The 55,729-nt window shown below is 38.4% G+C and overlaps 2 protein-coding genes and 1 long non-coding RNA gene across 3 annotated transcripts; 1 reads left to right on the top strand and 2 right to left on the bottom strand.

The window, feature by feature from the left end:
* Positions 1–9,161: 9,161 nt before the first annotated feature.
* Positions 9,162–13,946, top strand: LOC147525293 (replication protein A 70 kDa DNA-binding subunit A-like). Its single transcript, XM_086606066.1, has 3 exons — positions 9,162–9,351; positions 9,440–9,744; positions 11,388–13,946. The coding sequence occupies exons 2-3, from the start codon at positions 9,458–9,460 to the stop codon at positions 13,663–13,665; spliced, it is 2,565 nt and encodes an 854-aa protein (XP_086462192.1). The 5' UTR covers positions 9,162–9,351; positions 9,440–9,457; the 3' UTR covers positions 13,666–13,946.
* LOC147525292 (uncharacterized) lies at positions 10,287–14,883 on the bottom strand. Its single transcript, XR_015221212.1, has 2 exons — positions 14,634–14,883; positions 10,287–10,690 (listed from the first exon to the last, which is right to left on the bottom strand). It is a non-coding gene; the product is annotated as an uncharacterized LOC147525292 (long non-coding RNA).
* Positions 14,884–15,148: 265 nt separating this feature from the next.
* Positions 15,149–23,558, bottom strand: LOC147525291 (uncharacterized). The gene is made up of 4 exons (XM_086606077.1): positions 23,417–23,558; positions 23,144–23,278; positions 16,054–16,344; positions 15,149–15,952 (listed from the first exon to the last, which is right to left on the bottom strand). Exons 2-4 carry the CDS (start codon positions 23,255–23,257, stop codon positions 15,317–15,319), a joined length of 1,041 nt encoding a protein of 346 aa, XP_086462203.1. The 5' UTR covers positions 23,258–23,278; positions 23,417–23,558; the 3' UTR covers positions 15,149–15,316.
* Positions 23,559–55,729: the final 32,171 nt, after the last annotated feature.

Genomic DNA, 55,729 nt, shown 5'->3' with positions numbered 1-55,729 from the left:
TGTTATGATGGGTATTCCTTGAATGTGGCGGGAATGACCCAAGGTATTCATTGAATGTGCCATGAATGACCGATATTTTGTTATGCCCAAAGGAGGCTTTGTGATTATGTGTATGGAAAGCCCAGAGATGGTCGTGACTCACAAGTTACGAGTTTACAAGATGAAAGTATGTTTCGGAGGCGATATCCCCTTGGGACATATGTCTTGTAGTGGTACTTTCGGTGTGAGAGAGAGGCACACGGATATGTGTGATTTGGCAAATGTGTGTAGTGCAAATCGTGGAGTAGGAACTAAAGGTTAATGTGTGTCTTTGAAAAAATGAGTCAACAAGATAATTAATAAGCAAAGTAAAAATATTGATTTTTCGTGTGATGGAGTTATTGCATATGATGTAAATGTTTTCTTATGAGAAATATATACGTGGTTTGTATGAGTTGATACTCACACGGGATGAATGTACTCCTTGGGTGTGATATTTTCCCCGTTCTCATAAGTAGACGAGTGGTTTTTAAGTAAAAATATATGAAGTGTGTGATATTATGGATGTGAAGTGGTGATTGTGAATAATATTAGTAAATGATTGTGATTTCTATCTGACTGCAAAATGACTATAACGTGATATATTATTCCGAAAATATTAATGAATTGTGATAGTCTGAGATCTATGGTTATGCACGTAGAAACTTTATGATGTAATGATGTCATATGAATGACTACCCTTGATATAGGTATTATGATAAGTGGTATTCCTCGAATATGCGGGACGAACTAGGTTATATCAATTAGACTTAAATGTCTTAAATGAGGTTTGGTTATGAATGAAAATTTGACTGGTTGAGATAAAGCATTTTATTGTGATGTCTAACTCTGTTTTGCAGGAGGGTAGGATCGATTAATCTTTTCTGTAGGGACGTAAATATCCTACCCTAAGACGACGTGTTGGCTTAAAGGTAAGGTATACCAAACTCATATTTAATTAGGTTATCATATGTGCATTTAATAAGTGGAATGTAAATGGTATTTATGTTGTGAGTTATTTTGGAAAGTGGGAATGATGAGTACTGTTATATAAGATTCTTGGAATTTGTATATTGGGGTGAAATCTTACTTGGAAAGAAACTACACGCCGTTTTGGAAAACGAAACTATATTGTCTTCCAAGTTGAAATGGTTGGTAATGTTATATTTATTAATTTGAAAGACTTTTATATATATTTTGTTGTTAGTCTTCTCATACCAGCAAATTCAATTTGCTGACCCATGTTTGCTTTATTTGTTCTGCAACGTGGGTGTGTTCTTGGGAACATAGATAGTGCAGTGGATAAGGACACGTGGTTTGGAGTTGCTCTTGGAGTCTTCTGGTTTAAGATTTTCTGAAGGGTACGGTTTTGTTTTGAGACAGATGTAATAGAGTTGGTTAGTTTCTTTGTAGTTTAATAATGTGATTTAAAGATTGTTCCTTTTAGGTTTCTTTTGATTTCAGTTTTGTATATATCGTGTTTGATAACAGGGTTTTGGGTTTTGTTTCACCCCGGGTTTCCAGATAATTGAATATAATTGTTTTAAATATTGTCTGGAAATTTGGGGTGTGACACCACGTGTCTTCCCCATGATTGTTTGAGGGTGAGTTGCTTTTCTGCTGAGATGAAGAACAAGTAGAATGAACTTAACGCGACAGCTCTCTTAGAAATTTAGAATGGAGAGGGAGTGATGAGTTTTCTTGTTTAGTTTGTTTCTTCTCTCTTTCGTCATAAAAACTTCGCCTGGAATAGAAAAAAGGGGTTCATAGATTTGGAGTTCAATTGAATTGATATTTTGCTACAATTAAACTGGGTGGGAGAGAGGATAAAATGGGTTTGCTTTGACCCAGTTGCACTTATTGGGCTTTGATATGATATTGTGCCAAGAGTACTCTTCGGCCAAACTTATGTTTAGGGGTATTGTGGCCATTTCAAAAAGACAAGCAAATTGACCACAATCAACTGAGTTGATTGACGGTCAAATAGCAAAAGTAAGACTAAAACTTAATATTTCAACATTTATGGATCAAAGTCTAATTACTATAATAAGACTAGGACCAATATCTAAAAAATCATTAAAAAAAACATGAGCTAAAGTGAGCCACTACCATATAACTATCCATAATGATTTCAGTAGAAATTGTATAGAAGGATATTTTGTTGTTTGATACACTCACCCGAAGGTAGAACATCACACAGCCTAACTAACTAATTATATACACCTAAAAAAGAAAATCGGAAAATCTATTCAGCCCTTATCATCTCTTTTCACACACGAACAACGGAATGAGAAAGAAGGTTGCACAAGACATACACAATTATGCTAACTAATTGCTTCATTAACTAATCGATTATTTGGTTTTCAACATTTCGAATAATTGATTAAAAGATTATTGATAATGCCCATTGTTGGGAACTTTGGATTGGTTTGGGAAGTGGGTTTTGAGCTTGGTTCTTAGTTTCACGGCTATTTGTATTTGCTTAAGGGTTAATCAAACATATGAAAGTGGCAAAAAAAACAAAATGAACTTTTCAATTTTTTAGTTCAAACGACCTAGCCATGTCACCCAAGAGAGTCCCCAAATGACCTCATGACGTCGATTGGAAGTACATCCCAACGATATGATAAGGTCGTTTGGGTCTCGTTACAGTTGTGATTTTGAAATTTCAATGACTTGATTTTTTTTTTTTTTTTTCAATTGAAAATATATTCCCATTTCAAATTAGATGATATTTCAATGGGTTTTAAAAATGGGTTTTGTCAATTTCAATTTATTTACTAAAATGGGTTTTAAATACAGGTTTTACATAAATGGGTTTTGTCAATTATATTTCAAATGATTTAAATGTGGTTTTACTTAAATGAGTAGTGTTTTAATTTAATTTGATTGAAATATGGATGGTGAAAGGGTGTATGAGAATGAGAAGCTTTGGGGAGTCTTTGAGGGTGAAAGGTTGCAATAGGTTATCTTGATGTAATTGGGGATTGCCGAACACAATTATCATGGGAAAATAGCAAAGAAAATATATATATATATATATATATATATATATATATATATATATATATATATATATATATATATATAAAGTGGACTGATAATTGCTCCCTATATTTGCTCCCTTTTTTGTGAGACTCTCATGTTCTTTCTCTCTCTCTCTCTCTCTCTCTCTCTCACATCTCTCTCCTGGACTTTCATTTTTCACTCCACTGCTTTTCTATTTTCATCTCTTCTTTCACTATCCTACTTCCCATTCATCTATTTTTCTCTTGTGTTTCTTTTCCATCTCATTTATTATAGATTTTCCCTGTTGTTGATTGGAGAAGATTATTGATTGTTTAGTAACTTCTCATATTCGGATGGGTTGATTCATGACTTTCAATTGGTTTAAGAATCAGTAACTTTCTATTGGTTTGAACTAGGTGATGTTGAAGAATAAAAGTCTGAAATTCAAACATTTTTTCGAGTGTATATTTTGAGCAATAAATTGATGGTTTTTCAATTTAGTCAAAGATTGTAAAGTTAATTAATGAATGTGAATATCAATGATCGACATAAGCTAATAAATGAGGAAGCAATAGTAATTTGTCGGTTTTTCATTAAGAAAGCTATTGCATCGCCATCCTTAAAGATTTTTGTATGAGCTGCAGCATCAACCCGCTTTTACATTAAAGCCAAAACTATAAAACTTGGTATCTGTTAGTGTATGAGTATCGTATTAATTACATGGTTTAAATCTATCATTTTAAACAAATCTATCTATACTAGTGTGTAAATCGATCAGTCTTTCCCTTTGTGATTTTGTTCCACTACAAAAGGTTGATGATGAATGTTGCTCTAAGATTTGAGAATAATTAAGACTCCCAGTTTACTTCGAGTGGGAACCCATTGTCTTACCACTTTCACTGAATCAAAAGGGATGGTTGCGTTCTCACTAAAACTTACATTCGACATGAAAGAGACCCTCAGTCAAGCTCCAAGCGAGCACTTCTCAATTTGGTCAACTCCCCCTTCTTTTGCTCCCGTTTTGTATGGGCAGAAGAATCCAGACGATCCACAGCTCAAAGCATTATTTATAATAAATATTACCGATATCGAAGGAGAAAGGCAGATCCATTGTCTTGCTGAGGGAAGTGATCTCTCTGTCCGCCTAAGCAGTCACATTTTCCCTCCTTGAGGCTTTCTGGAAATGAAGCACATCACTCACTCATAACCTTTTCTGCAGAAAAAGGAAAAGCCATTGAGCAGTTATCCGTACGTGACGGGGGGATAGCATGGAGGGAGTTGTCCTGCAAGGAGGCCCACTACACCAGGTGCCGTCATCATGAGGTCAGAAAAAGGTGACCATCAATGCTTTGGGGTTCGCATGGGTTTCCACAGGCTCTTACTTTCCATGTCAAAGAGAAGGCAGACAGCCAGTTACTGATAGCTCTAGAGATGACTATGCATTTGGACCTGTGACTAGTGCTTCCTCGCTTCTAGAATGGAGAATTGTATTATGGATGGACGGATGTGCTTGGATTGATTGTATAGTGGTCGTTATTAAGTCGAACCAGAGTGGAAATGAGTCTTTCATAATTTTTTTAAGCTTCAATGAATATTTTTGTAGTGGACATTGTTGTTAAGAAGAAAGAAAACGACTTTAATTTTTGCAGTAAGGTATTATCAGATTAAAAAATAGAAACCGGAGTGAAAGAGAACTGGAATGGCGGAGAGAGAAAGTAAAAGGATGAAGTAGTTTTTGTTTGTCCATGGGACTTGTGGGACCCAACTTTTAGTTATATTTGGTGAACCAGACTTAAACACTGAAAGGAGACACGTGAGATTCTTGAGTCCGTTCGAAATCCGTATTTATCAGTCTGCTTAAGAGCCAAGCTTATATATATATTTTTGGGTTTGCCCAATGGAATTTCATGAGTGCTTGATTAAACTGCTATGTAAAAATTGTATTAGGCTCAGTCTAATGGTTTGGACCGCTAAAACAACAAACCACAATATATGCGGTTAGTGGGATAGTGTTGTTCGACCCAATGGCTTTTCTTTTACCTGCCATTGGCATAGGCGTGTACCAAAATCCCAAAAACAGTCACCCAATCTAGTCGCCATTCACACTGGCGTGTAGGAGAGAAAAAATTTGTTTTGTAACCGCCATTCATACTGGCGTGTGGCTCTCTGTTTTTTCACGCCCTCCCCATTTTACCCTTTCTCCCATCTCTCTCCCTCTTCTAACCACCACAGTGATAGGCGTGTAGATTTATTTCAAAATTAAATCGAATTCTAGCCGCTACCCACAGAGTCGTGTAGATTTATTTCGAATTTTTTTTGTGGCCGCCACTCATTCTGGCGTGCAGAGCATACGCTATATCGTAAGAATTGGTTGTATGCATAGCGAAACTTATACCGATAGCGTTAGCGGGCTAGCGATTTCACACACCATTGGATCACAATTTACGTGATATTTGGTGTTTTGCCGCACACTATTGGACTTAGAGCATCTTTAGGAGAGAAACCAAGAAAACACAAATTTTTTTAACCAAACCAAACACCAAACCAAAAAAACACCAACCAACTTTAGGTGAAACATCAAATATTCGACATCAAATGATGCGGTTTTAGATAAACTGCGCCATATATCCCACGTGGCTTTCTCAAAACCGCGCCACTGAAACCCATCTAAGAAGTCCAAGCCCACGCGGTTTTCCAGAAACCGCGTGCTATAATCTTTTAACCCTCTAATCTTGTGTGGCTCTCTTCATTATTCATGTTCCCTCTAATCCTAAACTCATCTCCTTAGCAAAAAAAAAAAAAAACTACTGAAACTCCTGACGATTTTTCAATGGATCATTCATCTTCTTCTGATTCATCTTAAGTTATTATTCTTCATCTAGCTCGAGCTCTTCAAATGATAACACTGCATTTAAGCGTTGCAAAAAATTAGTAGATATTGCTCTACCTTTGGTCCGACATCGTTTGGGTTTATTGTGTCAGCAATAAGCAGAGTCTTCTTATAAACCACATGGTGGTTCGAAGAAAGGAAGAAAATACAAGAATTGTCAGTACGAGGCAACACTGGCTCGTGTAAATGCTAACTACTTCAGTCCAAATTCTATATTTCGTGATCACGACTTTCGACGCCGATTTCACATGGGTGAGTCATTGTTTACTCGTATTTTCAATCATCTTAACCATAATGTACCATATTTTCAACAAAAAGTTAATAATGCGGGTAAGTTTGGGATTCACCCAAAAATCAAAGTAATTGCTGCTATACGAATGCTTGCTTATGGGTCCCCAGCTGATCTAGTAGATGACATGTTACATGTTGCTGAGCCAATTGTTAATGAATGCATGCGCTATTTCTGTGATGGAATTATTAAAATTTTCGGAGGTGAATATTTGCGCAAACCAAATGTTGCAGATATTCAACATTTGCTTGAAGAGTATGAGGAACGCGGATGGCCTGGAATGCTAGGAAGCATTGATTGCATGCACTGACAATGGAAGAATTGCCCATCCGTGTGGCAAGGGTCTCACACTGGCCATGTGCATAAACCAACAGTGATTCTAGAGGCAGTTGCTTCTCGTGACGTGTGGATTTGGCATGCTTTTTTTTGAATGGCGGGTTCTCACAATGATCTTAATGTGGTTGACCGCTCACTAATATTTGATGATATAGTCAATGATAAAGCTATTCCTTGTAACTACACTGTGAATGGGCATCATTATGATATGGGCTATTACTTGGCTGACAGTATTTATCATAATTATGTCATCTTGATTCAAACGATTGCTAAACCGACTATTGCAGAAGACAAATATTTTGCAAAGAAACAAGAAGCTGCTAGAAAAGACATATAACGGGCGTTTGGTATATTGAAGTCGCGTTGAGCTATTTAGCGAATCCATGTAGGTTATGGTATTTGGAGACCATGTCTATTGTTATGAGGGCTTGCATCATTTTACACAATACGATTGTGGAAGATGAACGTGAAATGGATATCCCGAAGTATATTCCTGATTATGAAATGCCAAGTAGAGAAGGTGCATCTGAAGATCAACGCCACTTTGTTCTATCTCGTTGGGCATCTGGCGTCGAGAGGGTTCGTTCAAAAGTTGTTCATGATAGATTGAATAATGACTTGGTCGAGCATTTGTGGAGTAGGTGTGGTCAGTGTTGACTTCTATTTCTATTTGGACTTCATTTGGACTTTGTGTTTATTTATCGTTTCAATTTCTATGTATTTGTGTTTCAAGTTTATTTTTATGTATTTGTGGTTTTATGAAAGGATTTGTGTATATGAGAATTTTGAAAATACAAAGTAGACTCTGCCGATTTTTTTTTAGAATGATAAAAAGTATCAATTTTAAATTAAGGTAACTTAAATTAAAATAAAATATTCAATTAAAGTACATTCTAATTAAAATCAAAATACAAACTCAAATTAAAATACGTCATAAATTAAATGACAAATTAAAATACTTAAATTAAAAGACATATAAACTCAAATTTAGACTATGCACTACTTTGACTACTATCAGTGATATTACCAAGTCGATTCTTCATTTTTTGTAAAAATTTTGCCTTTTTGAGTTGCCAAATTTTGCGCTCATATTCGGATAATATTTTTAATTTCATTCATAGTATTTTAGCATCATTTTCATCTTCTCAAACTCGGAGCGCATCTTTCTTCAATTGAAGTTTTTATTTTTAGATTTGGAGCTTCTAATCCATCGCATTTTTCTTCAATTGAATTTTTTCGGATTCCATCTCATCTTTATTCAATTGTCTTTGAGCTTCCAATTCATTGTCTTCTTTTATGGTTTTAGAAAGTTCCACTAGAAAATCATCGAGTTTCTTAGCGAATTTTTCCACTTTAGAATCACTTTCTTCTTTCTCTTTTGGCCTTATTACAAGGCCTCAAGCCCATCAACTTGGTGTGGATCATAATCCATTGGTTGATGAGTTGCTGCAGTTGATATTGGAATTGATGAACCTCCTTCCCCACTGTTTGACTTCGACTTTTTGGTGGGTCATAACTCATTTATCAATTGTAGCCTCTTCCATTTGGGTGAGTCTTTCACCATATTATAACATTGCATCCACTTCCAAACCCCATTATGCATCCCATATGCATTTATTGCTTCCTCAACTTACCAATTAAGAAAAAACTAAATTAGAATCCCATATGCATTTATTGCTTCCTCAACTTACCAATTAAGAAAAAACTAAATTAGAATTGAAAAATATATTTGTGAATCAAAATAATAAATAAAAAGTAAATACTTACAATCATATTGTCATTATAGCCACTTGGAAGAGATGACTGAATCTTATAAAGAATAGCATGAAACTTGTTGATATTAGCTTAAATGAGAGTCCAATAGTGTTTCATGCCCGTCAAGTTGCGTTCAGTCACTCTTTATAGATTTGCATGAAATGCATTTAGAATTATACTCCAAAATTCGTTTGACTTTTGCTTATTTTCTACTACACCATCTTGACTAATTTGTAGCCAACTATTGGTGAGAGTAACATCTTCTTCTTGTATCCATGAAGCCCTTCTAGATTTTGTTTTTGGATCTTCACTAGTCATTGTAGTTTAGAGTAGAGAGTAGAGAGTGGAGAAAAAAAGTGAGTATAAAACTTATTGTGTGAGTGTTTCAATTTATAGTAAAAGAAAAATATAGCCGTTTTTTCATCGAGAGCACGCGGTTTTCGCATAACCGCGCCATAGAAACCCAAGCCCACGTGAGAGATTTGATACAGCACTAAAATTGGAACCAAATTTTGGCCGATTTAGTGTTTTCATGTGTCTCTCCTAAAACTGAAAAAACATAAATTATTGGAAATTTGATGTTTGTATGTCTCCTAAAGATGTTATTAGCCTTAGCAAGTGGACATTTGGCACTAAACAAACACACAATAATGGAGTATGTACGTGACTTTTGCGCTGGCTATGTTATCAACGGACACCTGTGTAACGCCAGTCTTCTCATCGAAGCTAAAGAGTCCAAGTATTCCAAAACAAAGAGCAGGAGAGAATTGCTACCCAACAACAACGGCCTATCATATATCCATGTCTCCATTCAGTTTCTCACTACAATCCCCTACATAAATTCAATCATAATAACACGTGGCAGTATCTGAAACAACAAACACGCAGCTCATATATTTATCTACCACACATAAAAACTCTAAAAATTGTGAAAATTCGCAACTCCTCAAATTCCCTCTCAAAACTGGCGGTTATTTTTCTAGGGTTTTAAAAACTGCTCACTCTCCAAAATCTTCTTTCGTCTCAAATCTCAATCACTTCCAACAGTAAAAAGGTAAAATTCTCAATCTTTTGCAAACTTATAGTGTGAATCTTTACTGTCTAAATCATGTTAAAGTCACAATCTTGATTTTATTTTTCAGTGAATTGAAAAAACAAAAATGGATGATATAAATCTGACAAACAACGCAATAGCAATGATATGTAACGGAGAATTACAAGCAGAAGAAGATATGAAGCCTGTACTACAAGTATATGATATTAAATTATTAAGTGCGGGGCAACAAAGTTCAAATGAAAGGTATCGAATGTTGCTTTCGGATGGATTGCATTCTCAGCAATCTATGCTTGCTACTCAGTTGAATCATTTGATTCATTCTGGGAAATTACAGAAAGGTTCTATTGTTAGGCTGTCTCAGTTTGTTAGCCAAACTATTCAGAATCGCAAGTGAGTTTATGTTCTATACTCATTTATTTTTTTCAAATGTTTAGTATTGTTTATGATTTTCAGTTGTATATTAGTACACTAGGTGTGTTGTTTGTTTCTTGTTAGTTTCACATTGTTTGAACAGTGATGGGGGAGAATACTAGAAGGCGAATAATTGAAAACTACAGTCAAGTAACACTCTTGCATTTTAAAGAATCTTGTGTGTTGTTTCTGAATTTGTTCCTGTTCTTATTAAGCTATATTCACATAATATGTTAATTTTGCTTCAACATTTATATCAGATTAAGACCTCATATTTTTACTCATTATTTAGATAATAGTTGCATTTTACATAGACACATTTGTCTCTATTGAAGTAGAGAAAGACACTAAACTCAAACTATCCTTTCATCTATTAGTTCTTTATTTATCTATTTATCTATTTAGTTTTTAGTTACTCTCTCTCTGTAAAAAGTTATGTGTATATATACTCATAAAGGCAAACTTTGTGGGATTAGATAATCCTCTCGGATACAACAAAGGGAAAGACAAATACAGCAAAAAGCTACAATGGAGAAATACTAAAATAAAATGTTGTGATCCCCATGTGAACTAAAGGTGCCCGAAAGATGTATTGAATTTATAAGATATTGCAGACCTTTGTCAAACTTTTCCTCTATTCGAGCAATTGTCGGAAACCTCATTGATTTCTCGGGTTTCAACAAAGAAATTTATATCCACATTTCTTCCATACTAAGGCTTAGTTACAGAGGCACAAGTTCTAGGTTCCTTATTTTGCCCTTCATCAAATTTGTCATTCTGCATTGATTTCCATTAAATACTGCATCTGTGGTATCCTTAGCTGGTTCAATATTGTCATCCAATTCTTTTAAGAACCCCTTTGGAAAGAAATGTATTCTTTTTCCATGTGAAAAGGGGCCACTGTCTCTTTGCCGGTGAAGAGAGCCTGTATTCAGTCAATGTCAGTTAGTACATAATTCCTCTCTCAGGGTTTTCTTTTGTGAGAGCTTATATATTCTGGTTATTCTTATTAAGCTGACATGTAAGACAATTTTACATTAAGTCGAACTTTCATCCAGCATTCTTCCCAACATGTCCAAGCTTTAGTGAATGTTCTTGTAAGATTATGATGAAGAATTGGCATTTTTGTATTTAGTTTGTTATATAAGATTGAAAGAGGCTGCGTCTCTTCCTGGGAATCTTCCTAGCTGATTTCTGAAAACAGCATCATGGAGTTCTCTCTCTGCGTATCCGTCTTAGACTAGTAAATGCATTTCTTAACATTGTTAAGTTTACTGTAGCAATTGGTTTCTCAAGAGGAAAACAGCATTTGGTGAGTTGATAGAGAGAAGGGCTTTGGTTTCTTCTTTGGACAACTGAAGGACTCCATCAACCAAACTTAGATTGGGTCCTTGCACATGTAGTTCACCAAACGTTAAATGCTTATTTGGCCAAGTGATTCTAAACGATTGAACATATTATGAATTTAGGATAGGTGTCCCGTAAATATTTTTGCATTGTAGTTTGTGTACAATATTGGGGAAATATTAGATGTGTATCTTTAATATATTTTGCATATTATGGATGGATTATCGTTCACTACTCGTATCTTCAACAGTGACATTTCCTAATTTGTCATGCAGGATAATTATCATTATTGGCTTGGATGTGATTTTTGAAAATTGTGATCAAATTGGAGAGCCAAAGCTTTATGTTGACGGTCCACAGGTTAGAACTTCAATTCCCGGGCAGTCTTCTGTTGGTCATCCGGGGACTGCATCAGTGAATCCTCAGTCAGTTTCGGGCTCTGCTGCAAGTGCTCCTCTTCCAAGTGGTTCTCTGTCTGCGGCAAATGTGATTGGAAGAGCTTCTCTACACCAACCTAAACCTGAACCTCATGCAAATCCTCAATCTTATGGCAGCTCGTTTTCTGGAAATCCCGACTCTCGCGTATTTTCTACAACTAATGGACCATCCATGTACCCGAAAGCAGAATCTGGTGCCAGGCATCCACAATCAACCTCTGGGAAATATGGTGATCAAACTGGAAATTATGTAAACAGAAATGAAGGTGGATCAAGGGCACCTTTGAACACGTATGGTCGCCCAATGCCGTCAACGTATCAACAACCACCTCCAACCTACATGAACAGAGGACCTGTAGCTAGGAATGATACGACTGTCAGGACAATTCCTATAGCTGATCTAAATCCATATCAAGGAAGGTGGACTATCAAGGCTAGGGTTACGTCAAAAACAATTCTGAAATCCTATAGCAATGCTAGGGGTGAAGGGAAAGTTTTTTCTTTTGATCTTCTTGATTCGGAAGGTAGTGAAATACAAGCAACCTGCTTTAATATGGCGGCTGAACAATTTTATGGCATGATTGAGGCTGGGAGAGTTTACTTGATATCTAAGGGATCGTTGAAACCTGCTTCAAAGACTTTTAATCACCTTAACAATGACTTCTGCATTTCCCTGGATATCGGGGCAACAGTACAGCCTTGCGCAGAGGATGATGACTCTATTCCAATGCAGCAGTTCCATTTCCGATCCATTGCTGATATAGAAAACATGGATAACAATACGATGTTGGATGTAATTGGTGTTGTCTCATCTATTAGTCTTACTGTGTCAATTATGAAAAAAGATGGAACTGAAACCCTGAAAAGATCCCTCCAGATGAAGGACATGTCTGGGCGGAGTGTTGAAGTAACTTTGTGGGGGAACTTTTGCAATGCAGAAGGGCAACAATTGCAATCGTTGTGTGATTCTGGGAAATACCCTGTTTTGGCTGTGAAAGCTGGTAGGATTAATGATTTCAATGGGAAAGCAGTTGGGACACTCTCTAATAGTCAATTATTTGTAAACCCAGAGATTCCAGAAGCGCGTACATTGAGAGAATGGTTTGACACCGAGGGGAAGGATATAACTTCTGTTTCGGTTTCCAGGGAAACAGTGGGGGTGGGAAGAATAGATGTGCGCAAGACTGTGTCTCAAATAAAAGACGAGCAACTTGGAACATCCGAGAAGCCAGACTGGATTACTGTCAAAGCCACAATTAATTTTATCAAGGTTGACAATTTCTGCTATACCGCTTGTCCCCTCATGGTTGGGGAACGCCAGTGTAATAAAAAGGTTAACAATAATGGGGACGGGCAGTACCGGTGTGAGAAGTGTGATCAATCTGTTGCCCAGTGCGATTACAGGTATATTCTTCAGTTCCAGATAAAGGATCATACAGGCTTGACATGGGTTACTGCATTTCAGGAATGCGGGGAGGAAATTATAGGTGTTTCAGCAAAGGAATTGTATGATTTGAAGCATGAAGATGAAGATTCATTTGGGGATGCCATCAGGAGAGTTATGTTTACAGATTATGTTTTCAAGTTGAAAGTTAAAGAGGAGACCTTCAGTGATGAACAACGTGTTAAGTCAACGGTGGTAAAAGCAGAGAAATTGGATGTCTCATCGGAATCCAGGTTTCTATTGGATATGATAAACAGGCTTGTCGAAGATCATAATGCTTTTCTTGGAAAAGCAGCAAATGTTGTCATGGAATCTGGAATGATCAGTACCGGATTGGGAGTCAACCAAGCATCAATGATGAACTCTACGGGGATGCGGACAAATCATGTTGGACATGGCAGCCCATACAATAGTACAAAAAATGCAATAGGTGGTACTGGTGTGTCTGTATTCTGTAATAGTTGTGGTGGCACTGGCCACAATGAGAGGAATTGCCCAAGCATCATTAATAGACAAGGACATCCAGGTGTTAGTGGTCATGTCAATGCCTCTCATGCTGGTGTAGTTTCTGGTGGTTCCTCTTTCACAGGAAACATGTCATCAGTGTATGGAAGTGGTGGTGGTGGTGCTAGGGGTTATGGAGGCGGCACAAATCAGCGGGTTAGTTACTGAATTTGAACTTGCAAGTATGTCTTCATTTGAACTTTGCATGGGTTGGCCGTAAGGTTGAATTTACTCGTCCGTGTTTGGGACACTGTTTTTTGTTGTGTTTTTTTTGCTAGAAAGACATACTGGTTGGGCTTATGCTTATGTACATATGTGGTTGGTTGCCCAAGGAACAATAGCGCAGATAATCTATATCTGCCAATGTTTAGTATAGCTATTTTCTGCTTGTTACTGTGATGGCACATTGGCACATGACTTTACAATAACTGATGAGTTATTTTATTTTAGATCCTACTATATTTTAGTTTTCTGGCATTTATCTCAGAAAACAGGGTGAAATCAGATAGCGTTTCCTATTTTGGTCCTTTATTTGGCGTGCTAAAATGTAACTTTTCAGTTTGTTTTTTCAGTGTTAGATCGTTTTTACATGAAGTAGTCTGTAATTTCTGTTACTTGTGTTGCAATAGTGTGAAGAATAATATAGGTCGACCCCTTATTCTAGTCCCGCTTCTTGCCAACCTAACAAATAAGTAATTGGACTGCATTTTATTTGTATATAGAGCTATCTCTGTGTCTAGTCCGGTGATGTAAAAAAAAAAATTGAAAAAAAGGGAAAGGCGTGGGTTACATATTCTAACAATTAATATTAAGTGGAGCTGCAGTGAGGCTGTGATCAAACTAAGAGGTGAACCAAATCAGAGCATGTTTTTCCTTTATTTTTTTGTAACTGAGATCCCTTTCATATCCTGTTAAGAATATCGAGAGTAAGAATCTTTCGTAGTAGATTTCAAAATTTTGACGACGGCTTGAGCTTTCGAATGAGTTATAGACTAGACATTAAAAAAAGGGATCCTGGCCCTCCCAAGCATCCTGCAGAGCAACGTAAGCTGACATATCTAAGACTTGCGCATTTTGTTCCTAATCAACCTAAGTTAATCTGCAGACCCTAGAGCAACCCGAGTAATGAGGCTGACCTTGGTTGTTGCTGTTTGACATGATCTCATCCATAGCTCCCATGGACAAATAGAAATTTAGATGTTCAAGAAGGGTATCAAACTCCGTCCAATCATTCAGGATCAAAAGCTTTCTGTTCCAGCATATCTTATTCACGGAGTAGTAATGGAAACTTTGACGCCGGTAGCACAATCACTATGCACCGAGCCACCTAGGTTCCATGAATAGTGTTTGAAGATGCTGGGAAGCACTTTTATGCTTAGCATAGTTGGTGAAGTTTACTAGGAGACCAAAAAGTATTGTGACCATCATATGCCGAAGAAATACAATAAGTCATGTTTTTCATATCATCTTTAGTCGATGGGCGGGCACCTCGTTCCAAGTTTAGATGTCACAATCTCAATGGGTTGATAGCTTGGACTATTGGTACATGCGTAGATGTTTTGAACTTTCAATGGCACGATTCAGCACGTTCATCTTATGGCAGAATTTTGTAGATTCAATATTGACCGTTTCAAGGAAAGACAAACTACCATGTGATGTAACCAATTATAGCAGAAACTTTAATGAACTCCTTTAATGGGATAGAGTACCTCACTCCACGAGGGAATGAAAATTTTGATCGATAATTCACACTGAATGGCATAGGTCAGTGAATCAGTTAGAAAATTATCGAAAAAAGAGAAAGTGAATCAGTTATCAGTTAGAACACATCAGCTGGAGAAGTAGGCCCATCAGCCTTGACCTGAAGTGTGTTCCATATCATTTGGTAGACACCACACTGTCGATTTCTAGCGAGGCCGGGTTGGATTGGACGTGACGCATGTACATCATTAGTCTCCATTTCTGCAACCACTACACTTGCAGCTGCTGCTTTCATCCGGATCCGCTCAGCTCTGGAGCCAATAACCTGCCCAAGGACTGAAGCTGCAATTGTGATGGCCATGGCAGTTTTCGGCATAGCAACCGACTTCCTAAGCATGGCTAAAAAAGGTACAGCTGCATGGACTGATACAAACCAGGTTGGTGAAAACTTTCTAGTGTGTTCCCTCCATATTCCCAAGGGTACATTAGCTGCCATTCCCAACATGGCTATCACCAGCATCTTTGCAGGCAAAGGCTGGGGACGGAGGGTTTTCACAAGTGCTGTCCGAGCCAGTGCAGCCCGAGCAGCAACTACCACTGGTGGGCACTTGAATTTCATCCCTGGTGGTGGTTGAAGAGCCTTTGCAACAAGTGGCAGTACATGACTCACAGCTCGGTAAGATTTAGCAATAGGGCAGCTTCCAGTCTCTAGCCACTCGTTACCCATTGCTTCATGGGATGATGAAGGTCGTTCCTAATAGTAGAGATCAAGTGACTGTCAGAAAACAATGCACAGGATAAAAACTTGTTGGTATAGCTAAAAGTATGTTCAGAAAAGTAACAAGGTTCACATACCTGAGAAGACTGCTCCCTCTTGGATGGTTCCGATTTCTTTCTCTGCTTCTTCAGTTTTTCAGATAAACCATTAAAGCTGAAAAGCCCTCCAAGCCCAAATGCAGAGAGACTGATACTTGCCGTGCTTCCTGCCAAGGGATTAAACGGCAAAGTGGACTCAGACTCGAGAGTCGCAGTTTGGGAGTATGACCTCCCTGACAGGGGAACAACCCCATCTTTTCCATGGAAAAGCCTAAATCCCATATCAAAACTAGAACCATCTTCAAATATTGGACCCTTGGATCCTCGTACCTGAAGAGAAAAGAAAAGTAAATATTAAGACTATTTGAGTAATAGGAGCTTCATCGAGGAATATGCATACGCAAAATACATTTAAGTGACAAAACTGCAGTAATGCAATACAGTTTCACATATGCAAGACAAAGTCACCATCCTTGTAAAGGATTCGAAGAATGGTAAAATTCTTAGTTCAGGTAATATGGCTAGCAAGTGGGAAGAAGCACCGAGAGTTTGAGAAAGTAAGACTTTCCTATGAGGATGGATGGTGTTCATTAGACCTTCTGCAATGGGTGGCAAATCACAAGCACATCCACCTTGTCAGGAAACAACATAGTACCTGACTGCCGGCATACAGTTAATTGTTTTGCGTACTTTCATCGCGTGCTTTCATCGTGATGTTGAGATGTTATAGTCCCACATGGGATGTGTGAAGCCTTGCAATGCATTATAAATGTTCCTGGGTAACTTATCACCAGTTGGTTTTAAGGTGGATGGTCATAAAGTTTAACATGGTATCAAAGCAAGCTATTGTGTTTGTCCCAAAAGGCCCGTTTACTCCACATCACCGAAGTATGGCGTCCACGTGTTAGGCTCAAGTAATGCCACACGTGAGGGGGCGGGTTGAGATGTATGTTAGTCTAACATGGGATTTGTGAGCCTTGAAATACAATATAAATGTTTAGAAGCCGCTCCACTTATCACCAATTGGTTTTAAGTTGGATGCTCATAATAGACATGATACATATAGACATGTTACATACAAGTATAGAAAAGCAGTAATGGACTCCAAGATCACACGACTCTTAAGAAGTTCTTGCATATTCTGATGTGGCGCATCAACTGTGTGTGACCGCATGCTGCTTACTTCTCAATGGTTAATGAAAAACACTCAAATAAAAAACTGCTCTAGGACATACCGGGCCACGAGTTGAAATGTAGCCCAGAGGCCTAGGCACACACTAGTATGACACATTTAACATGAAATTTTCAATGGTTTTTAAGATCTAAAGGTTAACTAAATGAAAATTTAAAGCGGGTCCAGATTCCCTCATACACCCACCTAGGGATAAGAGAACCCTCAACCACATTATAATAATATATGGAATATTTTCTTGAACACACAGATGTAAGGGGTTTACAACAATAGGTCCAAACTCAAAACACAAATTAAAAATTATGCGTAAATTCTAGATTTTGATTATGTTGTACAAAAATGAAAGTAATCCAAGCTTTGGATCTCCTCCGTGATGACACCGTTTTTTAAACTTTTAGGAGCATGATCAAACGCTACATGTCATGGATTACTTGACATTTTGTGCTTGGGATCAGGTGAGGGAGGGCCAATATCTATAAGTTTAATTCAGAACATAGTCCACATTGGCATGATTTGGAGTTGATGAATAGCTCAACCCTCTCGTACATTAGAAATACTAGTACGTGTGCATGCATCAAGAGTAAAAAAGAAGTTTCGAAATAAATTGGCCAAAGTAAAATATGTAATTAATAGGCTTAGGTTCCATTTAATCTTTGTTTAAACAGTTAACATCACCCAATTCTGATCCAACAAATTGTTGTGGATATGATCCTACTAACAGCATAGATCGTTTCCACACGCACACACATACACCAAAAAAATGATATAATGACTGTTGGTGTGAAAGAACATGTATTTTTAGAAGGATTAGTTTCTTCATTCAAAAAGGACTAGGAGAGCAATTGGTAGAGGGCTACTCCTCCACCTTTCTATAAAGTTTACAATTTTTCACAAAAGATATTTTTCAGGGAAAAAGAATCTAGAACTTCTACACCATTGAAACAAGTGGAAAACTGTGCATCATCCATTTTCAAATGTTCCTTTTCTAGAGCTAGGAATTTGAGAATGGGCTGACTTCTTTGTTTTTTTTAATATTTTTTTGGAGATAATCAATATGAGGAGATTATGTCCAAAAAACGATAGTCGGATGGTTCGTTAGCTTGTAAGTGGGTGATGGAACCTTTTGTTGTATACTAGAAAGAGTATACGGGACCTCACCCAACTAATAATTCATCAATTAGATTTTAATATAAGCTATTCTTTTCTTTAGGTTTGAATTTCATATAATGGAAAGTCTTACTGATGCAGAGCATTAGTTCGTATGCCAAGTGTTATACGTGTGCGGCCCTTAGCTGAGTCCAAGCCTATGGGTCGTGAGCCCACTAGTTTAGTTATTCTATTTTAGTTGTTGACACATGTCGTGTTCCTATTGGTTTATAGTTTTTAAGATTAGTATAAATAATGGGCTTGTACTTAGGGTTCTGGGAGAGTTGTGTTATTGAAAATATTTTAGAGAGAAATAAAGATTTGTTTTAGTTTTAGTTGTTTTGTTTAATTCAAGAGTAGCTTTAATAAACTGAAGCTTTCGCCAGTTTAATCTACATCATTTGGTATCGGAGCACGAATCGTTCCTGAGTAAAATCCAATTTTCCTTTTTTCTTATTCGTTTTAATTTTTTGTATTACTGTTCATCGATACTGTTCATCGGATACACTATTCACGTGTTACTGTTCATCCGAAAATTAATTTTCTGTCTTTGCTTCTTTCAAGATCAAAGTTTTAATTTTTATGCCGTATATAAAAAAAACCAGAGATGGAACACATAGAAGAAAATTATCAGGGTTTGAATGCCAAGTTTGAAGCTATGCAAGAAGCCTTGAATTCACTTCTAGCCGCCTAACAACAAAATTCTAGGGTTTCTCCAAAAGTTAGTTTACCTTTTCAGCAGCCGTCACAGGTTCCACCATTAATGGCGCCTTCTCAAAGTTTTTAGACACCGTCAGTTTCTATGCCATTCGGCTATTATCCAAATCTCTATCAGCAGCAGATGATGTATCAGGGTTATTCTCCTTATTATCGGTCTTGGAATCCAAGTCAGTATCAATCTGTGCCATAGTATGTGCCTAACCCTAATCTGGGATATGCTCCTATGCCAAGCTATCCTCAACAAGAATTTTCTAGGTTACAGACTGCTCCAGCGCCGCAGGGTCTTGAAGTGGTGGGTGAGCCTATTGTGACTACAGTACTCTCGCCTCCTACCTTGGTCACTACTACTGCATTAGCAGACACTACAGTACTTCCAACACCCACAGATACTATCTTGCTAGAACAGGTTGCAGACCAGTACCAACCACTGCGTCCTTTTGATATTCGGTCCGGTCTCTCGACTCCTCACCCGTGTCTTATCGATCCGGTTGCAATGAGACGTAAACGAGTTGAACAATGGCTCCAAAGATGACCATCCGGTCGAGGTTCCTCCATTAGTTCGCGGAACCTTTTAATCTTCAAATTTGTTATTCCTCCACCGGCATGGGGAAGACCTAATTCTGTGCAAGAGGAACATGATAGTTTTTTAGATACTCCACCCATATTTGATGAATACGGAGCAGATGAATCTGAATTTTGTGTGCCTATTCCCTTTTTGCCTGGGAATCTTTTTGTTGAGTATGCCGATCCAATTTGGGAGGATTTTGATATTAAGTATACAAGGCTCTTTAGTTATGTGCATCTAAAGTTACAATTGGAGACATTATGGTGCATTCTTATTCTTGTGAGTAATTATCTGGGTAAAATTCGAGGTCGAATTCGTTTGAACAGCGGGAGAGTGATGGGCATCAGCTACAGCGAATTTCATCAGTCAATTGCGTATACAAACTCGAGACGAGTTCTTTTCAACCCAGGGAAAATGATGCAGAGCATTAGTTCGTATGTCAAAGTGTTATACGTGTGCGCCCCTTAGCTGAGCCCAAGCCTATGGGTCGTGAGCCCACTAGTTTAGTTATTCTATTTTAGTTGTTGACACATGTCGTGTTCCTATTGGCTTATAGTTTTTAAGATTAATATAAATAATGGGCTTGTAATTAGGGTTCTGGGAGAGTTGTGTTATTGAGAATATTTCAGAGAGAAATAAAGATTTGTTTTAGTTTTAGTTGTTTTGTTTAATTCAAGAGTAGATTTGATAAACTGAAGCTTCCGCCAGTTTAATCTACACCACTTACACTTAGCAACCTCTTTATTCTTGACGTTCCCGCTTTTAAAGCTCGGCTTACCGCTTTTATGTTAAAGTTGTGGAGAGTGCACACTTTTTATTGTTATAGTACGCGCTTAGTGAAATCAAACGTTTTCTTTCCGAGTCAAAAGACAAAACTCGAACAACACATTTTACAAAGATGAAACGGTACCCTGGTCTTGACTTTTGACTGAAATTGTCACATCGTGTGGTTAAAGCATAGCCATGTTAGCATGTCATAATACAACACATGCAACCTACTCAATGGCGGAGTCAGGAATTTTCTCTAGGAGGGCCTAGCGCAAAGTGATCAGTGACGACAAGTCGACAAATTAAAACACAACTATTACAAAATACATAATCAACATATTAGTATATGTTGTTGTTTACATTGTAGGATTTCTTCTGGTTTTAAGTAATGTAATTTTGAGTAGATAAGTAGAATGGTCAATGTAGATTCTCATGATCTTGCTCACAGGGAGTTCACGGAGTTAGATTTGGATAGTCTCCTAGAGATTATGGCCTAGTGCCTATTTCAATGTAAGTAAAATATGTGATTTATCAAAAAAATAAATAATAAACATATTAGAAAATAACACATTAATAGAAAAGATTACCCAATTAACAAAAATAAGTATAGAAATAATCTATCTAGGTGGGCCCCATTATTAACTGCTATTTGTTTTTCCTCCCAAAGTGTGGTCTATGGGCCTAAAAGAACATATACAGTACTACTATTTTTTCTTTTAGCACAAGTTGACGGGGGGTGGGGTGGGGTGCTACACCCTACCTGGCCTGTACCTACTCTACCCACTCAGATTTCCATTGATACGAGAACACCCAAATATGCTAATCGATTTATTTTTATTAATTCTAACTAAAAATTTCCTTACACGTACCCATGGTATGACCATACAATACATTTACCATGCTTACATGACTTCAACCTCTCTGCCCCTCCTAGTCACATACCCCTACGTTATAAAAAACAACATATTACCTAAAAAATAATTTCAACCCCAAAACTAACACCTACACTTTTTAAACTTTTGAACATGAAAGTAAATATAGATATGTTGACAAAGAAGAAGGAAAAAAAATGTAGATATATACTTTATGAAGCAATGTAAAATTGCTCTGCAAGCGTTATGATTATTCAAAATTTTAAGCTTCACCGCTCGAGTTCCCCCTTTCTCTCTTGCCCTCACTTTACATTTTGGTTGCTAAGGTATTGCATCAACACCAAAAGCAAACCTAAAACCAAACCCCTGGTAACCATGTAACCCCACCAAAAAACAAGAAAATAAAAAACAAAAACATATCTATATTAGCATATATCTACCTGGCCTGTACATGGCTCCGCTACTGAACCTACTCTACCCACTCAGACTTCCATTGATACGAGAACACCCAAATATGCTAATCGATTTATTTTTATTAATTCTAACTAAAAATTTCCTTACACGTACCCATGGTATGACCATACAAAACATTTACCATGCTTACATGACTTCAACCTCTCTGCCCCTCCTAGTCATGTACCCCCACGTTATAAAAAACCACATATTACCTAAAAAATAATTTCAACCCCAAACTAACACCTACACTTTTTAAACTTTTGAACATGAAAGTAAATATAGATATGTTGACAAAGAAGAAGGAAAAAAAATGTAGATATATACTTTATGAAGCAATGTAAAATTGCTCTGCAAGCGTTCTGATTATTCAAAATTTTAAGCTTCACTGCTCGAGTTCCCCCTTTCTCTCTTGCCCTCACTTTACGTTTTGGTTGCTAAGGTATTGCATCAACACCAAAAGCACCTAAAACCAAACCCCTGGTAACCATGTAACCCCACCAAAAAACAAGAAAATAAAAAACAAAAACAGCAAGCATAGAAAAGCGAAAAAACAAAAACAAAAAAAAATAGTCAAGCCTAAGTACCACCACAAATCCACCACGTTGGTACCACCGTACCACCAAAACAGCATGGTCCTCAACCCAGCAGCAACCATACAACTCCAATCCCTTCTCCCACCAATCTCTCTAGCCCTTCATACCTATTCCGCGTACCATTCCTCCTCCCCTCCTGAATACTCAAAGTCAATCTTTGGGTCTTCCTCGTCCTCCTCATCCTCATCCGAGTGTAGACTCCCTCTATTTCTGCTTCTTCCCTTGTTGAACCCCCACTCCCACACCCCCAGAGGAGCTTTGAGAATACCTTCCAGCATTCCCCTCCATCATTTTCTGATATACAGATGTGTTCAACACGCCTCAAGTATCTTCCTTACTTGTTTTGTGCCAGAGACAATGTCACCATGGACAAGTTGTCCTTCCATCTACCCTCTTCCACAATTCCACCAAAATACAACCACCTTTTTCAACCAGTCTATCCTCTAACCTTACCCATTTGCCACCTTTAACAATTGAACAACTCTTCCTCCAACTCCGACTCCACATTTTCACTTTTCAGTAACCAAAATGTCACTTCTACCTGTGGCACCAGTGCACCACTCCACCCCAACACAAAAGTCTTACGAGTACTACAAAACTTCATATTCGATAGCAGATTTGAACACTACACACTGCATAAGAACAAATCTGGTCCTTGGAATTCACAAAACCTCCATAATGACTAGTTTATAAGAATTATATTTTACATAGGAAACTATGATATTTATAAGCTGTGTATATTTATATCCCAGTAATAAATGATGATAAATAGAAACAATGCATTCCTGAAATACAAAAGAGAGCAATAAAATCTTACTGGTAAGGAGAAAGTCCCTGGCAAGGAAAAAGAGAAGTTTGTAGGTTGATTGATGTTTCTCAAAAATGGACATCTTTGTATATCCTGATCGTCGAACGACAAGGGAAACTCCATAGTTGAAACTTGAAAAGAGACCTTCAGGTAAATTTTTTAAAATTAAGCAAATATATGTACAACATAATAATAATAATAATGCAACCAAATTCCAAGTCATGCAAGAACAATATATAAAATTCATTGAACTCATTGTCCTGTTAAAATGGATTGATATACCTGCTGACTGCAAAATGGAATTTCTTTTTGAATCCCAAGTAAAGTCGTGTGGTGGACACAACTAATCAAACTTCTTAATTACAATATCACCCTTCTGCCGGTAACATTTTTGAGCTAGATGCCGTGGTATTATTGTCATTTCAAAAGATTAAGTTAGTTGGTTGCCTGGTGTAACGAATCTCACCTGCCCACGTGCTGACACAAAATATTGTTAGTTATGGGCTTACTAATAACTGGACCAATAGGCCCATTAATAAACAACAGAATGAGTAACTAAAAAGTGGGCTTTGACTCTATTTTTTATATATTATAGCTATACTCTCCAATTTTTTGTAAACTCTATAATTACGGAAAAAAAAAAAAAAAAAATTCAAATCCTTAGATATATATATTATAGCTATACCCCTGCCAATCTATTTTTTTTAACACTCACCGAGATTCTAGTTTTTTCTAAACTCTATTACTAATTACGAAAAAGTAAAATATAACTAAAAAACCAATCCCATTTAGAGTTTCACAGAGTCTCCAACTATTCCTAAACAATATAGCTAATTATGGGGAAAAAAAAAATACAACAAACTAAATTGCTAAAACAATAGTTTCAACCAAAAACGATTTTCCTAAAACCCTTATGCGACAAAGAATAGTTTCCACACTAATCTCAGGTAAAGTTTAATATAACAAAGTTTTTTTCTAGAAATTGACAATGAAACTATGAAAGAACAAAAGAAAAAATAAATTTAGTTGCTTGAAAATTTACTTTATGCATTTGTTAACCATACATGTGACTAGGAAAAAATAAAAAAATAAAAAAATAATAATCATAAAATAAGTAACAGTACGGGTGTACACCCAAAACAAATAAAATTGTATTGTATGCACTATATACATGGGCTTAACAAATAAAGTTGGATCAATTTGATGTGTCATCCACTATGTGATTTAGATATTTAGTCATAGTTAAAAATTTCAAAAAGTACAATTCGCCATAATAATTCTGAATTTTATAATTTCCAATTTTAGCGGAATAACGAGATTCAATTAAAGTGGACGTTGGCTTAAATAAATTAGATAACTATTGATTTAGTTAAAGTGGACGTTGGGCTTAAATAAATTATATACCAAACCAAAACAAATTACATGTGGAAAATTAAATTATACAAAAAACAACATCACAAAAGATAAAAAAAAAAAAAAAAAAAAAAAAAACCCGGCAAACCGATAATGACAAATATTTTAAAATATATATAATACTACATGAAACTAATGTAAAAAAATAATTAACGAGAAACAGAAAACTAGATGCAAATGCATCGAACTAATCTCAAATAATATTTAATAGAAAATCGGATGCACATGCAAGCATTAAACTAATCTTATAAAGTAATTAATGGACAATCAGAATATGGATACAACTGCATTAAACTAACATCAAAGAATAATTAACGGAAAATCAAAACTTAAATGCAAATACATCGAACTAACATCAAAAAATAATTATCGGAAAATCGAAAACTATATGCAAATGCATTGAACTAACCCTCAGAAATTAAATTAAAAGGAAATCGGAAACGGGATGCAAATATATTGAACTAACCTAAAAAAATTAATTACAAATTGGAAAAAGGATGCAAATGCGAGAAACTAATCTTAAAAAATAGTTAACAAGAAATCGGAAACTGGATGCAACTACACTTAACTAATTTCAAAAAATAAATTGGATGCAAAACATTGAACTAACCTCAAGAAATAATTAATGAAAAATCAGAAACTGGATGCAAATTCATTGAACTAACCTCAAATAATAATTAATGGGAAATCAGAAACTAGATGTAAATGCAACCTCATCGAATAATAAATGAGAAATCGGAAATTGGATGCAAATGTATTAAACTAATCTCAAAGAATTATTAACGAGAAATCGGAAACTGGATGCAAATGCATTGAACTGACTCGAAGAACAATTAACAAGAAATTGAAAATTAGATGCAAGTGAATTGTACTAACTGCAAAGAATAATTAACAAGAAATCGGAAACTGGATGCAACTATATTAAACTAACTTCAAAAAATAAATAACATAAAATCAGAAACTTGATGCAAATGCATTGAACTAACCTCAAAATATAGTTGTGTTATATGTTGTGGGAATGTCTCGATAAATATAGTTTTGCATTAAAAATGGTGTTTATCTTATCTTTTTTCTTATGATTGGGAACACTTTGCTATTCAAGTAATTTCAATATGAACTTCGTCTTATTAGACAATCTCACAAAACTTCAATTAAACTTTCATTATTAAACAATAAAATGAAGTTGAAGGGTTTTATCAATTGTGAGTTTTTTTTTTTTTTAGAGAGTACGTGGGGTTTTCATGTTATAAGAAATTTGGATGAGTGATCAATACAATATTTGTATTTCGACTAAATATGATCAAAACACTAAGTGTTGATGAAAGAGACGAAAAACGTAGAAAAGTAATTAGAAAAATGATGGTGATCGGGAGAATGATGAGACTGTACCTTGCGGTTGCCTACGTACCCAAATTATCAATGAGATCAAGTTTCAAGAACGTAGTTATTTATGAGAAATAGTTTAATATTTATATAGGAGTAGTGATTTCTTGTAGCTCAAGTAATTGTAATTGAATATAACTCTCAACCGATAATTATATCTTTGATAAGAAACGAAACTGGACATAAATTAATGTACGTAAGTGGCAAGCCATGTGGCTAAGGTTCAGCCTTAGACACATGAGTTAATGGGCCTGTACATTGATCCATAATATTGCAAATTGGGCTTTAGCCCTGTCGATTAAACGAATAAAGTGGAGACTCCTACTAATGGACGTTTGCCACGTAGGTGGGGGTCAAAACAATTTGTATATAATAGTTCTGTATATATAGTTGCATATATTTTTCAGAATAATTAATATGACAGGACCCGTTCATAGATAATCTTCGAAGATCCCACATAATGAGTCAGGGATAATTTAAATAATAATTAATAGGAAATCGGGAACTAAATAATCTTTGATGATCTCATATAGTAAATCAAGCATAATTTATTTTTATGTCATGTTTGCAATTAAGGACGCTACAGATGGATTAGTAGAAAGTTGGTATTACACACCACATTGGATAATTAAAAGAAAATAAAAAACTGGATTCAAATACATTTAACTGAGCTCAAAGAGTAATTAATGGGAAATCGAAAACTTTACGCATATACGATAAACTAAACTCAAAAAGTAATTAAGTAGAAATCGGAAACTGCTGTAACTGCATTAAACTAATGTCAGATAATAACTAATGGGAAATTAGAAATTGGATATGATGCAAATCCTTGAAAAATATTTAAAGGAAAATCGGAAACGGTATGCAAAAATGCATCAAACAAATCTCACATAATAATCAATGGGGAATCGGAAACTGGATGCAAATGCATTGAACTAACCTCAAAAAATAATTAATAGGAAATCAAAAACCGAATGCAATTTTATTGAACTAATCTCATAGAATAATTGGCGGAAAATAAGAAACTAGATGCAAATGCATTGAAATAACTTCAAAGAATAATTGACGAGAAATAAGAAACCGAATGAAATTGTATCGAACTAACCTCAAAGCATAAATATCAGAAATCATAAACTAGATGCATATGTATTAAACTAACCTCAAAGAGTTATTAATGAGAAATCGAAAACTGGATGCAAATGTAATGAATGTATTAATCTAAAGACTAATTAACGAAACATCGAAAAATGGATGCAACTGCACTAAACTAATATAACATCAATGAATGAATAATTAATGGGAAATCATAAATTTGATACAACTGCATTGAACAAACCTCAAAAAATAATTAATGAGAAATCGAAAACTTGCTGCAAATGCATTGAACTAACCAATTAACGGAAAATCGGAAATTGGATGCAACTGCATTGAACTAACCTCAAATAATAATTAATGGAAAATCGGAAACTGGATGCAACTGCATTAAACTAAAATCATAGATTAACTAATAGGCGGGGAAATCAGAAATTGGATGCAATATCCTTGATGAATATTTAACAGAAAATCAGAAACTGGATGCAAATGCATTGAAATAACATCAAAGAATAGTTAACTGGAAATCGGAAACCAGATGTAACTGCATCGAACTATCCTCAAAGCATAAATAATCGGAAATTGGAAGCTAAATGCGAACTAATCTCGAAAAATAATTAACGCAAAATCAGAAACTGGATGCAGATCTATTGAACTAACCTCAAAGAGTAATTAATAGGAAATTGGAACCTGGATGCAAATACAATGAACTAATCTCAAAGAGTAATTAACGAAACATTGAAAACTATATGCAACTGCACTGAATTAACCTTAATGAATAATTAACGGAAAATAAAAAACTTGATACAACTACATTGAATTAACCTCAAAGAATAATTAATGGGAAATCGGAAACTAGATGCAACTATTGAACTAACCCCAAATAATAATTAACGTAAAATCATAAACTTGATGCAAATGTATTGAACTAACCCCGAAACATAGTTGTATTATATGTAGGGAGAATATAATGTCTTGACAAGTATAGTTTTGCATTTTAAGTAGTGTTTATTATAGTTTTTTTTTTGTTATGATTGGAAATGTCTTGTTATTCAAGTAGCTTCAATATCATCTTCGCCATATTGGGTATTCTCAAAAAATTTCAATCAATATTCTATTATTAAATCTAACAATAAAAATAAGTCAATGAGTTTTATCAAGGTTTGGTGATTTCTTTTTATAAAGAGTGGATCAAGAAATTTGAATGAGTGATTAATATAATTTTCCTATCTCATAACTCTGCATAGTTGTTAATATTTTTTAGAATAATTTAATATAAGGATACTCTTTTGTAGGACGGATTCGAAAACTAATAAATATTTACAGCTTTAATTTGGCCTTCGTTTAATAATTGAATATATTATGGTGGTTGGGTTGGATCCAACCTATACCGCATCGAATCTACCTAATAAACCAAATAAGAAACAAGTATGAGTTCCTACTTTCCCATGTATGAACAATTATTTTGGCATATTTAGTCATTTAAGGGAAGGAAAACTGAATGAACTGGGGTCCCAACTCCCAACTAACAAACCATGTGAAATCATTTAAATGGATTTCTCAACTTATGTTTTCACATAATAATGGCCAACGACACTTCTCGTCTCTTTCAAACCTCCTATCGAAATAATCCTTGCAATTTTTCAATCATCAATTTCATCATACTTATGTTTTAATTATGGCAAGTTACGATATTTGAATTGAAAATTTCAAATGGCTCAAAAACCACATTAATTAATTAATTGTATAATAATTTAAAAATTGTTGGGTATAAGTCTTTATCACAATGTCTTACGTCTTACCATAAAATTCGTTAAACGATAAGGAAATACAAGAAGCTGACTTTCCCTGATTTCCATCAATTAATCTCATGGGTCAAAAACTCATTTTCCTTTTCCTTTCATTCTTCCTATTACGCTTACATTATTTTATTTAAGAAAATGACATCTATGCTAATCGCCTAATCCGACGAAAAGAACAAGGAAAAAAGATAGTATTGTGTCGGTGATTAATTAATTAACAGCTCACTGAGGGCACCATGCATGATGCATGTGTCCTGCTGTCATGTGTGTGTGTGCATGCACGTCCTTTCTATCTCTTAACCTCTTAGCAACTTGTATTGTTTTCATTTATTCAACTCCTTTCTTCTACTTATACTTCTCTAAGCAACTTCTCCTTCGGCAGTTCGCACATTGCAATCTCACTTATTAATTAATAGAAGCAAATAGGAATAATGGCCAGCTGATTAGATCTTCAGAGGGTTGATCAAATCAAAGTGTTTCCCATTGGTAGCTAGGCAACATCTAATCTTATCTAGCTAGCTTGTATATTATTGATATATGGAGATCGATGCATTTGCTCAAGTCTCACAAAGGAAGTTAACAATAAAAAGTCTACATATATGTACAGGCCGGGGAAGAGACAAGTTCTTTTCCATATTATACATAAAATTTGATTTGCTTGGCCGAAAGAGTTTGTGGACTTGTGGGCATTGGGTTTTTAAGCCATTTGTTGAATTTGAGACAGCAATAAAAAGTATTTCTTTTTTTGATTTGGTAAGAAAAAATGGAATTCTTATTTGTGGTGTCTTTCCTTCAATTCATCCAATTCGTAATTGCGTATAGAGAACTATTAACACACTTCTATGTGAAAAATTCGATCATTCTGGTTGAGATATTCGACCAGTCTATGCCTTTTGAACGTTGTTGTTTGTTTTTTTTTTCGCTAAAGGTCATTTTCAATGGTTTTTTGGCAAAGAATTTCCCGTTTGACTTCTAATTCTTCCAGAAACCAAACAAACGTTCTAACAAACTTAAGTAATTAGGCCATTAATCCAACATACACATTCTGTTTACTTTCCTCTTTAATCTTTAGTACAGCCTACATTAGTACACGATCCTGTCGATCCAATTCAGACTTTGGTTGGTATGCTATTTATTGGACCACAATGTGAGTGTCATGCTAAAGTCGTCAACTGATAGTTTATATATATGTTTTTCTTAAGGTAAAGTCTTCATCTGATTAACAGGATGCCTTTGTATTGTGTCTTATATAACTGTTCAGACCTAGTCTTGCTCCATCTGTCAACTAATAAAAAAGAAAACAAAGAGAAAATGCCCTGATTCCTACTACATGGAAAGAAGGTTATAAAGAAAGAGATGTGTAAAGGAGCGTTTTGGTTTTCTCCTAATTACTACTAGGATGAACGGGAAGGGTTAGGATTTTTGATGTGACCGAGGTTATTTGTGAAATAACCGCCTACGATATCTTCTCGTTTTCCTTTTTAAGGGGAGAGAAGAATCAGTCCGGCGTAGTTCCAGTGGAGGTGGTATTTATAGAGTTTTGAGAGAGGAGATCGCCCGACCGTGTATTCTTTTGTACAAATGTAGGGTGGAGATCGCGGATGAGTGTTGAATTGGATCTGTTATGATTGGGGGTAGATCACGGTAGTCCCTATTTCCGGTGTTGAGATTACCACTAAGATTTTGGCAATCATTACACGGTGGGGCGTGTTTCTATTCGGCGTTCATATTTGATGAAGTGTTAAATGCTTGAGGTATCTCCGTTAGCACCACCTACTCGAGCTACTTTCGCGCAGTCGGTCTTGGAGGTCGCCTTGGATTCATCTATGAGTGCGTTTGTGTCTGCGGCGCCCGTTATCGAGTCTGTCTTGGAGGTCGATATCTTGGTTAAGCTTATGCTCTCACGAGTCGCGATGCCCTATGAGGATATCGGCTCCCCCACGACCCCCGGTAGGAGGCGTTGGTGAAAGAAGCCTTATTTGGCGAGAGAAAGAGTCGACGGCGTGGTGGGCGTGAAGCGATGATGAGTGGATGAAACGGCGGTGGAAGCGCTACTTTTGAATATTGTGGCCTCGTGAATTGGCGGGGAAAAAGGTAGTTTTAACTTACGTGCACGTGGCGAGAATCGTAGCGATTGAAGCGAAAGCGATGTCGCCAGCGTTATCGCGGAGCTGGCGAAAGGGCGATGCCTTGGAACTGCGATGTGCGGGCTTCTGGCGTGGTAATGATTACTCCTTGGTAGCTGAGCGGGCGGTTTATACAAAATCAGATTTGGAATCTGAAAAAGTTGCCGTGTTTTCTTCGCTTAAAAGCGCCCGACTAGGGTTTTCGGTGAGTGCTCTGTCATTTGTTTTTCTTTCCCATTTCCATTTGCTTTCCTCTCTCTGTCCGTTTCGTTATTTTAAGTAAGTAGGTTATTGTAAGGCTATAGGGTTTAGGCTGAATCTTTGATAGAAAAGGGTTGTTATAATGTCGGATTCGATGACACTTTCGGTCGGAGGAGGTCAGAGATATCTTTGAGTTGTGGAAATCACGAGGATGAAGAATCGGATAAGTGTCGGCGTGGGGGTTGAGTTAGAAGAAGAAGATAGGATGGGGGGGTAATGCCGATCTCGGTCGAGGAGATGGCGTGGCTGAAATACGTCGGTCGAGGGGAGAAGGTCGGCATCAGCGATGTGCCCCTAGAAGAGTGAACCGTCGTCTTTGCTAACTCTTTCCCGGTGAGGCGGCGTATGGGATTAATGTCCCGACACGGAGATATCTGAGCCACGGCCGAAAGTGAAAATGTTAAGTAGTGAGGAGTATAACCCGCCCGAGCGGTGGAGTTATAATCTGTGAGGGCGGTGAGCCGCGAGATGCACATACCGTTCGAAAGCGGTATCACGACTTCTTGGCGCTTTGTTGGAAGTCGCCACTGTCGGTTAAATTGGGTAACACTGGCGATTATTTAAGGTGTTCGACTGAGCGAGCGAGTGGGAATATGACATAGGTGTATCGATATAGTGGAGCACTATGTGATCGTCGATCGGGGAACATGAACTTTAGCTTGCAAACCATGGCAGCCAGCGTTGCGGTGATCGATGGAGTAAGCAATGAGGCTGGACTAAGAGACCGTTGTTGCTAGTTGGCAATTATTGTGTGGCGGGTGTATATCGCAAACTAGGATTTGTAAATATATCGGTGGGTAGGAATACTTTTACGTTGTTATTTTTGAGCGTTTGATAGGCTGCTCTAACAGGTCTTTGTTTTGCTTTTGGTACGAGAGTTTTACGTGAAGCGTGGCCGTGATCGTGGGGAGATAGAAAGATTCGCTCGGTGACTCGTCTTTGAAAAACAAAGCGAAGTTACCGAGGTGCTCATTTCTTTGAGGAAAAGGGGGGAGGTGCGATCAGGGAGAAGAGGAAGGTGCAAAAGGCGGGCTCTAAAGTCGAACCAAGCGAGGGGTGATGGAGAAGCGTCAAGTGATCGATAACCACGAGGAGCGTGAGGTGGGAGGGCGCAAAGCGGGTTGTGAGGGGAATCCTCGGGAATTTGGAGGATCAGGCAATCGGCTGAATGGGGTTCGATGGAGGCTCTGTAGAGAGTTGGAGCCGATGGTTTTATTTGCTTTCGTGCTAGAGGCGAGGTCCGGAGAGGCCCCATGATGTCTCGAAGCGGGGCGATTTGGGCGGCTGCGAAAGTAGCTTCGACATGCTCGTGGAGATGGTGCTAGCGCGGGGCGGATCGATGGTGGAGCCGCGGTGGGGCCCGGTATCTCGCCCGTAGTGGGGCCCGACTGGCAGTCATGGACTTAGCCACTTTGGAATGGGGTCGGTCGCCTCTCGGGGGGCGATCGATCCGTCCGGTGAAAGGCCAAGGCTCCGCGTAAAGCGGCTGGAAAAAGCGGTGGCGTCTGCGGGGACGATCTGGAAGGACATTTTGTCTATCACGGGCGAGAATGGGGTATGGCCTGCTTGTGAAAGCGAAAGCGGCTAGCGCCGGATCGATAAGATAGCGGGTTGTTTGCTAGAACAAATAGCTCACGGATGGCAACATGAGAGCTAGATGAGAAGGGATTAGGTGACAACTTGAAGCGAATGGAAATTGCGCAATGCGTGGTATGTCTATAACTTCATCGAGGTACTTGCTTGCTTATGCAAATTCTTTGTTGTGCTAACCATGTGTATGTTCGATGCGGTGGTGGCCGGATTCGAAGTTGAAAGAGATCGCCCGGTTAGCGAGAATCGGATAGGAAATAGTCTTTGAAATTTGGGTGAGGAGCTGAAAAATGTCGGGGCGCCTCGCGGATGGGCCTTGAGGCTGGAAGATTTGAAGAAAGCCGTGGCGTTGACTCGGCCAAATGTTGAAAGATCTGAGCCGGAAGAATTTGAGGCAAAAGCTAGGAGAATTTGAAGATAATAATGCGGCATTCGTGGAAAGTGGAAGGTTGAGCGAGCGATTCGCCCTTGCTTTGCAAGAAGGTTGCTTCGGGGGGCATTATCGGGGCCTATGACCGGGCGGGGCGCCGACCGTTGAGCCGGGAGGCCCGACTACAATGCCTTGAAGGAGGAACACGCCCATTTGTCGCGTCAGATCCCTCGGTGGAGGAGGTTCGAGGGGATGCGGTGGGGCGATTGCCTCTTTACAATGGCGTGCGAGGCGGGGTTGCTTTCGGTTTGAAAAGGTTATTGCACGATCGCGATGATGAGCTTAGAGTTGGATGGCATAGCGATCATTGTGGGCGGGAGAAAGAGGTCGAAAGCGTTTGAGCGTGGAGGAGTAGTTAATGTGGCTGGAGATGAGGAGTTGTAAAATTTGTTCTTGGTCTTTTTATCAGCTTATATCTTTGTAATCTGATAGAAGGCCCGGTTTCACAGGGTAAACAGGCGATTCGCCTTTCTTATGTTTGTGTACTGTAATCCTGAACAAGTAGGTGTTTCTTGCTGATTCGGGGTAGCCGAATGTGGCGAACTCGTGTGGGGCCGGGTTGGATTTCCTGAGTAATCTCGCTGACTTCGACTCAAAACTGAAAGCTATCTGATAAAAGCTATTAAACGGAACTTCCCTTGTTTATATCGCGATGGTAAATAGTTGTGTTGTGTGTATATGCGAGTCGATGCGCCCGCTCATAGTGATGTAGGATGACCACGGCTTAGAATGGAGCGTGGTAGGCCCATTGTGGTGGCGACCTCCTTACTTATGATTGGTAAAATGGGGGGCGTCTGTTGTTGGAGTGCTTGAGATTGCGAAGTGTGGCCAATGGCGTGAGCATCGAATCGGTAGATCGGCTCGAGATGCGGTCGAATTACTCTGGATTGATGTCCGCCAACTGCGGTGTTCCGTTCGCGTCGCGTGACCGCGTGTAGGGGAGACGGCGGTTCATGGGACATAATGATGGCGGGCGGGATGGCGTTTGGCGTCTCAAAGGTGATAATGAGGGACTTAGGAAAAGAGCGTTTCCTAAGGAATATAAACCAACCGCACATATCATCAAAAGAGGTCTTTGTCATTGTTTAAGCTTAAGCTTTCCTTCCTCCTCGTTGCTCTGCTCTTGCACCTTTGTGCTTTTACGTAGCCGCTTGTTCGTTCATCGGTATGTGGCTTCTTCTTCTTCTCTATCGCGTGTTATTCGGTTTGAGAAATACCTAGAGTAAGTATTAACTTTCTTTGTCGCAACTTTCTTTGCTAGGGTAAGATGGCTAGATGTCGATGCGTTTGTGAGAAAACGTCCCTCTATCAATGGAGGAAATGGAGTTTGAGCCTCATGTTCATGGGGATCGAGGGGAAGAAGGAAGGTTTTGCGATGGGAAAGCGAAGGGTCATAAGCGAGCAAGGAGAGATAGTAAGCCTGGCGGCGGAATTGTCTTCAGTTCGCCGGTGAGTGAAGCGAAATATTTGGTAATTTCTCGGAATTGGGGCAAAGGTCGCCCGATTCTGGTGAAGTGAGTTCGACCCCCGCCATGTAAGGATGTGGGGGCGGCGAATTCTACTATCACAGGAAAGGCGGGGAAGAAGCGGATGGTGAAAGCCTTTCGGTTGTAGCTTTCACTTTCGGCCCCATGGCGACTAAGCGTTGAAGGGATTGTGCTAGATGGTGATAAAGCGAAGTTGAGGGCGAGGACATGGGGACACACTCTTGGGGGCGATGGATATGGCGCTTGTTTGGTGAGTTCTTGATAGCTTAAAATTTGTTATACCGACTTCGAAGTCGGTGTTCTAACTATGTTCATGCGGTTTCTCGCGAGGGGTATGATAAAATTTGAAAGATCTTTGTCGGCGGCGTTCGAGACTAGTGGTAACCCGCCGCGTGGATTTGGGGTTGATCGCGAAGGCTGCGTGGGGGTGGAAAAGAAAGCTGGAGGTGATGTCCACCAAGTACGAAGCGTGGCTAGCGGGCTTATATATCTTGGTGTCGGATGTGGTATTTTGGAAAAGGCTGGCGTTAATGACGGCTTATCGCGAAGAAATGTCGGAAAAGGTGGCGAAAAGCGAAGAAATATCTTGAAACTGTATCGCCTATGCGCTCTGGGCGAAAAAAAGTATGACCATGAAGCGAGGTCATTTCGACATCTTGCCTCGACTAAGCGCGCGACCGGAAGACAAAGCATGTCATTCTTGAAAATTGATAAAGGTGATCATCTGTCTCTCTGTTAAAATTTGAAGTTGTGATTGTAGTTTACATTTCTCTCTCTTATCACGGGGAGCAAACAATAGAATTTGTGTTTTCGGGCTTGCTGGCGATTCGACATTTTCATTATTGATTTGGTTTCCACGAAAGTGGCGGTTCAAAGACTTGTTGAATTTTGTAATGATCATCGATCACGGATTTCTGGGTAATCGGCCAGATCGGTGGGCGTAGTTAATGATGGCGTATTGTCATGTAGCGTTGTTTTGGATGTGTATGCATCTTCTTTGTGTGTTTGTGTGTAACTAATATCTTGATCTTAGAAATATCGTCTGTTAAGTAGTCAACCCTAGAAATATAGGTCGTTGATGTGGCGGAGGCTGGATGGGTTATGGTGCTGTGTGAGCTCGGGGCGTTTGCTTTCGAGGAGAGTGTTCTCGTATGGTCGACCCTAGAAATATAGGCCCTCGGCGTAACAAGAATTGTAGAGGAGAGCTTGAGAGGCGTGTGCTTTCGCGGAGAAGCGTTTCGTGTAGTCGATCCTAGAAATATAGGTCCTCGGCGTAACAAGAATTGGAGAGGCTATGTAGCTTTGAGCTCGAGAGAATTTCTTTCGGAAGGCGTTCTCGTGTAGTCGATCCTAGAAATATAGGTCCTCGGCGTAACAAGAATTGGAGAGGCTATGTAGCTGTGTGAGCTCACGAGTCATGCGCTTTCGTTGAAGGCGTTCTCGTGTAGTCGATCCTAGAAATATAGGTCCTCGGCGTAACAAAATTGGAGAGGCTATGTAGCACTGTGAGCTATGTATGCGCTTTCGGTGAGGCGTTCTCGTGTAGTCGATCCTAGAAATATAGGTCCTCGGCGTAACAAGAATTGGAGAGGCTATGTAGCTGTGAGCTCTCGAGTGATGCGCTTTCGAGGCGTTCTCGTGTAGTCGATCCTAGAAATATAGGTTCTCGACGTAACAAGAATTGGAGGCTATGTAGCTGTGAGCTCCCGAGAGGTATGCGCTTTCGCCCGAGGCGTTCTCGTGTAGTCGATCCTAGAAATATAGGTCCTCGGCGTAACAAAATTGGAGGCTATGTAGCTGTGAGCTCACGAGAGAACATGCGCTTTCGGTGAAGGCGTTCGTTGTAGTCGATCCTAGAAATATAGGTCCCTCGGCGTAACAAGAATGGAGAGGCTATGTAGCCGGCGTAACAAAGGCGTTTGGTAGTCGATCCTAGAAATATAGGTCCTCGGCGTAACAAAATTGGAGAGGCTATATGCACGAAGTGGTATACCAATACAACTAAGCTGGAGTAGATAGTATCGGTCGGCCACAAAACTTGTCTTACATTAATGAAAACAAAAGATTTACAACATGAATAAAATTTCTTGATAAAATTTTTTGGTAGATAAGTATTCAATTCGAGGCAACATCTTTCCCTCTTGGGTTCTTATCGGTATGCTCCATTGCCAACGGCGCGTTCCCGCGATGTAGGGGCCTTCCCATGTGGGTGCTAACTTGGAGTAGATCCTGCGTCTTTTTGAGCACTAGGTCACCGGGTTGAAAAGACCTAGGATGAACTTCGCTTGTTGTAGGAGTTCTTGAGTTTTGGCGATAAAAGGCGACTCGGCGGCGGCTAAGTCCAGCTTTTCTTCCGGTGGTCGGCGTCACCGTGATAACGAGTCGTTATGCCCTGATTCGACAAGTTCGATCGAGTTGTAGTGGCGGTCGGTTCGGTGGGAATGCAACTACGTGCCATAACATAAGGAGAATGGCGACTTCGCCCGTCTTGGAAATTTGTTGTCGCGGTGAGCCCATAGAATGTTTTCAATGATTTGGCCATTGGCTCTTATTCTTCTCAATCTTTTTCTTCAAATTTTCCAAGATAGCTTTGTTCGCTTACGCTTGACCATTACTCACGGCGTCTTCGGAGTAGAAACGCATGAATGATCTTCCACTTGGCTAGGAACTTTTTTATTCGACCTTTGAATTGAGGCCCATTGTCCATTACCGGTGTATGTGGTAACCCAAATCGGTGATAATATGAGTCGGATGAAGTTCGCGGACATGGGACTCTTTGGCGTGTCTTGAGGGAATGGCCTCGACCCACTTGAGTGAAGTAGTCGGTGGCGGCTAGGACAAAGCGGAAAGCGATACTCTTACGTGGGATGAATGGTCCCATAATGTCCATGCCCCCACATGTGAAATGGTACGGGCTCGCTATCTTGTCGGTTATTGCGAGGTTGGATGATATTGTGGCCAAGCGTTTGGCATTTGAGACATTTGAGGGCGTATGCTTTAGCATCGATCTGCATCCGGGGCGAAATATCGCGAGAGATGGCCTTGTGAGCTAATGGCGGACGCCCGTGATTTCCACATTCTCGCCGTGGATTTCGCAAAAATTAATTGACCACATTGCGGGGTAATGCATCGTAGGTGTGGGCGCCCGGTAGTTTCTGAATAACTTGTTTTGGACTAAACAATAGCGCCGAGCTTGATAAAGAGACTGCCGGACCTTGATGCGCTCCCGAGGGCGTCGCGTCTTTGAATATAATCGATGATGGGTTGCATCCATGTTTGGCTCAAGACGGGTGGCGGAGAGGAAATAGGTAAACTTATCATCAAAGGTATAGTCGACTTGGTATGCGGTCGATCGACTACCTCAATGAGGACTTGTCGGGGAGCAGCGGTTCGAAGTGCAGGTAGCCAAATAAGCTAAAGCTGTCTGCGTGGCGGTTCTCCTCCGCGCAAGAAATGATGTATGTGTACACGCTTAAAAGAAGGCAATAAGCGATGAGCGACACGAAGATACTTTGAAAGGTTACCGCCGTGGGTAGTGTACTCTTTTGCAACTGGTGAGCGACCGATTCGCGAGTCACTAAAGACTTGGAGCTCTCGACGACACCGGTGCGGTATCCATCCTTAGTCCCCTAATTAGTGCTTAGCCGTATTCCGCTTCATTGTTGGAAGTGGCAAAGTCAATCTTGGTGACTTTTCAATCATATTTCCGTCGGAAACTAAGGCGACTCGATGCGCTTCCACGAGGTTACTTTCGAACCATCCACAAAAGAGACCGGGGGATTTGACGCGCGTTTGCGTGTTTTGGGAGCTTCGATTTCTTGTTCCCGGTTGGGGTCCTCATTTGGGAAATCGAGGAAATCAGACGACGACCTTTCGACGAGAAGTCGCGGGGACGAACTTCGATGTGGTGTTCTCCGGAGTTCTTCGCCCAAACCGCCATTCGAGTAGTCTTGTTTTCTTTATGAAGGACTTTCTTCAATGGAAGGTCGGTGAGAACCTTGATTGGATGTGCACGAAAAAATGCGGTCGAATTTCCGTCGCGGAATACAACAAAGCAAAAATGCGGCTCGTTCGGGAAGGAGTAGTTCTTTTAAATTTTGGCGTGAGTGTCTTACTCGTGAAGTAGATCGGCTTCTCTGAATTGTTCTCCTCTTTAAAAGAACCGGCGATGCGAAATCGGATATGGCGGATAAAGCCCGGTGTCTCTCCATATCTTGGCTTGGCTAAGGCGGGGGGCGTGGTGAGATACTCTTTGAAATAGCGAATGCATGATGACATTGATCGCTCCGGAGAGCGGCTCGCCTTTTTTTTGAGAAATTTGTAGGAGCGTCTACACTTATCGAGGCCCTTGATATGAACCGGTTGGCCGCGACCATTCGATAATACGTATCTGTTTCTTTGTGCGTGGATCGGGCATATCCAAAACGCTTCGGATCACGGTCGGGATTGGCCTCGATCCCCTGACTGCGACACGATACCCTAAAACTTTGGGAGGGGGCCCCAAAAAGGCATTTTTCGGGTTGACTTCATGCCGTCGCGGCGTAGTCACGGAGAACGCTTGTTCGAGGTGGGTGAGGTGATCACCGGCTTTTTTGCTTTTGACCACCATGTCGTCAATATAGACCTCCATGGTGTCGCCTAACATGTCTTGAAACATGTCCGTGGTGACTGGCGTTGGTATGTGGCTCGGCGTTCTTGAGGCCGAGCGGAGGGCGTTGTAACAATAGATGCCTTGTTCCGTGATGAGCGGCGTCTTCTCTTGATCTTCGGCGAGTGGGATTTGGTTGTACCTTTATCGCATCCATAAAGGAGATGGGTTCGTGACCCACAGGTTTGGTCGACCGGTTAATTCAATCGCGAGGCAAGGAAAGCTATCTTTAAGTGGCGATTGACATTTGTGAAATCGACACATAAGCGGCTGTGCCATTCTTTTGGGGGACGGCGACAATGTTGGCAATCCACTTCGGGGTAGTCTACCTTTTCGATGAAACCGACTTGCTTGAGTTTTTCGACCTCGTCATTGATGGCTTTTGAAGCGAGGATAGTCGGCCGAGGTCGTTGTCGAACTTGATGCGGCATTGGGGTTCACATTTAATTTGTGGCATCGAAGTTAGGATCGATTCGAGGGCACATCGATATCACGACCAAGCAAAAACATCTTTATTCATAGATAAGAAATTTACAAGTTGTGATCGAGTGTGGGGTCGAGGTTAGCCCTACATACACAAACTTAGGGTCGTCTTCGGTGCCAAGATTCACTCTTTCTTTTACGCATTTGGAGGCTTTACAGGTGATGGCGAAACATTGCTTAACAACTCGCTATCGGAGGAGATCTGAGCACCTGGTGGGACGACCTGACTGGTCGCTGAATGTGGAGCGATCTTCGGCAACGCAGCGTGCCGAGGGTATCCACGACACGGGGAGGGCCACGGCTGCAAAGCACATTGATGGAGCGGCTGCGGTGACAATTAATGGCGGCTTGATATGGCTGGGACGATCTCTGAAACTTTAAGCCCGACAAAGGTACCGACAAAGTAAGCGGCGTTGGTTCGATCTTTGGAAGTCTGCTTGCTGGCGCATCGAGGACTTCGGGAGCGAGTCGCGCGGTATCGGCATGGAGAGAACTTCGCTTGTAAGAGCCCCGCCGTTACGCTTGGCGGTTCGGGGTTGGACTTCGCGACTAAGTCTCGTGCCATTGTGTGGTATTTGGGCTCTGTATGGTGGGAAGCAATTCACGGCGGTGCATCGTTGATTGGACTGGTTGCAATGAGTGCAGCTTCAAGTTGATTGCCCGAAGCTCCATCATGCCTCGAGGTCGGGAAGCGGAGAACTTGATGTAAAGTGGGCGGTGCGACTTGCATCGATGAATCGGCGTCGTCCGAGGATGGCATTGTGTATGGCGACTTCTTTGTCGAGAACGCGAGAACCGGTATTACGGGTAATCTTATCCTCGAGATCCCACCGATCTTGGTAAGATAATATCACCAATGGGGTCGGCTCTGGAGCCATTGAACCCGTAACGGGGGGCGATTGGGTCAACGAGAACGGATTTGGGGAGGTTCATCTCTTGCATAGTGTGGTAAAATAGGATGTCAGAGGAGCTGCCGGGTCGATCGGGCGCTTATTTATCCGATCGCTGATTTTGACATGAACGACCAATGCATCATTATGAGGAAGGCAAACTTTGCTTAAGTCGGCCTCCGTGAAAGTGATATCGCTGCTTATTTGCGACTGAACCAGCGCGTGAGCTGCTGTGAAGTAAAATGATAGACTTCACGAAGAGCCAACCCGGCGTCTTTTCTCGGGAAGAGGTCCGCGGAATCGTCCGGAAAGGTAATCACATGAATAGTCGCGAGCATTGTCGCGATCGGACGAGTCTTTGCCCTAAATTCGTGGCGAAACTCCGCGGGGCGTCCTCGGCTGTGAGGACGAGCGGCGTATCCCTTGGCGGTGAATGATTGGGGTGGAGATCACAAGACACGACGAGCCGACAACTTGTGGACGCAGTCGCCATCGGGAATGCTAATGTAGTGTTTGATATAACCGGCTTCCACCCGGTCTTGGAGATAATGCTTGAGCCCCGGCATGCATCGGTTTCATGGCACTTTGCTTTATGAAATGCACAAAAAGGCTTTGCCAGTCGATCCGCGGGTTGCGATGGTTGGCCGGAAAAATGAGGGCGCTTTAATTTAATCTTATCCAATATGTGGACTGGAGAGCGTGTCCGGGACGATGAACTCTGTTATTATCGATCGTGCACGAGCGGCCGGGCATCGCGACTGGCGCTTCTTGCCCGTGGGGAACGATCCGAGAGACCGGCGACCTCGTGCCTCGCTAAACCATGAAGTTTTAAGGTTTCTGCGACTTGATGTACTTTGTCGACCACGGTAGAAAGCTCGGACCCGGTGTCTCTGGCGTTCCTTCATCCAGCGACCTAGCAAGGTCCTTTGTTTTCGCTTTCGGCAAGCATTAGAAAAAGCGATTAATGGCGAAAGATTCTTTCAAACCACTTTCCATGCCTGCCCGATTCGGCCTTGAACCGTCCCTAAGAATTCACGAATGGTTTAAGCCCTCCTTGAAAGATAATTGAAACAGAGAATCAAGATCTGCCTTCTTCCGCCTGTTGTGGACGTACTGGCTGGCAAACAAATCGATAAAAAGGCGCTTTCGAAGGTGTTGATAGAATCGGACTCGATTGAAAAGAACCAATCGAGGCGCCATCCGCGGGGTGGAAATAATCTGCGATGGAGATAATCGAACTTCGGGAGTTTGTAAAGTGCCAGACTTTGAATATAGCGAGCCACATGCTGACCAGGGCAGGTGCTGCCGTCGTACATGGGAAAGCGTGGCTGGATAAAGTCGTGTGGAGAGGATTTGCTGAGGACCTCTGCGGTGAACGGAGATGCACGATACGTCTTAAGCATCTTGTGTACAATCTGGGTCGAGTCCTTCTTCGCAGAGGTCTGGCCAATCCTTTGGGACAACTCGTTAAGCTGCTGATTAACGTCATTGATGCTGTGTTCAGCTCCGTTTCCGACTTGTTGTTGCTGATAACTATCCACCTGAGCGCGTAACGTAGCATTTTCCTCCCCGGCAAGGAAATGCTCTCATCATTAATTAACCGGTGGTGAGCAAGGCTTTGAACTTGAGCTTCTATGCTAACCATGCTTCGTGGGTACGGAGAATTAGAGATGATTTCAAGTGGTTCTCCGATGTCGAAACCACGGGGCGCGCCAATGTAAAGGGCGTTTTGGTTTTCTCCTAATTACTACTAGGATGAGCGGGAAGGGTTAGGATTTTTGATGTGACCGATTATTCGTGCCGTGAAGCTGCCCCGCCTAATTATCTTCTCTCGTTTTTCCTTTTACGGGGAGAGAAGAATCAGTCGGACGTAGTTCCGGTAGGTGGTATTTATAGAGTTTTGAGAGGAGATCCTTCCGACCGCGTGTATTCTTTTGTACAAATGTAGGGTGGAGATCGCGGATGAGTGTTGAATTGGATCCGTTATGATTGGGGGTAGATCGGTAGTCCCTATTTCCGGTGTTGAGATTACCACTAAGATTTTGGCAATCATTACACCAGGTGGGACGTGTTTCTATTCGAAGCGTTCTGTATTTGGCGAAGTGTTCGAGGTATCTCCGTTCGCACCACCTACTCGAGCTGCTCGCAGGTCGGTCTTGGAGGTCGCCTTGGATTCATCTATGCTGCGCACACGTGTGTCTGCGAGGGGCGCCGTTATCAGGTCTGTCTTGGAGGTCGATATCTTCAGTTCGCTTATGCTCCTCACGAGTGCGATGCCCTATGAGGATATCGCTCCCCTACAAGATGTGCTACCTGTAACAAATTAAAGAAATTATGCTCACTGGAAACAGCACAAGCTGGGGATATGTAACTGTGCACTCTTTCTCTTTCAGAATTCATACACTCTCCAAATTGACCGTTATAACATGGGTCACATATCATATTCCTCATATAATTGCAATCAATCACTAGCTGTTTGTACCCTCCTGTCTGTTATGTTAGTACGATACTGGTCCCTGGAATATCACGATCAATTTACGGGTACGTTTTGGGTTTGTGGCATAACTGAAGGACCACTGGTTTTATTTTGATCTTGGTCGTCGATGATTGGGGATCAAGACACTGCAATTGAGTTAAACTGATCATCATGTCGTCAGGCAATGCCTTGAAGTTATATGGTTTCGCTCTCTCCAAACAAAAAATAAAACGAAAAATATCTTGCTTTCTCTTGTTCTTCCATGATTGAGAAGTATGTCCGACTAGATTGTGTTTTAGTCCCTTGTCAATTAGCGCGTAGTAATTGATTTCCATTGTAATATATCGCATTTTCGTATTCATACACTAAACACCACTGAAAAGAATGCTCATTTTTTAAGTTTGCCTTCTTTATTATTGCATTCTAACATTTTATGAAAGAATTTATTTAATCTTAATTAACAAATGTTTCTTTAACATGGATTTTAGTAGTTTCAAGTTTTAATTAAATATTTAAATGTATGACATAGTACATAGTTCTCTGCTCTCAAGTTTGGCCCTCTATAGAGGGTTGAGGGGCGGGTAAGGGCTTCCGGATTTAAGCATTGGCCCGACTCGACCCTCAAAGCATGAGGGCTTTGTTGTTTGATGGCCGGGCTAGCCCATCCTGACCCATTTGACACTACTACCTGATTGTACTGTACTATTAGGTTGCAATGGCAAAGGCAAAGAGTAAAATGTACAATGCGAAAAATAGACACATAACTGTCCTACACATGAACCTATAAAGCAATTGCTACAATCTAAAGTTGTGGCTCTAGAATATGTGAGGTCATATATAGCCCATTATATTGTAGTGCACACTTGATGTAAATCTACATATATGAATGTAGAATTGGGGCGGTTCTTATGAGTACTTAAGCAAGTATTCTAGAGCATTCACGAGAGACAACTAGTGTAGGGGCCAAGAAGAGCATTGCAACACTGTGGAAACAACAAAATAATGAAAGTGCAGTAGTATGTGTGGGTGTAAGTCCTCGATTTCAAGATGGTTTAAAGAGCTTGTTTTACCATAGTATTCATGTGCCTATTTGTCACACCCCAAATTTCCAGACAATATTTAAAACAATTATATTTAATTATTTGGAAATCCGGGGTGAAACAAAACCCAAAACCCAAAACCCTGTTATCAAACACAATATATACAAAAATTGAAATCAAAAGAAACGAAAAGGAAAAAAATCCTTAAATTACATTATTAAACTATAAAAAAACTAACCCACTCTTCAGAAAATCTTAAACCAGAAGACTCCAAGAGCAACTCCAAATCACGTCTCCTTATCCATCGTGACTCCACCATCTATGTTCCCAAGAACACACCCACGTTGCAAAACAAAGCAAACATGGGTCAGCAAATTGAATTTGTTGGTATGAGTAGACTAACAACAAAATATATAATAATCATTTAAATGAATAAATGTAACATTTCAAACAATTTCAACTTGGAAGACAATATAGTTCCGTTTTCCAAAAACGGCGTGTAGTTTCTTCCCAAGTAAAATTTCACCCCTAACATACAAATTCCAAGAATCTCATATAACAGTACTCGTCATTCCAACTTTCCAAAATAACTCACAATACAATACCACTTACATTCCATTTATTAAATGCACAAATGACAACCTAATTAAATATGTGTTTGGTATACCTTACCTTTAAGCCAACACGCCGCCTTAGGGTAGGATATTTACGCCCCCTGCGAGAAAAGATTAATAGATCCTACCCTCCCCCAGAAAACGAGTTAGACATCACAATAAAATGATTTATCTCATCAAAATTCCATTCATAACCAAACCTCATTTAAGACAATTAAGTCTAATTGATATATTACGGTTCGTCCAAGATATTCGGGAATACCACTTATCATAATACCTTCATCAAGGGTAGTCATTCATATGACATCATTACGTCATAAAGTTTAGCGTGCATAACCATAGATCTCAGACTATCACAAGTCATTAATAGTTTCGTAATAACATATCAAGTTATAGTCATTTCACAGTCACATAGAAATCACAATCATTTACTAATATTATTTACCGTTACACTTCATATCCATAACATTACACAATTCATATACTTTTACTTTAGTATCACTCGTCTACTTATGAGAACGAGGAAAAGTCACAACCAAGGAGTATATTCATCCCTTGTGAGTATCAACTCATACAAACCACGTAAGCATTTATCATAAGAAATCATATACATCATATGCAATAACTCCATCACACGTAAAATCAATATTTTACTTTGCTTATTAATTATCTCGTTGAATCATTTATTCAAAGACACAGCCCAACCTTTAGTTCCTACTCCACGATTTGCACTACACACATTTGCCAAATCACACATATCCGTGTGCCTCACTCACACCGAGTACCACTACAAGACATATGTCCCAAGCGGGATATCGCCTCCAGGAAACATATTTTTATCTTGTAAACTTCAGAACTTGTGAGTCGCGACCATCTCTGGGCTTTCCATACACATAATCATAAAGCCTCCTTTGGGCATAACAAAATATCAGGTCATTCATGGCACATTCAATGAATACCTTGGGTCATTCCCGCCACATTCAAGGAATACCCATCATAACACTAACGGGCCATTCATGGCACATTCAATGCATGCCCTGAGTCATTCCCGCCACATTCAAGGAATACCCAAACCTACATTCCCGTACATTCAAGGAATACGACCAACCATAAAGGCTTAATACCTTAGTTCCTCTCTAGGGGCGGTCCAAACTATTGGGTCATTCATGGCACATTCAATGAATATTCGGGTCATTCATGGCACATTCAATGAATACCCATCTATCACATGACATCACAAGTCATAATATCTCATTACCAAATCCTCGAGGGCATGGAGAGTTCTAAAGATGTGGGCGACACTTTAAAACATTATTATCACTTATAATTATACTAGCATTACTCATGTCAAAACGGACCACACATGTAGAGAGTCATTTCGTGTCAAGGCAAATCAAGCACTTAAGCATCATTTAATGTAAAACAGACTTATAATCAAACAAATACAATTTACATAACCACACTCATATATACAATATTGTAAACAAATAGTTCATTAACCCAAATTCAAGTCCACACACACTAATGTCCAAAGCAGATCTACATATACTAAAGTCTATATTCATATACAACTTCTATCTCACACATATATATTTATGTAGTATCAAAACAACAGTACTTTTTAACACAATCACATAGTTATCACACAAACTAATATATATATTATAGATATAGTGACTGCACCTGTACATAAGGCTGCCTACGTATCCAATCTTTTAAGATTAGAATCAAGCCTTACGTAGCTCTTAACCAATTCTCCAAATATTTTAATAATCACGATAAAATAAAACATATAGATATATTTTCATTCCACACCAATATTTTCACGATAGTAAGAATATATCGAAAGTATAATAACCACTGACCATCTAATGCCATCATGTAACCACCCAACTATATCTATTTTAAACTTTAGCTAATTCTAACAACCTTGTTAATCCGTGCCTTGACAGACAACCCACCATTGGATCTGCCTAAAATTTGTATATGTCATTTAACTGGATATCAAGAATCTATGGATTAAATTTGAGGTCAATCCGATAATAGGTTGACCTCCATCTAAACAGAAACAAAGGACTGCACCCATCAGTTTTCTGGTGTAGTTTCTACTACGACTAGTCCCACTAATGGAAGCCTCGACAGATATCAAGCCATTGGATAAATCTAAAAATCTAATATGGAAGACTAAAATGTGTCAGGAAACTATAGATTAAATTTCATACAAATCCGAGTACGGAAATGTCACCATCTAAGAAGAAACAAAAGACTGCACACTGCAGTTTTTCTGGTGTAGAAACACTAGGACCTGTCATGCTTATGCGCACCTCGACAAAAATCCAACTGTTGGATCTGTCTAAAATTTTAATATGTCAGACTACAATGTGTCAGGAAACTATGGATTAAATTTCATACAAATCCGAGTATGGAAACGACACCATCTAAGCAGAAACAAAAGACTGCACACTGCAGTTTTTCTGGTGTAGAAACACTACGACGTGTCACGCTTATGCGCGCCTCGACAGAAATCCAACCGTTGGATCTGTCTAAAATTTTAATATGTCAGACTACAATGTGTCAGGAAACTATGGATTAAATTTGAGAGACATCCGTGTGCGGAAAGATCTCCATCTGAACAGAATTAAAAGACTGCGTAGACAACTTTTCTAGAATGGTGTTTACTGTTAACTGTTCATCTTCTTCACAAAACTCTATATAATTTATTAATGGCTTTATCCTCCCAATATACAATCCATATGATCACACATAACTAACAACATATCATATTTCTATGGAAACAATAAAAGAAATAAATATAACTCACCTTATTAAGTCTACAAGATGTAAACAACTATGAATATCAATAGTGCGGTGAGCCCAATACTTTGCGTTCCCTTTTTCTCTTTTCTTCCTCTTCCCCTTCTTTTTATTGGAGGCTAGGGTTTTGATTTTGAATAATCATCTTTTCTGAGAGAAAAATTCGCACTCTTTCTTTTATTCCATGTTTTAAGTCCGTTTTAAGGTAACCTATGGGCCTCCAATGGGTCTAAAAACACCCAAGGTCCATACCTATATGAATGGGTACATTTTAACAATGTTTTCAAGCCCAAAATGATTATAAAATACCCACATAAGTTCTAACAAACAATTCAAGTAAAAACATTAACTTTTTTTTTTTTTTTTGAAAATCAACAATAGCTAAACAAATTCTAGAATAAGCTTGACTTCATAATATAATAGTTATTTTCAATCAAATAATTTAATTTATGTTGTTTAAAAATTGGGGTTGTTATACTATTGATCAGACCTCAAATATGCGTTTTTATCCACTTATAATGCTTCATTTAAATCATACTATATGATCAATAATATGAGAAACTTATGTTCTTATTGTTTTTTCAGGTTACAAGCCTATTTCAGATGAAATATCTTAAAGGAGGAATTTTAGCTCCAAAAGGAGCCTAAATAGGACATCTTACGAAGACTAAAGCTTACTTGAAAAGAAGCCAAAAATCAGTCAAAGTCAAAGTCAAAGTCAAAGTCAACTCAAGGACCAAAGACCAAAGATTAATTCTCAAAAGCCTAGAAGACTTGTCATCATCTAAAAAATTTACAAGATGAATTCATTTGATCTTATCTAGTGTTTGTATTTGAAAAATAATCCATAAAGCATAAAGGTTAAGTAAAAACAAAAACGCAAAGTAATGTGTTGTCACAAAGATGATGGAAGAGGGCAAATATGTAATCATGTAAAGGTTTCCTACAAAAAGGAAAAATATAGAGAGATAAAATAGTCTTTACATTTTAGGAGTAGAATTAGGTTAGATAATTAGGCTTTTAGTTTTTAGTTTTATTAGTTTTATCTTATTTTCCATTGTTACTAGGCCATTTCAAGCTTCAAAGCGGGCTTTATTTCAAATACAAAGTTCTTTTCTTTATTTCAACGTTGCTTCAATCATTAGTTCTTTAATACAACTTGTTTTCAAACAACTTTTCTTCACAAAACATGTTTTAATAATTTGGGGTATAACGTGGGAATAAAACAAAAGCATGACAGACATCTAAATACTATCCTTATTGGGAGTTTACTTCGGAAAGCATAGTCTACGTTTGTTTTGGTCCGAAATAATTGTGCCTTTTGGTAATTCTCTAAAAAAAACGAAGAGTTACTGACATAAAATTTTGTTGGAACTTGGGGAGAGATGGTTAGCAGTTTTGCAGAGTTACAAAGTATACCAGTGCTGGACTCAGTAAGTAAACAACATTGCCAACTCATTGTTTGATGTGGTGGCAAACTCAACCGCAATATATGGGTCATTGCGAGACCTAAATATGTGGCTTATACTCTCAGAGAAGTTCTATGGGCTGGTTAGGGATACTGGAGATATTTCATCAATAAATATCTCCTAATGGACACCCTATGATATATGAGGATAATCTCGAGAATAAATAGACAGCAAAAGTCCTTCTCATAATATTTTGAAAATATATATTGTTTGTTAGGACATCAAATACATCATCTCCAACCAAAACTTCTTCCCTTTCACAAGATCTTCAAAAACAGTATCTCTGAAGGTAGCTGCACAAACAGTGAGAAGGTAAGTAAGGTAAAATAGACTACTAAAAATTTATCTATGTAGGCAGTACCTCATTTTAGACTTTGTCAGAATCAAGTACCTGACAGAGCTATAGCTAGTTCCTCTCCAGAATGTTCTGAACCACCATTTTCACTATCTGATCACATTGTTCTCTTAAGCATCGTCGATTCAAAATATAAGTAACAATAATTGATCCTTCATTACGGGAAGTAGTTGTCACATACTTTTCCCCACCTACAAGAGCTTTCATGTTCTACCTGCAAAAACCAACCACCCCAGTCATAACAGACAAATAATGAAAAAAAAAAAAAAAAAAAAATAATATCTATTATAATAAAACACAATGGCAGGACAAAGGGTGGTCGGGATCGTCTGGAGATCTGAGTTAAATTGGGGCAGATGTACGATCTAGAGCATTTTGAAACTCTTTTTCAATGCCATTTAAAAGTATTACTTAATGAACTAAATATTTTGTAAATGAATTAAATGGTTTGTAAATGAATTAAATATCATTTAATTATTTCTTAATAATATTTTAATTCCATTTTATACAATTTGTTTATTTATTTTTAATTTTTCATAGCCTCTTAAAAAAAATAACTCAACCTCTCTAGTAATGATAATAATACTTACAATAATTTATATATTACTCCTCCGTTGAACACTCTCTCAATTAATTTCTAAATTACTACATTATAGTCCATTTAATCCTTCCTTCATAGTATTATATTATGTTTTATTTATTTATAATTTTTCATTACCTTAGCCTCTCCAACAAATAAAAAAAAAAACCCCCAACGTCTCCACTTAATGAAGAAATTCATGGGTGTAAATGCATTTATTAGAAATAAAACTGAAATGGGAATAATGAAGAATAAATCTCTCTATTCCATGTTTAAATTCCCATATGTTATGCCTTATTCCTCTCCTATTATTACAACTTTCCGTTTTCTATCAAAATTTCCTTTTTCTCCATGTCCAAATTTATTTGATTTTGATGTAACTCCTCCATTTGACATTAACCAACTCCATCTTCTTTCGTGGAATTCCCATATATAAATTTCGTTCTTTTGGCTTCTTCTATAACAACTATACTACCTCTTTGCACTTCATTCTACGCATATCTCAACAAGCAGGTCCTATCTTTCACCTTTTTATGTTTTCGTTTAGTTTTTGGTTTTTGGTTTTGGTTTTTTTGGTTTTGTTCATCACATCTAATTATCAATCTTTTATTTATCTTATTGGTTTATCTATTTGTTCTCTTAAAATTATTTATAATTGCAACATTGCAGGTGCCAAAGATTGAAGCTGATTAGGCGATTATAAGCGTAAATATTTATTATCTAATCACATGGTGCAATTTCATCTTACGCCTCTTGAGTGTGTGCAAATGTAAGTTGTTTATATTAATTTCGTACCACAAGTTTCTTAAGTTGTATTCAAATATGGGTAGGTTTTTTTAGAGTGACTACTGACTTATGTATTACTCACTAGCTGGAAGGGTGTTAATTGTCTAAGAGTGCCACTCTCTCTGCTTTTTCGACCCCCTAACCTGAATTGGTCAATCGGAATTGGTAGTGATTTAAAAATAGCAATATCAGTTCACACTTGCCGAATTCTTGGTTAATTGATTCTGAAACTCCAAGATCAGGTATATGTTGCCTCTTTCTTCTTATATTCAATCTATGTGTTTTGATTTTCGTGTCTTCGATCCCATATTTATGTTGCTGCTGAAATAACTTTAATTTGGTAAATCGGTGGTGTCTCAAATTATAATTTATCATTGTATGGGGTTTTAATTTAATAGTTTTTAACTTAATAGGAGCTTCGTATTGGTATTGGGTTGATGGATCCTGTTTTTGTCCCCATAGTTAGAATGATTCGCATTAATCGTTGTGGAACAATATATGATACAGAAGAGGATTCATGATCAACTGTGCATCCTGATAGTATTGTATTTTTTGCTTTTTGTATCATCACTGAGCATAGTGGATTTGTTGTGCTCATTGCATTAGAATGACACATCTATTTGTTATATAAATATTTAGTACAGTAACCACACAACTTAGAATGCTTTAAAAACTTCGAACACAACCTACCCAACAGAGGATACAATGTGACATTCAACTAATTTATGAATTTAGGCTCCCATGAATTGGGAATGAGTTTATAGTGTTAGCTTGAAAAGTGGCACTATCAAGGAGAATAAATTCTAAACGCGTGCTAGGTATACATTTTTTTCAAACGCCCATTTTTTTTTCTATAGTGCAACTCAATGGTTTTATGAGTATAAATTTTAGATTGAATTATGTATAGATTTTGTTCAATTGTATGCCATAAAGTATCTTCATAAAATGTCCTATGGATATGTGTCTGTCTCATTTCATTGAATTTAGAAATATTTCATTTTCGTAGTAGTAGCTTAACCTTCGTTTCCCAAGGAAATATTCTCTTTCTATTTTGTCAACATTTATGCGTGCAGGTCATTTGAAGTTATGCACTTGCAGTTAATAAGGTAAAATCCACTCTTAGCTTGCCTATTTTTTAGAAAATTTTAGATAGTTTATCTTTTTGTCACATGTTTATATTGTAAACAAAGGGAGGGAGTAAATTTCAAAAGTGTTTCAGAATTTCCAGAGGTTTAAAAGTGTATAATTTTTTTAGTTTGATGTCCGATTGATCCTAATATTGCTCATAGCCTCATGCCAATAATTTCCAATTTGTTGTTTGTACCTTGGTTTATGATTTATGTGAAGCTAAAGGGAGTAACTTTTGTAAGCTTATGTGATTGAAAATATGCAGAAATAATGGTTTACCAATAGAAATATTTGCTATTTCACTTTGATAGTTTTATTGTTAATATGGTTGAGCGTATATGCTTTGTTTATTTAATTTGTCTTATATGTTTGATACCATACGTTTTTAGTGCACAACCTACTTGAGCATAACAAACGAAAGTTGTTATGATTTTTGGTGTGTGCTGAATTGGCAAATGACCTTGGTGACTTATTGCCTTACTGATTCCATTTGCAAAGCATGTTCTTATTACATTGGACCTTCCACACATATGGTCAGCTCTTTTCTGGCAAGCAAGGACGGAGACGGGGGAGGCAGTTGCCCCCCAAATTTGTTAGAAAACCCAAGAAATTACACTACAATCAATGCGAAAATTCCTTAATAATCTATAAGGCTTCGCCCTTCCAATTTTTTTTGAGATAGTGTACTACTACCCCCAAAACTCTCCGGCTCGGGTCTGCTGGCAAGGGAAGACATCTATTGAAGTAAAATCTTGCTTAGTTCTTATTAGTTCATAATGACCTACTTAAAGCCTTAGGCAAGACTTTAAGGTCAATTTGTGTGTGTTTAATGTTTCTGCGGAGACACCTTGCAACACATATAAAAGGAACTGATTCTCCGTGCTAATGAATTTCCTACATATACTTCCTTTACATGGGTGTTAAATTGATATTAAATAGAGTTTTTGTTGTATTGTTTTGCCATATCAATTTTGAATATGTAGTTTGTGATTTTGTTCCTATCATTTGTCGAGGTATCTCGCTTACATCACATGAAATTTTATTAGATAGTGACTGTTTGAATTTATCTATTAATAATATCTTTATCATCATTGTTCAAATAGTGACAATGACGACTTATTTTACATCACTATCGATAAACAATTATTTAATCTAGCTAAAAAAATTAGTACATGCTAATTTTTAGAGTAGTTATGAATGTTGATGGTGTAGGTGACTGAGTAGAAGACAATATGAATTGGGAATGAGTTTATAGTGTTAGCTTGAAAAGTAGCATTATCAAGGAGAATAAATTCCAAACGCACGTTACAAGTCCTTGCATAGTTACTAAACCACTAATTTTCAGTTTCTTTTATTTTTTCTTTCTGAGAGGACTAAGCTCGGTAGATTTTTAATGTTTTGTTGGTATGAATTGGACTATATACTTTCATTTCTTATTGTACTTTATTTGAGTTGAAGCACGTCTTATCCCACTTCATCAGTTCTCATGGATCTCAGATTTCTTTGGGGCGAAGTGTGGTGCGTGTTACTTACTCATTTTAAGTTACGGTTGCTTGATTATTATTTTTTTTAATTTTTTTTGTAGTATTTTTCTAAACTTTGATTTTTTCTAAATAAGGTACATTACTCGTAAAATTTTTACATACTATAGCCTTTACTTTACCGAAAGATTTGTAAAAAAAAAGCAAAAGTGAAAGTTAACATTAATTTTAGATGTTCCTCCTTAATTTATTGCTTTGACTTCATATATTTAGGAAAGAAAGAACACAAAACACAAGAAGTTGGTTGAATGAGCCTTCAAACGAGACAAGAAGCATTGTAAGAAAACATAGGCTTCTGAGCTTTATTTTATTCTATAGAAATGGTACAGGCATCCTATTTCTAATTTTAATTGTTCCAATCACACGTAGACTCAAAGTCTTGCAACTGGCAGTTGTTTGATCCTTACATAGACTTTGCTATGTTTCATATTTCTTTTTATTTTCCAGTATGCTTAAGACTATACTTTCCATGGTTTGTCGTGTTGTTTCTATATGGGCCAGATTTTTTTAATTATATCGGTTTACAGAATAGTATGGTTTGAACTAAAAGAACTATGCCCTTTCGGTTGCCATAGTATATAGTGGTCGTGTTTGCATACTGAACTGTGTATTCATGAGAGGCAAGTTGGTAGTTGAAAAGGCTGGCAAACATACCTAAGCGGAGGCAGGCAACATAAAGCATGGGGAGGTAGCCTTAAAACAATAATAGCTCAAGTGAGGTGAGCAGGAAGATAATAGGAGAGGATTATTATTGTACAAGGGATACTCGATCTCATCTCCTAATAATTGAAGTGGCCATTGTTTCATTTTTGAACTGGTGGGTCTCCGCAGGCAAATTGTTAACAAAAACACAATTTGGGGAGCCTAGAACGCTAGGCATTCCTTTGCACCTGATAATACTAGAAAGAAATACTCCTGTTCCTTATCTCTATATGTTATTTTCTAATATGCATATAACTTAGTGGGGTTGAGGCATTTGGGTTTCGTTTAGTCTGTTTATGCGGTTCATATATTGCTGAAGAATGAATTTGTTTATTCATAATATGACCAATTTTGTACTTTGTGTTTTTGTGGTTTAGCATTTTTTTTGTGTTGATGTTCATTCTAAACTTTTGTTGAATCTTATACTTTCAGGTCCACATCTTTAAGAATAATAGTTTATGTATGCGCTTAGGATTACAATCGCGAAGTGTTCATGCATTGAGTGCTGACATACCGTGTCTGGTCGAGGTTAGGACCATCCTGTTATTGATGAATAGGGTTCTAATCCTAAATTAATTGCAAATGTTTTGACTTTATTTTCATATAGCATGTATCCAAGAAAATGGTAGGAAGTGCTTTTGTTTTCTTCGTCAGCACTTTTCAATTTTAATTGCTTTGAGGGTCATCATATAAGCATAATTTTTTGCCCTGATTTAGTTAGAATTTGTTCGTGGAAGAAGCAGCGGCTAGCTTGGTAGGTGTTAATGATTCTTGCTAGGGTTTTTTGAGTGGTAGAATATTATAAGGACCAGAGATATATAAAAAGCAATAGCAACATGTCTATAAAACCAATTTTTGGCTTGGGAATGATTTGTGTGTATTCATTGTAGTCAATCTTCACCATTTGAAGTCAGACTTTTTATTTTCCTTTTTTTTTTATAGGTATGTTCATGACTTCCACAATAGTGGTTTCCAAGATAAAGGTCATTTTCTTTATAGATTTTGAAATGGAATGAATGTGTTTTTTTTATTGTATATGCTAACTAATTTGTTGAAAGGATTTCATTTTTGTGTTGATGTCGTTACTCATCCTCCATTGTTGGATTAAATGGTTTCCTGAGTGGTGTCATTGACACGCGGTCCTTTTTGTGTATGTTTGGTATATTGATGATGTAGATGGATGATGGTCGTTGAACAAAATAGAAGCGTATCAAAACCTAATTATCCCTCAATAAGTAAAGGATGAGTAGGGTATCGTTCCACTTTTAAGTGTATGTTATGTGAAGGACAGGACTGGAAAGGGGGTTTGAGGGATTAAAAACTCTGATTGTAGAGATTTTAGATTCTAATGCTAAACTAAACTAAACTAACTAAACTATTGAGAATTTATAAGAGAGGGAATTCAAGAGATTAGAATCCACCAATACTTTTGACCTATGACCTTCTGCTTCATGGTTGTTCTTACAAGTACACTACAATTAGGCA

This window comes from Coptis chinensis, chromosome 1 (assembly GCF_015680905.1).
Source record: "Coptis chinensis isolate HL-2020 chromosome 1, ASM1568090v1, whole genome shotgun sequence".
NCBI classification, from domain to species: domain Eukaryota; kingdom Viridiplantae; phylum Streptophyta; class Magnoliopsida; order Ranunculales; family Ranunculaceae; genus Coptis; species Coptis chinensis.
Note: the sequence above shows the minus strand (reverse complement) of the source record. Positions and strands in the feature narration are given on the sequence as shown.

Bases quoted from the DNA above. Each gene is read 5' to 3' on its own strand.
- LOC147525293 (XM_086606066.1), top strand. From the start codon at position 9,458: ATGGATGATATAAATCTGACAAACAACGCAATAGCAATGATATGTAAC. The intron at 9,745-11,387 runs GTGAGTTTATGT...TTTGTCATGCAG, and splicing joins CAAACTATTCAGAATCGCAA to GATAATTATCATTATTGGCT.
- LOC147525291 (XM_086606077.1), bottom strand. From the start codon at position 23,257: ATGGAGTTTCCCTTGTCGTTCGACGATCAGGATATACAAAGATGTCCA. The intron at 16,345-23,143 runs GTAAGATTTTAT...TTTTCTCTTCAG, and splicing joins CAGGGACTTTCTCCTTACCA to GTACGAGGATCCAAGGGTCC. The intron at 15,953-16,053 runs GTATGTGAACCT...CTCTACTATTAG, and splicing joins AGAGGGAGCAGTCTTCTCAG to GAACGACCTTCATCATCCCA.